Below are 71,621 nucleotides of genomic sequence, written 5' to 3'. Positions count from 1 at the left end.
ATCCTAATCTTACAAAACATTTTATGCATACAAGGTGCCAGCACCCAATTGAGAATTGGATATGCTTGTCCTGCAAACTTGTGCTTTGTAGCCGTTTTGTGAATAAGCATATGCTTGAGCATTATCAGCAAACAACCCATTCCATAGCGCTCAGTTTTAGGTATGTAGTTATAATTGCCTTCTTTCTTAACTTCCCATTTTGCTATATATTTATTGCTCGAGAAAGAGAAAAATATCTATGGAAGTTTTTCTCGGTAACTTCTTTTTTCTTGGTTGTGTGAATCCAGTGACCTGTCAGTTTGGTGTTTCGCTTGTGATTCTTATCTTGATGCTCAATTGATTCAGCAACTGCGACCTTTTCATGAGACAGCTTACATATTGAAATTTGGTCAAGCCCCTCCTTTTCGGCCTGTTGAATCTTCTCGGGTGGATGATAAACCGGCCATGGATGTGCCATCAAGCAGTTGAATCTGGTATGGTTTTTAGACCGAAGGGCTGTAATGGCAAAAGGAGGCTAGTTTGGAATTGAATCAAACAATAAATTAGTTGAATTTAATTATATGAGTTCTGTTCTATGTATACTGATGGTTAGAAATAGATGGCTTTTTAAGGTTCATATTGCCTCTTCCAAATACAAAACCACATAAATTTACTCAGTCTAGGTTAAGGCAGAGAAAATTTTGCATACCTTATTCAGCTGTTGAGATCTTGCTGCCTTTATGAATTGTTTCAATCTCTACACATTTAATAATTTACACAAACATTTGATCTTCTGCCCATATAAATTTACTCAGTCTAGGTTTTTATCTGAATTGTTCTTTGATTTTGAATAAGTCTTCATTAGACGACCAGGCATTCTATTGCACACAATTCGCTGTCATGTCATAGACCTTGTATTACTAAGGTAACCTGTGTGTTTCGGTTGTCAAGCATTTGTTCAGGTTTCACTAATGCAACTGCATTCATGTAGACAGATTATTTTCCAATAGGGTAGTGAGTTCCCTTGGAATGGATCCCTGTTAGATTGTTGTTTAGATGATTGTACGTTAGATTCGAGCATGATGCACGATGACTTATCGATGTTTAAGTCAGGGGAATCTCAGTGACTTAAGTTATGTGAAAGACTGGAATTTCTCCTTCAAAGCTCTGTTATCATACAAATCCATGATTGAACACAAACATTAAGTTTGCACGAGTAAAATCAGCTAGTGAGTTTTTTACAGGCTTGTGAAAGAGAATTTAAGATAAATTGTAGAGTACCAAGATACAACATAGATAGATGATATGCATTACAAGCTGTCTTGACATCCCCGTTCTTTCTGTAGAGTTTTGATGTTTATTTTTTAAGATGAGGAAAGCACATGTACACGTCGGACTTTGGATGCTTCGCCTCAGCGTGCTCCCGGCATTTCACTTCCGTTGTGGTGCACATGAATGTTTGCATACACACCTTGCACTGTTTTCAGGCAAACCAGTTATGTTATCAGAGGAACCCGAGCAAAGGACAACAATGATATGAAGAAGAAACCAAAACCCGAGTCATGTATCTGATAATGTAGTTCACAAAATGTGTCTAAATTCATTTTGACACTATCAACTAATGATATAACATGATGAATGTTCTAAGTTAAGAAATGTTATTTCTGGAATTCTCAATTGCATTTATTACCAAATTCCACTCAAACAGAACACTAGAAAGGCAGTTTTTGCAATCAATGATTACTTATTATAAGAATTTTAGGAAGGCTCAGACAATCATACAAATTCTTCTCATCAATATTTGTAACTTGTGAAAGCTCATGCAAGAGAAGCTTAAATTCAAGTATTGTGTCTGCTCATGGTTTTCTTCAATGGAAGATTTAGAGAAAAGGCCAATTCCTCCCTAAAACGTCTTCCAAGTGTCATCTGTTGGGAGTCGATAAATCCCTCAACAGGTCGGTATTGCCCTCGGTTGGAATTTGTCTCCCAACTCTAACGAGAGATCAACTGCTTGAGGCAATGGGTTCATAGAGCGGGAGTAACTTTTCTTCTAAGTGGCATACACCACGCACGGTCCATCACAACGAGGCGCTCCAGCTGTGTGAACCTATCACCTCAAGCTCTCGACTTTCCGAAGACAAACTCTTAATATCACTTTGAAGACTTCGGTCTCCCTCGACAAAACAAAATAATGACCAAAAGTCTACTGACAATGAACAATTGACAAGAGAAAAACACTCTCAAATCGTAATTCGCGCATAGGAACCAAGCAATAAGTTCCCATGAAACCATACAAAGCTTTAATCGAAGAATCTCTCTCAAGAATTTAAACAAACACTCTCTTCAAAAATACATCACAAACAAAAATAGTCAAACTACAAACACAGAAAACTAACAAAGGAATTCCCAACTTTTGCAAAGGAAGATAAACAAATAAATCATAAACCATTGGGCAAAAACAACAGATCAAGCAAAGTACAGTTTTATAATCAAAGAAAGAAATGAAAACCAGAGCATGCAAAGATACTACCTGGATGGACATGGCCTTCTTGTTAGACTCAAGCTGACTTCCTATCAAAAAACCAAAGCTTAAAGATCAATGATGGATCTAACTAAAAAGATGGTCTTAAAAACACAGACCCAAAGATTAGCAAAGAGATGGAGAAAGAAAGAAAAAGTGGAAAGGAAGGATTTGGGGAGCACCTTTGGCAGCAGCTTTTTGCTTTTCCAAGTTCTTCTCACGGGCCATCTTGGATTTTTGGCCATTTCCTCCTCCCATGGTGGATTGATGAGGGAAAAAAAGAAGGGTTTTTTGATTGAATTGGAAGTGAAAACTTGGAAGAGGGAACTATCAGAGATGATAAAGGCAAAATAAGGGAAATGGGGGGGCAGAAAAGAGACAAGACAATGAACCACAAAGAAAGTAGATTCGAATAAAGTAATGCAAGTGGGGGCCAAAAGGATAGAGGCTGGAAATTGTCGATAAAGGAAAACGCCAACTAGTTGAATTTAGGTACATCAGTCAGATCTGTTACTGTTCTATATATCACCCGATTGTGAGGTGGAATTAAAGGGTTATTAAGGGGGAGTTTGGGTTCGGATCCAATTTATTTAAGGTATTTAGTTAATTATTTAAGTTCGAATTTGGTTCGAAAATAAGTTTATTTTTTTGTTCTACTTTAATCTAATTTTAAAAAATGTAAATTTAGATCAAGTTTGATCCGTTTATATTTGATTTTTTTAGTTTACTTTTGTTATATAATTATAATAAAATGTATAATAACTCAACCCGAAATTCGACTTGATAAACCTACCTAAATATATATATATTTAAAGACCCTCTCAGAGAGGATCTTCTCTGCTTCTTCACCAGAATGTCTTTCCCCTCTCTCCACTATCATTGATATCATGTATCAACAATTTTTTATTTAAAATTAATTTATTTTAAAAGTATAATACATACTACAAATGATAAAATAAAAGTTTTCTAACACATTAAAATTATTTATATTAAAAAACACTATCATAAATATAATAAATATTTTATTTTATTAAAAACACATAAAAATATTAAATATTTTATTGTATTAAATATAATTTTAAAATTTTATATTTTGGTTTAGGTTACTCATTGAGTAAGTTTTTTTTTAAGTTTTGAGTAATAAGTTTAATTGTTATTGGATTAATGATTTAATATACGTATAAATATATATAATTATTATTTGACATATATATAATTAATACAATATTATTTTATAACATAATATTCAGGCGAATTGAGCTCGGGCCAAGAAAATCTTGCTAAAAGCTCAAATTATATAAAAAATAGACCTTAATTTTACTTAAGCTCATTTTTTGAGTGGATCTTCAGGCCTGGGCTAGTAGTCCAGCCCATGAGAAGGTCTAAGTGGAATAATAAATAAATATTTAATGTTTGAATTTATTTTTTAGTAAATAGGTATCGTTAAACAATATTTTTAAAATTGAATTGGTGATCGAACTGTTTAGACCATCAGTTTACTTGTTCAATCAGTTTATTAAAAAATTATTAAATTTTTTAAAAAAATTCTATTCGAACTGGTTCAATCGTTAATTCAACTAATTTTTACTTAATTCATACCAATTCTAATATACAACTTAAATATACACAAAAAAAAATAGTTACAATATTATAAAATTTATAATTTTAATCAAGATATGTAAATTTAAAAGAGGGGTATTTTGATAGTTTTTAGGGGTGGGCCGATGCAGGCTTGATCAAAACTTTCGAAAATTTTAATTAAAAGATCAATTTCATCCTGACCCAAAACTCGATTATCTTTTCAATTTCATCCCCAATCTAACCAAATCGGGTTGAAATCCAATAGATTTGGGTTATTTTGCTAGTCCTCAATTATTGCTTGGACCCTGTCAACTCTAAGATCAACTGGATCTTCATTCAAACATTTCACACGAATATTTCCAAAAAATAATCGCAATTGGAATTGAAAAATTATTTTTGTGCGGTTTTAGTTTAATTGGTATCGGCATTTTTGTCAGTGTAGAATGATGTGGGTTCAAGTGCGTTAAAATATATTATCCTCCTATTTAAGGGTTGGGGAAGGACTATGAGTAGTTCTAAGCTTATTGTATCAAAAAGAACAAATATGATTAATGTTCAAAAACAGACCTTAAAAACCTGACCCTTTTTTTCTCTCTTCTTTTTTGCTTGAGAATATTACGGGTAAATTTCAATTGCAATCCCTCTATTTTTTTAATTACAAAAATGGTTAAATTTTAATCAGATCCTTCTATTTCACTCAAATTTGAGATTTAATTTATATATTTTAAAATTGACATGACTTGATAACTCAACTTTTATAATGTCATTAGTTAGTCTAAATTTTTTTTTCTCATTAAAACGATGGTGTGAATTTTTAAGAATTGTTAGCACCATGAAAATTCTTTGTTAAATTCAGGTTCATTACAATGTTATTCTTTTGTTATGTGGATACCAATTTATTTTATTTTTTTCAAAATGACACACTAACATAAAAGAATTACGACAATGTTAACAAATGGATTTAAATTTTAAATTTAAAAAGTAAAGAAACTAAATTTCTGAAAATAAAAATTTAGAGACTAAATTCTAAATATCTGAAAAACACAAAATTTTAAAAAATTATAATTTTAAAATTTTACACTATAATTTAATTAATAATTAATTAATTAACTCAACAAAAATTGTGGGTGAAACCATATTAGTAAGTAGTAACTGTACATAAAATGTATCGGACTTGCTGTCACGTGTCACACCCAACTATATTCATTTTCTATTCTTCTTGCGTTTTTACCAAAAACTGTTAAATTTCAGCTTTGGTCCCTTTAATATGCCTAAATTTGAGATTTAATCTATATCGTTAATTTCTAAAATAATTTGTCCCTTGTAGTTTTATAATGTTATTATTTAGTACAAATAGTTAATATTGTTTACTTCTTTACTAAAACATTATGTGGTTATATATAAATTGAACACCCTAAGTCTTAGAGAGTAATAGTGGCTTCCCAAAGTATTTGCGTCGTATTTTTTTTTTTACATTATAAGACAATGATCAAAATTTAATTTTAACCCTAAACTATGTTAAAACTTGAGATTTAATCTATATACTTTATTTGTTTTTTACATAATTCGGTCCCTCTACTTTTATAAAGTCATTAGTTTGCCTAAATTGTAACACCCCCTACCCGTATCCATTGCCAGAATAGGGTACGAGGTATTACCGGAGTTTACTGAATATTTTCAGATAATTCTGAGTCATTTATCATTCATATTTTAGAAATAATCATAACGTCTCTCTATTGGGCCCTCGAAACCCCAAACATACATTAGAAACCAACCGAAATTAAATCGGGATTATAAAAAAGATTTCGCAAAAATCTTAAATTTTATTTTCATCTAAGTACTTACTATTTCAATGCTCCTTATAATTAAACATGTTACCGTTCAATCAATAGTTTGGCACTTGTCTAAGCGTCAAACAACATCATTGTTAGTATACTTGTACACATTTCATCTAAATTCAACATTGATATACTTATTTTCTCTACATATCGCACTTGAGTTTAATAATAGTCTCAACTTACATAATTTCCTTGTATCAACATATCAAAGATAATCATATATGTACATGTCATGAAACATATCATGCTCTTACCGTTTCTTCATAAGCATATATCATTCATTTCATTATATCAATATTTCATGCTCCATCATTTTCATATATTTTATGTATATTTATTCCCGTAATAGTTTATATCAAACTTGACATAAATTATATTCCATGTACTTATACTTATTTCGTTTATTTATCTTCATAATTATTTCATACAACTATTTTGTATATATATTTCCATATGACCAGTTCTTGTAAACATTTCACACAACCATTTTATATAACCATTTGTCATCTGATAAGTATTACCTGAATATCAATTGTTCAATAGATGTCATAGCGTCTCCTATCCACGGTCTTATTTATCTTTGACATGATGCCATAGTGTCTTTCAACTATGGTCTTACTCATTCATTTTCTGTCATGTTGCCATGGTATCTTTCAACCATGGTCTTATTCTTTTCATGTCACGTTGCCATAGTGTCTTTCAACTATGGTCTTACTCATTCATTTTTTGTCATGTTGCCATGGTATCTTTCAATCATGGTCTTATTCTTTTCATGTCACATTGCCATGGTGTCTTTCAACTATGGTCTTACTCATTCATTTTCTGTCATGTTGCCATGATATCTTTCAACCATGGTCTTATTCTTTTCATGTCACGTTGCCATAGTGTCTTTCAACTATGGTCTTACTCATTCATTTTCTGTCATGTTGCCATGGTATCTTTCAACCATGGTATTATTATTTTTATGTCACGTTGCCATAGTGTCTTTCAACTATGGTCTTACTCATTCATTTTCTGTCATGTTGCCATGGTATCTTTCAACCATGGTCTTATTCTTTTCATGTCACATTGCCATGGTATCTTTCAACCATGGTCTTACACATTTCATATCACGTTGCCATGGTATCTTTCAACCATGATCTTACACATTTCATATCAGGTTGCCATGGTATCTTTCAACCATGGTCTTACACATTTCATATCAGAGAGCACACTCCCGCGATCCTTATCCTTACAGTGGGATTACCGGTCGGGCTAAATCACACTAATATAAACTCATAGAGTATTGTCGGGATTACCAGTCCAGGCTAAATCCCCTACAATGACAATTACTCTAATGAGTTTGGATCTGAATTACCAGTCCAGGCTAAATTCAGACCCTAATTCAGATTACCCGTTCGGACTAAATCCATTTTACACGTATTCTTCGGGAGGGCTGTATCAGAATAGGATCACCCTTCCGGGCTAGATCCTTTTTACCGTCAATTCCTTTTCAGAGATCCATCGAATTTTCCTTTCATTCAACCGGGCTTTATTTTCAATTTATATCGAGTATTAGCAATATTTCATCAATTATCATGAATTGAACATTCAAATCATATTTTCGTCACATAACCACATATTTCAAGTATTTAAAATACAATTCAAGTTACACAAACTTACCTCATTGCTTGTTTGTGTTTATAATTTCATTAATCCGATATCTTTTATTTTCCACGATCAAGTCTCATTTTTGAGTCGTCCGGATCTTTATAAATAACTTTGATCATCATTTTCATTCATTTCATATTTTAATGCATTTAATTAATGCTCTAGGAAAAATTACCATTTTTCCCCTAAACTTTTAATTAATGACGATTTCATCCTTAGGGTCAGGAAAATAAAATTCTTGCAATTTAATCCTTATTTCTAAATATTACCATGCATTCTATAAAATATCAGAATTTTCCATAATTTCAACATTTTTCAATTTAATCCCTAAAACATGTTTTCCCCCGATCTTGAACTAAATTAATAATTTCATTCAATTTTGTAATTTAAATAATAAAATAATCCATTTCATGCAATTTGGTCATTTCTGACATTTTTACAAAATTACCCATAAAATTTTACTTTTATTCAATTTAGTCCCTGAGCCTAAAACATGCAAATTAGCCATGCTAGATGAATATTCATACATATTTTTCCTCCTCCTCCTCTCCATTCCACATCCTTAGTGTATATAACACACTTGTAAGTAACATTATCTATAATTTTATTATTTACTTTTATGAATATTCAAGTCAGTCCATCCGTGTCATAGTCACTAAATTATTTATAACTCGAGCTACGGAACTTAAAATTAATATCCGTTAATTTTCCTTGAAACTAGACTCATATATATTCTTACCATAAAATTTTAAGAATTTTTAGTCTAGCTATTAGGTACAGTTTATTCTTTAAATTCACCCTATTCTGCATTGTCGACGATTCAGGCCCTTCTTCAAGAAAATTAATTATCTTACAAGATGTAACTCGGATAATATTCCCGTTGATTTCTCCTGAAAATAGACTCATTATGAATTCTAAAAATATACTTTAAGCCTCTAATATTTTTCTTCAATTTTTGGTGATTTTTCAAAGTCAGAATAGGGGAACCCGAATTCATTCTGACCTTGTCTCACAAAATTCATTATATCTTATAATTTACAATTCAATTGCTTACACCGTTTCTTCTATAAGAAATTAGACTCAATAAGCTTTAATTCCATATTTTATTAATCCTATAATTCAATTTCTATAATTTTTGGTGATTTTTTAAACTTAGACTACTGCTGCTGTCCAAAATAGTCTTAGTGCAAAATGTTGATTTTCTACTTTTAATTTCAATTTAATCCTAACTAAATTTACTTACTTTTCTATATTAATTCATACTTTATTTCTACTAAATTTTAACTAAACTCATACTTAACCCAGCATATTTTCCTAATTTCGAAATTTCATCAATTTAGTCCCTACAACATAAAACTTATGAATTAATTTACAATTCAATCCTTATTTCATTTCTAACTTGAATTCCTATCAATCTAACCCCTAATTCATCTTTTTATTCAACATGAATCAATATTTAAAAATCTAATAACTTTCAAAATATTCACTTAATTTCATCAAAACCTTGTCCCAAAGCTTCCAAAACATCAAAATTAAATAAAAAAAGGCTAAATTGACTTACCTATTTAACTTTCAAGCCTTGAAATCCAAATTTTTCCCTTTTTCCTTCTTTCTTTTTTTTCCTTCCTTCTTTCTTTCCCCTGCTCTCTGTTTTCCTTTCATCCTTTCTTTCTTTTTCTATTCTTTTTTTCTATTTCTTTTACTTTATATATATATATATATATATATATATATATATATATAATAACTTAATAATAGCTATAATAAAATATCTATTTAATATCCAATATCTATTTTACATTTGTATACACATATATTATTACATTTGTCTTTCTTTAATCTATTTATTATATAAATATCTTTTACTTAATAATAATATATAATTTAATAATATACTTATATAATAAGTAAATATACATATATTTTACAAATTTATGTATATTAGTATCACACATGTCACTATACATACCATACATTTGTCAACTTTTATTTATTTATCATATAATATTAATTTAATAATAATAAATACATTAATATTTACTTAAATAATAAGCAAATAAATATATGTATTACAAATGTGTGTATTATATTTATTATACTTGTATTTTATTTTTCCATACACTTGGCACTCTTTTTGGTTTATTTACTTATTTAGTCCTTTTAATTTTCTTTATTCTATAATTAAACTTTCACACTTCATTCAATTTAATCCTTTTATCTAATTATCCTTTATTTAAGCTAATTTGCTTCATTAAACTTTAATTAATCACTTTCTTAACTTCGTAAATATTTTTAATAAATATTTACAAATCTATTTTCGAAACGGAGACCGAAAATGTACTTTTTGATAACTGTAAAAATTCAGGTCATTACATAAATAGTTAATACTGGTCAACTATTTCAATCAAAATGTTGGCGTTAATCTAGGAAAAAATATTTCATCATGACGATTTTGAGTGGGTATTTTTAAGAAAAAATTGTAATCAATATTTCCAATGTTGTTTTTTTAATACATGGCTACCAAGTGAATATATATATATATATATATATATATATATTTTTAATTTCAAAATGTCACACTTGAAAATTTAATAAAAGAAATTTAACGATGATATCAATTGGACCTGTAATATCCTGAATTAGGGCCTAATCGGAATAGTGGTTTCGGGACCACAAATCCGAGATAGAAATAATTATTTTATTCTCATTTTAAGGTCTATGGCATGACTTCATGATTGTGTGAAAATTTCGTTTAGAAATTTTATCGATAGAGGGTCCAATTTGATATTTAGGACTAAATTGCAAAAGTTGTAAAATGTGTGTTCTAGTTCACAAAGGTACTAAGTACTTGTGAGTAATGGGTTTTTAAAGTGGAGGTCCTTGGATAGTAATTAGACCATTATACCAGTTTGGACAAAAACACCTAAAGGAAGATAAAACACAATAGTTTTTAATTAAGGGCATTTTGGTCATTTAGTTATTAAAATGAATTAAAAACAAAATTAAAAGCTAATTTTTGTCCATCTTCAACCCCTTGGCTGAATTTTACATGAGGAAGACATAGCTAGGGTTTTTCAAGCTTCCAAGCTCGATTGTAAGTCTATTTTAGCTCCGTTTTTAATGTTCTTTACGTTTTTGGAGTCCCGGTAACTTGATTAAGCTTATTCTAGCAATAATTTAACCTAGGGTTTATATTTGGAAAAATACCCATAGGTGAAATGTGTTTATTTTGATGTTTTATGTTAGAATATGAAGCTTGAGATTGTGTTAAAAAACTTTTGCTAAGCGATTTTACGTGAAAACGAGTAAAACGACATAATCAGTAAAAATACCTAATGTTCATAAGTACATGTTAGAGTGAGAATTTGATGTTTCCATAGAAGGGAAAAATAATCAGCATATCATAATACATAAGAAAATAAGATGAAGTTTAATTTCCGAGCCTTGGGGCAAAAGTGTAAATATGTAAAAGTTTAGGGGCAAAAATATAATTTTGTCAAAGTTTGAGTAAAGGACTGTTTTAATAAATGTGAGTATTAAATAAGCTAAATTTGTTATTTTAGATCAAGAGAAACAAGATTCGAGTCGCGATCGAGGGAAAAATAAAGTTTACGAGGAATAGGCTCTATTTCTAACATTTTGTACCTAGATAAGTTCAGGTGTAAATGTAGTAACATAATTTTCATTTTAAGTAATTTAATGTTATTTATATGATATGATGATTATTATCATGAAATATTGTGCTTTGTGGATTATTATTTAGTAATATGCAAATTATGTGAGCTACTTAATAAATATGAAATGCTATTAAGTATCAGTTCCGACATTCCGTGGAAGACAGCAAAGATGTATGATTGAGGAAAATCCCGTTTGAACTTTTGGAATAGATTAGGATACAAGTGACATGTCACTAGGATATTTGAGTTCCGAACTCGTTGAGTTGAGTCCGAGTTCGTGAGATGTAACTAGGCATCTGAACTCGTTGAGTTGAGTCCGAGTTCACTTATGGATGCGAACACCCGAGCTTGTTGAGTTGAGTCCAAGTTCGCTTATGGGCGGGTTAGATGGTAGTTTGGCTACATAATTTCCATGAGCTATTGAGTTTGTCTAGTCTGGGGTATGGCACTTATGTGCATGCAATCCATGTATCCAAATTATATTCTGATATGTTCAACGGGTGAATCTTAAGTGAATAAGGAGAATCCTTAAGACGAAGGTGACATGTTGGTAAGTGTGGTGAATGAGAAAATTTGGACAGGTATGAGCTTAAACCCTCGGGTTGAGAACTTGGTATGATGAAATCGTGGTAAGATAGTAAATGCAAATGTAACATGAATGTCTTGGTGATATTTATACAAATGATGTTTTATGTTGGATTACATGATTATGTTACTTGCTATTTACATGTGAACTTACTAAGCATTTATGCTTACTCCCTCATTTCCATTCTTTGTAGTTTTGACAAGCCAGCTCGGAAATTGAGAACGGTCAGAGGCTCGCTCACACTATCCGTGGACCATTTTGGTATAGTGGCGTGTATATTTTGAGTATGGCATGTATAGCATTATAATCATTTTGTGTATATGATCTTATGATATGGCTATTGGGTGGTAAGGAAATGTTTGGTAATGATTAGCCATTGGAATGTCTAATCAAGATCATATTTGGTGTTATATATACTTAATGTGTTATCTAATCCATGGAAATTCATAAAAAGGTGAAATTTGCTATAAAATAGTATCATACAATAGCAATAACGTGATTTTGAAAAATCACTAAAAATAGTAGAGATAGAATTAAATGATGAATAAAATATTAAATTGAATCTTATTGAGTCTATTTTCATATTTAAGAAACAAAACAGGTAAATGAGTTGTATTTTATGAGAAATTTGAGTTTTGGTGGAACAGGACAGAGCGATTTCTGAATCCCCTGTTCTAACTTTAGAAACTCACTAAAAAATGTAAAAAAATAATTAGGAGTCATAATTTATATGTATAGATTTCTTATTGAGTCTACTTTTAATAGAAATAAACAGCATAGTTATCTGAATTTTTTACAGAGAGAAAAGTGATTCGTAGTGAACAGAGGTCAGAGCAGTCAAACACTGAAATAGGGGAAACTTTAACTAATAAACTGTACTAATTGGCCTAACCAAAAATTCTGGAAAAAAATTAGTAAATAGATATATGAGTCTCGTTTCAGGAAAAATTTACGGACTTTAATTTTGAGTTTTGTAACTCGAGATATGATTTTTTGTAGCGACTGTGACGCAGATGGGCAGTTTATTACAAAAGGTGAAATAAATTGTTTGAAATTGTTTAAGTGATGTTAACGCCTCGTGCTCGACTCCGGCGATGGTCTCGGGTAAGGAGGTGTTACATTTGGTGGTATCAGAGCTACGGTTTAGTCGGTTCTCTGACTAACGTGGTGTATGTACGGGTTTTGCTATACATGTCATATATATTGTGATAGTGTGACGACTCTTGACCTTTAAAATGATTTTTTTATAGTAAATAGATCCCGATCTAGCTGTGGCCGATGATGTAGAGAGAAATGCACCAGCTCCTGCTGAAGGGGCAGTGCCGACTGAAAACCAACCTCCTACTGTTAGTCAATGAGGAAGAGAAGGGGCTCGAGAAGCCTTTCTCCAAATGATGAATGCATGGTACACCGAGTTCGTTCGTACAAACCCGAATGCTCAACAACCCCCTACTGTTGTTCGTTCGTTCAGGAAGCCTCCTACTGTTGTTGACCATTCCGGTTCGTACGAACGAACTTGGTGTACCATGCATTCATCATCTGGAGAAAGGCTTCCCGAGTCCCTTCTCTTCTTCCTTGACTAACAAGAGAGGTCGGTTTTCGATCAAGACCGCCTTTAGCAGAGCTAGCGACATTTTCACATCATCACCACAAATGGATCAGATCTATTTACTATAAAAAAATCATTTTAAAGGTCAGGAGTCGCCATCCTATCACAATATATATATGACATGTATAGCAAAACCCGTACATACGCCACGTTAGTCCGAGAACCGACTAAATCATAGCTCTGATACCATTAAATATAACACCCCTTTACCTGAGGTTGTCGCCAGAGTCGAGCTCGAGGCGTTAACAGACTTAAATTATCACTTAAACAATTTCAAACAATTTATTCCACCTTTCGTAATAAACTGCCCATCTGTGTCACAGTCGCTAAAAAAATCATATCTCAAGTTACAAAACTCAAGCCAATTAGTACAGTTTATTAGTTAAAGTTTCCTCTGTTTTAGTGTTCAACTTCTCTAACCTCTGTTTACTACGAATCACTTTTCTCTCTGTACAGAATTCAAATGACTATTCCATTTGTTTCTCTTAAAATTAGACTCAATAAGGAATCTATACATATAAAGTATGTCTTCTAATTATTTTTTTACAATTTTTAGTGAATTTCTAAATTCAGAATAGGGGATTCAGAAATCACTCTAACCCTGTTCCACCAAAACTCAAATTTCTCATCAAATACAACTCATTTACCTGTTTTGTTTCTTCCATATAAAAATAGACTCAATAAGCTTCAATTTCATATTTATTCATCATCTAATTCTATATCTACTAATTTTAGTGATTTTTCAAACTCACATCATTACTATTGTATCATACTATTTTATAGCAAATTTCACCTTTTTATGAATTTCTATGTATTAGATAGCACATTAAGCATACATAACACCAAATATGATCTTGATTTGACATTGCAATGGCTAATCATTACCAAACATTTCCTTACCACCTAATAGCCATATCATAAGATCATATATACAAAATGATTATAATGCTATACATGCCATACTCAAAATATACAAGCCACTATACCAAAATGGTCCACGGATAGTGTGAGCGAGCCTCTGACCGTTCCCAATTTCCGAGCTGGCTTGTCAAAACTATAAAGAATGGAAAGGAGGGAGTAAGCATAAATGCTTAGCAAGTTCACATGTAAATAGCAAGTAACATAATCATGCAATCCAACATAAAACATCATTTGTATAAATATCAACAAGACATTCATGTTACATTTGCATTAATTTACTATCTTACCACGATTTCATCATACCAAGTTCTCAACCCGAGGGTTTAAGCACACAACTATCCAAATTTTCTCATTCATCACACTTACCAACATGTCACCTTCGTCTTAAGGATTCTCCTTATTCACTTAAGATTTACCCATTAAACATATTGGAATATAATTTGGATACATGGATTGCATGCACATAAGTGCCATACCCGCAGCTAGACAAACTCAATAGCCTGCAGAAATTATGTAGCCAAGCTACCATGTAACCCGTCCATAAGCGAACTTGGACTCAACTAAACGAGCTTGGGCGTTCGCATCCATAAGTGAACTCGGACTCAACTCAACTAGTTCGAATGCCTAGTTACATCTCACGAACTCGGACTCAACTCAACGAGTTCGGAACTCAAATATCCTAGTGACATGTCACTTGTATCCTAATCTATTCCAAAAGTTCAAACGGGATTTTCCTCAATCACACATCTTTGTTGTCTTCCACGGAATGTCGGAACTGATACTTAATAACATTTCATATTTATTAAGTAGCTCACATAATTTGCATATTACTAAATAATAATCCACAAAGCATAATATTTCATGATAATAATCATCATATCATATAAATAACATTAAATTACTTAAAATGAAAATTATGTTACTACATTTACACCTGAACTTATCTAGGTACAAAATGTTAGAAATAGAGCCTATTCCTCGTAAACTTTATTTTTCCCTCGATCGTGACTCGAATCTTGTTTCTCTTGATCTAAAATAACAAATTTAGCTTATTTAATACTCACATTTATTAAAACAGTCCTTTACTCAAACTTTGACAAAATTATATTTTTGCCCCTAAACTTTTACATATTTACACTTTTGCCCCAAGGCTCGGAAATTAAACTTCATCTTATTTTCTTATGTATTATGATATGCTGATTATTTTTCCCTTCTATGGAAACATCAAATTCTCACTCTAACATGTACTTATGAACATTAGGTATTTTTACTGACTATGTCGTTTTACTCGTTTTCACGTAAAATCGCTTAGCAAAAGTTGTTTAACACAATTTCAAGCTTCATATTATACCATAAAACATAAAATAACTCATTTCACCTATGGATATTTTTCCAAATATAAACTCTATGTTAAATTATTGCTAGAATAAGCTTAATCAAGTTACCGGGACTCAAAAAACGTAAAGAACATTAAAAACGGGGCTAAAATGGACTTACAATCGAGCTTGGAAGCTTGAAAAACCCTAGCTATGTCTTTATCATGTAAAATTCGGCCAAGGGGTTGAAGATGGACAAAAATTGGCTTTTAATTTTGTTTTTAATTCATTTTAATAACTAAATAACCAAAATGCCCTTAATTAAAAACTATGGTATTTTATCTTCCTTTAGGTATTTTTGTCCAAACTAGTATAATGGTATAATTGCTATCCAAGGACCTCCACTTTAAAAACCCATTACTCACAAGTACTTAGTACCTTTGTGAACTAGTACACACATTTTACAACTTTTGCAATTTAGTCATAAATATCAAATTGGACCTTCTATCTATAAAATTTCTAAACGAAATTTTCACACAATCATGAAACCATGCCATAGACCTTAAAATGATAATAAAATAATTATTTCTATCTCGTATTTATGGTCCCAAAACTACTATTCCGATTAGGCCCTAATTCGAGATATTACAGGACCTGAAATTTTAAATCCAAAAAGTAGATTAGTATATTCTCGAAAATAAAAGTAGGGGACTAAATTCCAAATGTACAACGTGTATAGGGACTTAGAGAATATTTTAACATTCGAATTTTTTACTTTATAATTTGACATAAACAAATAATCAACCCAACGAGAAGCATGGGCTAGGAACCACAATAGTTTATATTGATTTTTAAGTTCAAGATAAGTACAATAGATTTTCTTCTAACATGGTCAAAGACAAAACCAAAATAATGTCGATAGTTAAGAAATAAATAAATATATAATTGTTGAGGGGGAATCGACTTCTTCCGGAGAAGTCTTCAATGTGTCGTCCTCTAAGCAACCGATTGAAGCCCCCAATAATCGAAGGTATTGTCCTTGGGAGAGAGTTTTGTCCCCAGCCTCCACGATGAGCCAACGTGCTGTAAATGGCTACCTTGAAAGTCTACTTCATACATGGGTGCCTTGATTATACGTGGACATACGACCACTTATCGAGAGGCAATAAAAGCATCTCGCCTTTGGTGGAGTTTAAACCCATCACCAATTACATATAAGCCACTTATTAGAGTATATCTGTCCCATATAGATCACAATGACAATCTTTTTTAATTCATTTTCTTATTCTTCTTTTTTATTAAGCACCATCAATTTTATTTTCTATCTAAATTTTCACTCTCAAATTTTTTATTATAATTTTCCATTTAACTAAATGCATGTTAAATGCCATTTTGAAAATGAAGTGGAGCACATGTAAAATACATGAATCAAATTGTAAAGACAAGTTTATAATGTATTTGTCACATAAATAACTTGAATTTGACATGTTAAAAGAAGCATATAGCATCATTAATAGGGTTGAATTTAGAAAATTTCTAAACATTGGAATTGAATTATAAATTTTTGAAAATTCAAAATGTAATTTTATAATGTATTAACTTATAATTTCATCATTTTTTAAATAAATAAATAAATAATTTTTTAGAAAGGTAAAGCATAATTTTATCATTACAAATTTTAAATTTAATCATTTATAACAAAACTAAAAAGAAACCTTCTTAGGGGTGGGGTTCAAAGCCCACATATCCCCCACGTTGTATTAGCCTCTTAACATCCAATGAATGTCCGAAATTAACCTATATTATTTTTTTGGTAAAAAATAGCAGAAATCAACTACATCAACATAATTCTAATGAGAATTTCCTATGGTTTCGAGTTGCTGAAGATTAGCTAACAACAATGCTCTAACACTGATTGGAGGCTATTTAAAAGTGCAACTCGTATTTAAATCTTCAGCATCCATCTTCGTTAAGTAATCCACAACCTTATTTTATTCTCTTGGAATATGTCGGAATTTAACTTGCAAGCCATTCACGAGTAGAGAGTAAATGAGTCTTACCTCTAAAAGACTATTATCCATTCCATAACCGTTGCTAATAATATCAATCAGAATGACATTGTTATTTTCCACTTCAATCTGTCTGAAACTTTTATTCGATGCAATAGAAAGTCCTTCATAGATCGCCATTGACTCGGTTTGAAAAATTTCCGATTTGCCAATTGTCATTGTAAAGCCAAGTAATTAGGCTTTATCTTGATTTCGGAACACCCCCTACTGCAACACAGGATTTCTTAGGAGAGAAACCTAAATTAATAGCTAAATTGATGGAAGGAGCTAATTATATGAAACCATATTTTGAAGATATAATCAAAATTCTTTGAGGATTAGGACCAAATTAAAATCTAAATCATAAATTGAGAACTACTGCTGCAATTAATCTAAAGAGTATCATATTAAGCCAAATTTGGCATTAACTTTAAATTTTCTATTTATTTATCAGTTTCCCTCCGTTCAAGTTTTTTCCCGCGTTTCTTCGAAGGTTTCTAATAACTTCTATTGGTTTCCATTTCTTAATCCGAAATATAATTTACAAAGTATGAAGTTAATTATTTTTGTAAAAAATGGAAGCTTAGTTTGCAAATCAGATCAAAACATTCGGGATTTTAGCCATTTTTTCGGGTGAACTACGAGCGCATCGGACTTATTCTACTCTCGAAGGTAGAGTGGGCCGACGACCAGACCCGCATTCAGGATTTGGGTCCTTAATTGATCGGAATTACAATCGCGCCGGAAATCATTTCAGTCGCCGTAATCGGAGGCTTGATTTGAACGGCCGTGATCCTCTCCGTCGGTATTCCCTACGCTCACGTGGCTTCTCCCTTTCCCTACGCTCATTGCACATTTCCTTTATTAACATGTCACTTAATGTTTGTTTTTCGTTTGGTTGCTTAGAAAAGAAAAACCGGAAAAGGAAAAAATAAGTATACGAATTAATAGATGTTCTTGGAAGTGAAAATAGATTGAATTTTCATTTTGTTGAATAAAATTTTGATTAATTAATTTATTTTGCTTTGAAAATCAGTAGCTTAAAGCTAAATCTATTAGTTGAATTACCGAAAATTAGTTATGTAATGTAAAATTTTCTCGATACTTTATCTGAGTTCTGAGCCCTAAGCTAAATTGCTGTAAATTTCATCCAATAACATATAATACATATACAGATAGATAAGATTGCTTGATATTTCATTACTTTGTGATTTGCTTTTACTTTGGGGAAATTACTTAACAGTTAAGTGCATTGAGCTAGTGTTGCTATCTCTTCTTCAGTAATGAATATTTTGAGTGTCTTTCATAGAAATGCTATAATGAATTTGGCTTTGTCATGCAGCAACCAGTTTGTCTAAGTAGTTCAAGTAGGCCACGTTTAAGTTCGAACTAGCGACTGCCCGGAGTTTTGCTGCGAGTAAAAGGCGCGTCCATTTCTTCAAACAGGTTGGTGCTTAGAGCTCTCTGCAAGTTTCAAATTCATAGCACTTACATTGGTTGTTTTTACTGTGATTATTTACCATGTCAAGTAGAACTAGTAGTTCTGCAAGTTTGAAACTCATAGCATTTGCATTAATGCACTTATGGCACTTTTATTGCTTTTGCTGCACTAGTTGAACGAAAAATGTATTCTCCATTCTTACTTTGACACCAATTTCCATTCAACCCGTTTAAATTCTCGAAGGACAGCATATCATATCTATAATTTTCTGAACTCTACTAGAATCCAAATCATGATTTTGCTCTTTTGTTCTACTTTTATTTCGTGGGATTTGTTGAGTGGTGCAAAATGATCAAAAGGGAGGCAACTATTAAACTATCAACTTGTGTCATAATCTGTATAGGACGATTCAGTGTCATATATGGTTGATTGTGACCCATTATTGTTGCTGCATCCATAAAATGAAATTGTGGGTCTGACTGGGTTTAGCAATAAGGAAAAGAGGTACAATGTGATCTTTTAGGAAGATAGATGGCTTGGGTTATCACCGGTTTATGCATGGATCAATTTCATAGGAGTAACCTATCATGCACTCTGATGCAGCAATTTGTCGGTTGCATTGTCACTAGTGTATTCAATTTTCAATAATTGTTTTGGCGCTTGATACCCTAGCTATTTTTTATAGAATTGCCCGCTATAATCATCATGTTTCAACAGACTTTTTTTTGTCCCTCTTTAGACATTAGATATTCTGGTAAAATTTTGCTATTAGTCCGTGTACTATGCACAAGTTGTAAAATTTTGTACTTATACTCTAATTTGGTCATTTTTAGTCTTTGTACTTTTCAAATTTTAAAAATTTAGTCCTAAACAATGACTGATAAATTCATTAAGTTAAAATTTGTTATTTCCAACATCTTATGCCACAAACATATTATCACGTTTGTAATTCTATGTCAACTTGCTATTTTCACACAATGCTTCAAGAAAATCGTTTCACATTAGTTAATAAATTTAATAGCTCTTGTTTGAGTCAAGATTGAAATTTAATAAAATTTAATAGCTCTTGTTTGAGTCAAGATTGAAATTTTAAAATTTGAAAAATATAAAGATTAAAATTGATCAATTTGAAGGACGTGGATTAAATCCATAATTTAACGTCATAGTATGGAACTAATAGCAGAAATTTTAGAGTACATAGACTAAAACCTGCAACTTACATATAGAACATGGACCAATAGCAGAATTTGACCATTTATTTATATTCTTGAACAGATTAAATTCACTCTTTTTGTGCTCAAAAAAAATCTGTCATTACTTTGAGCCTACTTCTGTTAATGCATTAAATCAGATATTTCTTTTGCTACTCCCCAGCTATTAGTAGTACCATAATTTCCAGGCCCACTGCTGCTTGACTTGCATCACTAACAACCAATACCGTCCAGTCCCACTGCCGGTGTGCTTCCCATGTAGTATATTATTGTTATTTACATCACTTTCCACTACCACTACTACCCAGCTACTTCTGCTGTGACTTCCTAGTAAATTAGCATTACTAACCGTGTAGACCACTAGAACTTGTGGCACTCAGTAATGGGGATATCCATGTTTCTGTCTTTCATTAAGCAGTGGGCTACTTCAAAGTCCAAACTGCGGTTTAAACATTTTGTACTTTTTTTTCCCTTTTTCGTTTTCTAATTTACTCATTTAGTCCTTGTTTTAATTTTTTGAATTTTCTTTCTGAATCAGAAATCAGTATTTTGATAGATTTGAGCGTCGATTTAATTTTTGCGACACAGCTATCATGTAGGCAGAGGTGTCGTTCACTAGACTTGCTTAGATCCTTGGGTTAGAGCTTGTGGGAACTGACCTTACTATAGAAAAAGCATATACTATCTCTATTATGTACCCAATTGCAAGGTATTTGAATTAAATCCCACTTAAAAAGTATGAGATTTTTAGTGAAATTTATATGAACCATGTTTGTCTCAACTTCAACAACTAGCTTTTGAGATATAATTCTCCATTGATCTATATTTGTTAGTGCTTCAGTTTCCTTAACTTTGATAGCGTGTGAACTTTAAAATGTAAAGTATCTATCGGTTTCAATGTCCCTTTCCTTGCTTGACTAACCTGCCCTACTTGTTTTCCAAAATAGACTAAAACCAAATTGTTTTATGTTGTTGTCAGCTACAGTATTGGTACTCACCATGCTCTGTGTCTCAACCTCTATGTTAAAACCTTTTTCCTTGAAATTTCTTAAGCAATTTTGGACGCACAACAAACATAAAAAACAATACAAATATATAATATTAATATAAAAGTATGTCAATAGTAAGTTCAAGGTCAAAATATATCATAAGTACTTATACTTTTCAAAAATTTAAAATTTAGTCTTTATATTTTTATTTCTAAGAATTTAGTCTCTCTATTTTGTTAAATTTAGATTTATTATAATGTTAATTTTTTAGTTACATAACTATAAAATGATTTTTTTAAATGTTACATTAATAAATATAATAAAAAATTTTAATAATATTAACAATTAAATCTAAATTTTAAAATTTAAAAAATAATTAAATTACTAAAAATAAAAATATAAGAATTAAATTCTAAATTGTAGAAAGAATTTACCTAATCTGATGTTTATCATGATTTGAAAGTTTTGTATTAAAATGCCCATTTCCCACACGAGAAATGTCACATGTATCACAACTTGTTAGGATCATTATTTATAATAAACATAAAAGCAGATGTAAATCATATCCTCATTTGACTCTCTAGAGGCAAAAAGAGGGAAGCATATTATACTCCACTTAATATATTGAACATATACTCTTCCTTTTCAATTGTATAAAATATTCATTTAAAATAATCTTTATCATGAAGAAAGCTAAAAAGAAACTTAAAGGAAAAAATGAAAAAAGGGAAAATGAAAGTTTATGTTTTACAGAAGATCCTTATACTATGAATTTTTGTATATCTAGTCCTTCTATTATAATTTAATATTTCTACTCCTATTTTACCAAACAGGTATTTTTAGTTTCGATGTCAACTTTTTCTTCTAATTTTGCTAAATATTATAATAGGATATAGCACTTGACTCTACATCCACATTTTGTACAATTAGATATTATTTTTGTATATTTAGAAAAAGAATAAAATTATAATAAAGTGTATAAAAACAATGCAAAAGTGATAATGTATTTAAATATTAAGGTAAAATTAGTCTCAAGTTAGATCCATGACAACCCACTACCTCTACCCCTATAAGCATTAATAAAAGTGATTGAGGGTTAAAATTATCAAAGTATGGAAAAGGGACTAAATCCGAAAAATGAAAATTCAGAGTCCTTTTATGAAATTTTACCAAAATGAAAACGGAAACTTAAACGCGTAGAGTACAGCAGTATTCGGGTCTTTGGTCATCTTCCTCTTCACGCGGCATCTTCCCTTTAATCGCCACTCTCTCTCTCTTTATATATCTTTAAAACCATTCTTCAACCTAACAAAAAACCCACAGCAACAAAAAAGAAAACCATACAAACAAATCCTGAAAGACTCTCTCTTTACAACGTAAAGAGCAAAAACTAACAGCAAAACGTGTAGCAATAAGGTAAAAACACGGTAGGGAAGGAAGGTTGTTAATATATACATATAAAAGTTATAACGGAGAAAAGGTCGAACGATTCAAAAACCCAACGATGGCTATGATGTTACGGTCGCTCGCTAGGCCGCTTGAACGTTGCCTTGGGTTAAGGGCCGGTGGGGATGGTCTCATGTGGCACACTGATCTTAAACCTCATGCTTCCGGCGATTACTCTATCGCCGTCGTTCAAGCCAATAAAAACCTTGAAGATCAAAGCCAAGTCTTTACATCTCCTTTGGGTACCTATGTTGGTGTTTATGATGGTCATGGCGGACCCGAAGCTTCCAGATTTGTAAACAAGCATCTTTTCCCATTTCTCCACAGTAATTGTTCTTTGACCCTTTTAATCTTTTCTTATTTCTTTTTCTGGTTTTTTTTTAGATTATCTGAAATGGGGTTTTCTTTGCATGTAATTTTCAAGATTCAAATACTCTTTTGTGTTTTAATGGGCAAAGAGAATTTTGGGTTTTGTCAGTTTATGATATTTTGAACAACTTCCAAGTGTATCATGCACGGTTATATAGTTGTTATTTGTGTATATGAATGAATATGAATTACTTTGTCTAAATATAAATCTTTATGCTTTTGAAATTGGAATTTGGTTCTCAAGATTCTAAAACCATTCAGTTTAATTTCAATTTTGGCACCTTTCACCTCCTTGCTTTATTGGGTTTTGTCAGTGAATGGTTGTGTTCTTGTTTTAATTTTCTATGTCTTAATTGTAGAATTTGCTACAGAGCAAGGGGGATTATCTGCAGACGTGATAAAGAAGGCGTTCAATGCTACTGAAGAAGAGTTTTTACATTTGGTGAAGCAATCATTGCCCGTAAGGCCTCAAATTGCTTCAGTTGGATCATGTTGCCTTGTTGGTGCGATATCCAACGATGTGTTGTATGTGGCGAATCTCGGCGACTCGAGAGCAGTTCTTGGCAAAAGAGTTTCGGAGGATAAGAAAAACAAGGTTGTGGCGGAGAGGCTATCAACAGATCACAATGTTGGAGTTGAGGAAGTAAGGAAAGAGGTTGAGGCTCTTCATCCTGATGATTCGCATGTCGTGGTTTACACTCGCGGAGTTTGGAGGATTAAGGGCATAATCCAGGTACTTAACAAAATCTGTTGGCAAACCCAATTATAAGAGTTTTAAGTTGAATCAGTCAGGTTGAAGAACAGTTCACGTTTTGGTTCGATGAATTCAATGGATTTGCATATACATCTTTCTTTCCAGACATTGCTTGTATGTTTATAGAAGAGGTACATTTACAAAACAACTATGCATTGTGCATCCTCTGAATCATAATGCTAAACTTATGCGACTATATGGAGTCTTCTCTCTTTTCTTTTTCGGGTTTTTTGGGTTCCTTTTGTTGATTCCTTTCCCCTTTAACTTCAGCAGTTAAATGGTTCTCTGTAATGGATAATGTTGGTCTAAGCATTGAACTTATTTTTTTATTCAGGTGTCAAGATCTATAGGTGATGTTTACTTGAAGAAACCGGATTTTATAGAGATCCAATCTTTCAACGATTGAAAATGAAAGTTTATGTTTTACAGAAGATCCTTATACTATGAATTTTTGTATATCTAGTCCTTCTATTATAATTTAATATTTCTACTCCTATTTTACCAAACAGGTATTTTTAGTTTCGATGTCAACTTTTTCTTCTAATTTTGCTAAATATTATAATAGGATATAGCACTTGACTCTACATCCACATTTTGTACAATTAGATATTATTTTTGTATATTTAGAAAAGAATAAAAATTATAATAAAGTGTATAAAAAACAATGCAAAAGTGATAATGTATTTAAATATTAAGGTAAAATTAGTCTCAAGTTAGATCCATGACAACCCACTACCTCTACCCCTATAAGCATTAATAAAAGTGATTGAGGGTTAAAAATTATCAAAGTATGGAAAAGGGGACTAAATCCGAAAAAATGAAAATTCAGAGTCCTTTTATGAAATTTTACCAAAATGAAAACGGAAACTTAAACGCGTAGAGTACAGCAGTATTCGGGTCTTTGGTCATCTTCCTCTTCACGCGGCATCTTCCCCTTTAATCGCCACTCTCTCTCTCTCTTTATATATCTTTAAAAACCATTCTTCAACCTAACAAAAAAACCCACAGCAACAAAAAAGAAAACCATACAAACAAATCCTGAAAGACTCTCTCTTTACAACGTAAAGAGCAAAAACCCCAACAGCAAAACGTGTAGCAATAAGGTAAAAACACGGTAGGGAAGGAAGGTTGTTAATATATACATATAAAAGTTATAACGGAGAAAAGGTCGAACGATTCAAAAAAACCCAACGATGGCTATGATGTTACGGTCGCTCGCTAGGCCGCTTGAACGTTGCCTTGGGTTAAGGGCCGGTGGGGATGGTCTCATGTGGCACACTGATCTTAAACCTCATGCTTCCGGCGATTACTCTATCGCCGTCGTTCAAGCCAATAAAAACCTTGAAGATCAAAGCCAAGTCTTTACATCTCCTTTGGGTACCTATGTTGGTGTTTATGATGGTCATGGCGGACCCGAAGCTTCCAGATTTGTAAACAAGCATCTTTTCCCATTTCTCCACAGTAATTGTTCTTTGACCCTTTTAATCTTTTTCTTATTTCTTTTTTCTGGTTTTTTTTTTTTTAGATTATCTGAAATGGGGTTTTCTTTGCATGTAATTTTTCAAGATTCAAATACTCTTTTGTGTTTTAATGGGCAAAGAGAATTTTGGGTTTTTGTCAGTTTATGATATTTTGAACAACTTCCAAGTGTATCATGCACGGTTATATAGTTGTTATTTGTGTATATGAATGAATATGAATTACTTTGTCTAAATATAAATCTTTATGCTTTTGAAATTGGAATTTGGTTCTCAAGATTCTAAAACCATTCAGTTTAATTTCAATTTTTGGCACCTTTCACCTCCTTGCTTTATTGGGTTTTGTCAGTGAATGGTTGTGTTCTTGTTTTAATTTTTCTATGTCTTAATTGTAGAATTTGCTACAGAGCAAGGGGGATTATCTGCAGACGTGATAAAGAAGGCGTTCAATGCTACTGAAGAAGAGTTTTTACATTTGGTGAAGCAATCATTGCCCGTAAGGCCTCAAATTGCTTCAGTTGGATCATGTTGCCTTGTTGGTGCGATATCCAACGATGTGTTGTATGTGGCGAATCTCGGCGACTCGAGAGCAGTTCTTGGCAAAAGAGTTTCGGAGGATAAGAAAACAAGGTTGTGGCGGAGAGGCTATCAACAGATCACAATGTTGGAGTTGAGGAAGTAAGGAAAGAGGTTGAGGCTCTTCATCCTGATGATTCGCATGTCGTGGTTTACACTCGCGGAGTTTGGAGGATTAAGGGCATAATCCAGGTACTTAACAAAATCTGTTGGCAAACCCAATTATAAGAGTTTTAAGTTGAATCAGTCAGGTTGAAGAACAGTTCACGTTTTGGTTCGATGAATTCAATGGATTTGCATATACATCTTTCTTTCCAGACATTGCTTGTATGTTTATAGAAGAGGTACATTTACAAAACAACTATGCATTGTGCATCCTCTGAATCATAATGCTAAACTTATGCGACTATATGGAGTCTTCTCTCTTTTCTTTTTCGGGTTTTTTGGGTTCCTTTTGTTGATTCCTTTCCCCTTTAACTTCAGCAGTTAAATGGTTCTCTGTAATGGATAATGTTGGTCTAAGCATTGAACTTATTTTTTTATTCAGGTGTCAAGATCTATAGGTGATGTTTACTTGAAGAAACCGGATTTTTATAGAGATCCAATCTTTCAACGATTCGGAAACCCTGTTCCCCTTAAAAGACCAGTTATCACGGCAGAACCCTCCATCCTTATTAGAAAGCTTAAGCCGCAAGACTTATTTCTGATCTTTGCATCAGATGGCCTATGGGAACAGTTGAGCGATGAAACTGCCGTAGACATTGTTTTCAGAAACCCCCGAGCCGTGAGTATTCACCTTTGTCTTATTGGTTAATTTAGTCTTCATTAGCAGCTGGACTGAATGACAGAGTATTGATTTTCAATTTGCTTGTATTACTTGCAGGGTATTGCTAAGAGACTGGTAAGTGCTGCACTTCGAGAAGTTGCAAAGAAAAGAGAGATGAGATACGGCGATATTAAGAAAATCGAGAAGGGAATAAGACGGCATTTCCATGACGATATAACCGTAATCGTCATCTACCTAGATCAACACCGAGGCTCTTCACATAACATAGTTAAACATAATGCCATGGGGTGCACGACGGCGCCAATCGACATCTATTCATACAATGCAGATGAAGGATATGAAGGAGATTTACTTCAAACAGTTTCTTGAATACACAATAGAATGAGTTAATATTAGGTTTAGCACACTGACTTTTTATTCTTTTTCAAGTTTTATTCATGTATAGAGAAACCAAATGATAGGGTGGATTGGTCCTTAAACCAATGTTTCATTGGGAGAAAAATAGAGTTTGGAAGGTAATTTTAGCCACCTGAGACGGATTCCGACTCTGGCGGCTATAGGTGTTCCGGTTGAAGTTCTACCGGTTGCCGAAAAGGCTACATTGTTTTATTGGTTTATTAAATTTATCGCTTATATTATATTTATATTATATTTAATTTGAAGTGAGTAACTAAAGATAATTAATCACGTTATTAATATTTTTTTAGTCAATTATACATAATTTTGATCGGTGTAATAATAAATTTAACTCTTAATATTCATATAATTTGTGTAGATATTGATAGAATATGTAAATATTGTAAAATAACATTGTTAAATCATGACCAAATTGACAAAATATGTAAATGTTATGGGTTAAATTTGTTAAATCAATATCAAGTTGACAGGATATGTAAATATTAAAAGTTAATTTTGTTACTATATCGATAGAAAAGTATAATTGATGAAAAAATATTAATGTTATGATTAATAGTTATTAGTTGCTTACTTTTAAAATTGACAATGATTAAATTGCTCGATTTTTTTAAAATGATCAAATTGCTCAAAATGAAAATTGAAAGGAATCAAAAGTCTTTGTACCTCGTTCTTATACAATACCATATATAAGTTGTGAATTTAGTTTTTGTACATTAATTTAATCAATTTCAGTCTTTGTTCTTTTTAAATTTAAAGTTTTAGTTATAATTCAAATTGTAAATGAAATTGTTTCATTATATTATGTTATTGGTCTTATACTATAATTACAGTTGTCAATTTAATTCATATTTTTAATTTTATCTTTTTAGTTGTTATACTTTTAAAATTTTAATGCAAACAAAAATAGTTAAATCTATTAAACGTAGGTTTACTATGTGTGCAATATATGAAAATAGCAGCTATTATTTGATCAAGACTAAAATTGAATAATAGGAAAAATACAAAAATAAAATTAAATAAATTAAAAGATAGAGATTAAACTCACAATTTATTCATAATACATGAACTAATAACATAATTTAACTTATTTTTCTTAATACTCTTAAATTAAAAATGACACTTAATAAACTACAGGAGTTAAGTAAAATGACAAAAGTCTCTACTACATTAACCAGTGGTTGAAAGTTTGATCATCATATTGACTCTTAATCTACATTTACCCTTTTAAAGAACTTATAAAATATAAAAAATTAATTATTTGACTCGCTCTGGTAACCTAATAACACTACAAAGTTGGCTTGTAATTTGTGTATCTAAAACAAAAGGGAAAAAATGTTTTGTGAGGCAAATTCCTTAAAACTGAAAGACATGGGAATTTTGGCAACTAGATAGCAATAACCTAACTTGTTAGGTGAAACGAACCAAACTAAAGCATAAACGACAATCAGTTGGGCTAAAGTTAGGATGTCTGTCACTTTTTAATTTTTATTATACAACTTGCTTCACTAAACAAATACTATTTAATGAACTTTTAATATTCTCACTCTACTTTTCAATAATTCATAAAGCTAATAAATACATTATATTCTTTCAAATTACTTTTCTTTAAATTATTTTTCTTTATTTTAATTGAAAATTTTATTGTATTAATTCTATAAAAATATTCAAAATTTTAATTTATTCTTTGATTTCTAAATGTGTTTAGACATTAAATATTAGTTTTGATATGATGTAAAGTATGCCCGAATTAAATTGTAAATTTATGTATACTTACATCATTAATAACTTGAATCTTATGCTTTAAAAAATAATGTTAATAAATTTTAAGATGGTTAACACTTTAAATCGTTAAAACGATTTTAAGTAAAAATCATGTTGGTACTCTATCCGAATGGTTATACTCTAGCTACTTGGGTTAACTGATAATATTATAAAAAGTAGAGGATTAAATTACATCAAATAAAATTATGGAGATTAAATTTTAAATTTGAGCACAATAGAGGGATCAAAACTACAATTTAACTCTTTTTAAGTTCAATATTTTGTTAAATGATTAAATCACTATTTGAGGCTTGAACTTGAAACCTACTTTTATATTGGGGTTTGAACTTTTTTTTGTCAAAATTGGTCTCTATACTTAGTAATTGTTCTTATATTGGGGTTTGAACTAGGCCATTGTTTTTAGGGGTCAGGATTAAATTATTTAATTTTACAAGAATAAAAATGTAATTTTACTATTTTAATAATCTATCTTTATAAATTTTAAAGGTTTAAATCAATTTTTTATCATTTGAGAGGTTAAAGTATAATTTTACCTTATTAATTTAAAATTTTATAAATTATAAAGAGTTTAAATGAAAAATTTTCTATTTTAGGGGAAGCTAGGACCTTGCCACTTTCTAGCTTTGACTTGAACTTGACAGTTGTTTTAGGGCTTAAACTTAACAATTGTTCCTATATTGAGGCCTAATCTTTAGAGTTTTCAAAGAAACATCAAACACTAACTTGAAAAAAAAAATTAAGCCCTAATATGAAAATAATTACTAAATTTAGGGACTAACATAAAAAAAATAGACCCAATATAAAAATAGTTACCAATTTTAGGAAAAAAAAAGTGATTTAGCCCTTTGCCCAACCCCATTCAAGTACCAAACGAGAGGAAAAGAACAAATTCCTAGAAAATCTACAATTTTGTGCGCTAGAAAAGAAAATACAAATAGTCGTTTCAGTATAATTTTTCTCGGAAAATAACCAAAACCCAGTCCTTTAAGCTTCAACGTCCAAAGAAAAAAGAATGACTGCAAGTCATTTGGTTGCTGAATCCGTGTGGAAAACAATAGAGTCAACTCATTCAGGTCTTTCTTTTTTTCCCCCCCTTATTTATTCTTTCTCTGTAGAAATTAAATTCCATCTTCTTCTTTTTTCCTTTTTTAAATCCCTAAATTTTGTGATCTTATGACCCAAATTGGCCAGTAAATGAAGAGCAACTATCAATGTAAGAAATACTCATTTTCTTTTAAATCTTTTTATTCTTCGGCTTTTTAAAATAAAAATAAAAATAAAAATAAAAATGGTGGGTATTGATTAATTTTGAACTTTCTTTTATTGTAGCTTGCATTTTCTGTTTGGTAAAAACTTCGAGAGAGCAACAAGGATAGTTGACCAAAGGGGTGTCAAGAAAATCTCCGGTGAACCCAGTGGTCGTTTTGTCTTTCAGGTTCATTCTCTTTGTTTCTATCTCAATTTTTGAATATTGGTCGAATTCTCCTATTAGTCCATGCACTCTGCATAAATTGCAGATTTAATCCATGTTCCTTGATTTAATGTTTTTAATGATTTTTTTCTAATTTTAAAACTTTAATTTTAGTCTCATGTTATATCTATTTAATTAAATTAAATTATTTTATTTCAGTTAATAATTATTTTATTCTATAAGGTTAGGACAGAAAAATCTAAATATTATAAAATTAAATTGACCAAATTAAAATATGTAGACTAAATCTGTAATTTAGGCATAGTATATATACTAAGGGCAGAATTTGACATAGAATATTTGGACAAGTCGGCTACCTTATGTGAAAAGTGTGGTCATTTTGGCAAATATTCCATTTTAAGAACTTTCCTGGAAAGTTTTCTGAAAATGTGAGCCTTGAGATAAAACCCGAAGTAGAATTAAGACACATCAATATATATATCCATTTGTATATCTCAATATATATATATATATAACATACGCATGTCTAGTTAGAATATTTAGACAAGTTGTCGGCCACCTTATCTGTAAAATGTGATCATTTTGGCAAATATTCCATATTTAAGAACTTTCCTGGAAAATTTTCTGAAACTATGACCCATCAAGGCTCTTGGCAGAATCGTAAGATAAAACCTGAAGCAGAATTGAGACACATCAATATATATATATCCATTTGTATATCTCAATATATATACACATACGCATGTGTGGTTAGAATATTTGGACAAGTTGTCCTCTACCTTATCTGTAAAATGTGATCATTTTAGCAAATATTCCATCTTAAGAACTTTCCTGGAAATTTTTCTGAAACTATGACCCATCAAGGCTCTTAGCAGAATGGTGAGATAAAACCCGAAGCAGAATTGAGACACTTCAATATATATCCAATTGTATATCTCAATATATATATACATACGCATGTCTAGTTAGACTATTTGGACAAGTTGTCATCTATCTTATCTGTAAAATGTGATTATTTTAGCAAATATTCCATCTTAAGAACTTTCCTGGAAAATTTTCTGAAACTATGACCCATCAAGACTCTTAGCAGAGTCGTGAGATAGAACCCGAAGCAGAACTGAGACACATCAATATATATATCCATTTGTTATATATATACATACGCATGTCTAGTTAGAATATTTGGTCAAGTTGTCATCTACCTTATCTGTAAAATGTGATCATTTTAGCAAATATTCCATCTTAAGAACTTTACTGGAAATTTTTCTGAAACTATGACTCATCAAGGCTCTTAGCAGAGTCGTGAGGTAAAACCCAAAGCAGAATTGAGCCACACCAATATATATATATCCATTTGTATATCTCAATATATATATACACATACGCGTGTCTAGTTAGAATTTTGGACAAGTTGTCATCTACCTTATCTGTAAAATGTGATCATTTTAGCAAATATTCCATCTTAAGAACTTTCCTGGAAATTTTTCTGAAACTTTTTTTTTTCCCATTGTTTGGTGCTTTAGGTTGTGGGAGAATCTAGAAGAAAAGAAGAATATTTCTGTTTTGCTGAACATTATTGTGCTTGTTATTCATTCTTTTATGATGTAATTAACAGAGCAGAACAGCTTTGTGTAAGATTTCTTTATTCCCTTTTTCCCCTTATTTTATTGCATTTAATATATAGGTAAAAATTTTGAAATTGAGCAAATTGGTCCCTCTAAAAATTTATAGCAATTTATCTTTGTCAATTCCGAAAATGAGCAACTAAAAACAATTAATCAAATTTGTTAAATCAGAACAAAATGGAAAGAATATGTAAACTTTGAGAGCTAAATTATTTATTATACCAATTAAATTTATGTACAATTGATGAAAAACATTAATTTTGTGATTAATTATTCTTAGCTGCTCACTTTTGAATTAAAAGGGATTAAATTACTCCAATTTTTTTAGAGGACTCAATATGCTCAATTTGAAAATTGAGAGGGACTGAACTATATATATTTGCTTTATTTTCATATTTTGTTTTGTTTTTTGTATAGTGTAAGCATCAATTAGCTGCAAGGCTTGCTGGATCATTGGGAGCTTGTATTGAAGTTAAAGTGTCTGATGAACAGCTAGCTGTATTACTTTCAGAGCTCTAAATTTTTGTAGTAAAATCGTAGCGGGTCGGATCCGAAATTTAATCTAGTCGGTTTATGCAGTTACCTTTAAAGAAATGACATTTAATAAATATGATTTAATTTTCGATAAATAAAAATATTGTTTGTATGTTTCACAACAAAAAGAATGAACAAATTATAATCATCAAATCAAGGAACAATATTGTGAGTTTTCATCTTTTTAATCCATGAATTGAACGACGTTTTCGAGTTACGGAACCCCACAAATCCATGTTCTTTGCTCTTGTTCATGCTATCCAACAATGACTTCCCCGAAAGCACCGAATCAACGAACTGCCATGCTCCGGCATCATTCAATTTCATCGGCAAAAGATCGTTCTCCCTCACGATGTTGTCCCACACCGGACCTTTGTCTTTCATCATTTCAACCAAGCTTGGCACCTTCTCTTCGGTTTCTTGAAATCCGTAGTGTTCGATACCGAACTGGTCAGCTAACACTTTCCATAAGTCCTTCCACTTGAACACATCTCCATTGCTACAATTAAAGGCTTCGTTTTTTGCTCGCCGGCTCATTGCTGCCCATATTTGATGTTCTGCAATCAAATCCGCATCCGATGCATCCCAATACCCTTCCCACGCTTGTCGGTTCCCCGGAAACCGCAACGGCTCGCCTTCATGCTTACATATCGCCGCGTAAATGCATAAACTCCGAACTATATTCATCGAACTAAACGGAGAAAACCCAAAAACCAATCCCGGCCTATGACCTGACCATGTCAAGTTCTCCTTCTGCTTCACTTCTTCCAACAAAACATCCTCGAGCGTATAACAAAAGTTTGACGATTTAAGCCTCTGAAGATCCTCGCGAAAAGGAGGATCATGGGGCTGAACATGATATTTTCCGTACAAATCAATCGGACCAGTGTAATGCCGCCGACCGGTTTGCAAGCATATATGTTTCAACTTGCGTGAATTCGGGATTACCGCTTTCAACACGTTCCGTAACATAGTGCCATTGATAACGCAGTTTTCATCTTCAGTTGATCTCTTATCCCATGCAACATAAAACACATGAGTCACATCATTAAGCTTTGATAATTTATCATATGTTTCTTCTTCATCTAAAACATCGCATTGTATGTACTCAATAGGCAAATGACTAGTCGAGGCTCGTCGAGGCTGACGAGCAACACCGTAGACCTTCCACGGTCCGCCGGGAATACCGGAGAACGGAAGAATCTCGGCGAGACTGTTACCGACTATGCCGGTGATGCCAATGACCAAAGCAACACTCTTGTATTTGGATTGTTTATCATGTTCTTCCATTTTCTTCTGTAAAAAAAAAAATAATAATCTTGGTTTATTAGATTAAATGCAAAGAAAGAGAACCCAAAAAAATGAATGAGCATTAACGTACCTTGGCAGCACCAATGGCTCCTGCCCACCACCAACTCATTGTATGTTTTTTTTTTTTTTTGCGATTAATGAAAAAAATGCTGAATTACATCCTTAAACTTTGTCTGCAATGTTTTTATAGTGATCCGCTTTGACAAAAGTGACGTCTGGGAATTTAAGAAAGAAAAAAAAAAACAATCTTATCTATTTACATATATCAACTACAGCTCAACAAGAACTTGTTATCAATTTGATTTCTTTATAATAATAATAATAATAATAATAATAATAATTTTAGTTCGGATAAATTATAAAAATAATCACTTTTGTTTGTCTGTGATTACATTTTAGTCACTTATGTTATCATTTTGTTACGAAGTGGTTACTTTGCCGTTAAACTCCGTTACCTCCCTAACGGTAGTCCTATGTGACAATCTAAATGGATTCTAAATACCAACTTAGATGTACTACGTGACAATCTAAATTAAATTTATTTAATTAAAAATCTATTATCATCCCAGTAACTGGATATTTAAGTTGTCATTAAAAATCTATTTGGACTGCCATGTAAGATACTGTTAAAGATGTAACGAAGCTTAATGGTAAAGTGATTACTTTGTAACAAACGATAACGTAAGTGACTAAAACGTAACATTTTAAACATAAATGACTAAAATGTAATATGAGGCAAATAACAATGACTATTTTTATAGTTTACCCTTTTATTTTTAATTTATTTGAATAAACATGGATACAACACATATATATTATATAAAATAAATTAAGTGGCGGAATTTTTTTAAAAAATTCAGAAAGGACGTGGAAAATGGGTTAATTGATGAATAAATGTGTAAATCCTTCAATAATTGAATTGGTCATATTATTATTATTATTTATTTTTTAAAACCGGCCAACACATAAAGACTAAGGATTAGACAGCTAGTAAACACATCAGCATATAATCAAGCTTGCGTGGAGAACCTAGCGTCTAAGGAAACAATACATCCTTATCTATTCACTAAATCTTCTAATGCTATGCAAAAAAAGGATAGAATTTTGTGAATTTTATAATTGGAAAGTTGGATTATGTTCGGTTTGTATTTAAGGATAGGAAATTAATATGAAATTTGGCTTTTTTTTTTTTTAAATTGTATTCCAAGTTAGTTTTTTACATAAGTCAAACAAAACATTTTAAGAATATTTCTTTTAAGTGGATTGAGTTTTAGTTTAATTAGCATAAGTATTATTGTTAATATAAGAGAATATAGATTTAAGTACGTTGAAACGTTAGGTCCGTTCTTGACATTGTTGGGGCCTTAGGGAAAATAATAAAATAGGTTTTAAGTTCCTTAAAAGTTAGATAATTTTAAAAAAATAATTTTAGGCTCCTTAACAACTAGAAAACAATATTTTAGACCCCTTTCAGTCTTGGGCCTGGGAGGCCTCACCTCCAGATAACTCTCAGAGTCGACTTGTAAAGTGCATTATCCTCTTATTTATAGGTTCGAGTGGGATATGATTAGAATCTATAATGAGATTGTTAAAAAAAATAATTTTAAAGCAATAAAGTTTTAAGATGGATTGTGAATTTAAGGTTTTTTTTAATGGTTACAAGTTGCTTGGAAACAAAATATTAGTAAATTAGAACAGAAAAATAAATAAATAAATTGAAAAAATTTAGTTTGCCCATATGATAAATTAATTTTGTTTAACATTCGTTGTAACAGCGGTTAGAACGAAAACAAGCAACAAAAAAAAAGAGAAAAAAAAGAACCGACATAATTAATCTTTGTTAACGCAATTTACACACAGTGGTCCCACATTTGTGGAATTTCGCCCAGTGAATAATTTTATTCAACAATCGTTCGGATCACCTATTGGCTTAAACTCGATTACCTTTACACAAAAGAAGTAATTCAAGCTTCAATACTGACTTCTATTGTCACAAATCACTCACCCAAATACCTCATAATATGATAGACTTTAAGCTCCTATTTAAAAGCTGAAATTATCTCATTGATCGTCTTGAGTCTTAGTACCCTAGGGTGAATCAAACTCAGCATAAACGAAACCTATTCAAGGCCCAAATCAATACCTAAGTAGAGAAACAGTTTCGTTATAATTGGACATAAAACGAGCAGCAATTATCCCAACAAAAACATATTGGGGAGAGCAAGCTAAAAGAGAAACTTATTCCTAAGTTGGCAAATGCAATTGCTCAGCTGTTTGTTTCATGCAAAACTTAGTTGGCAATTAACAAATTCAAATAGGCTCAACATCTTTAACCTAATTGCAATTTGAATTCCTTCCTTCAAAGAAATCCTTCAACATTTTTATCTCTTTGTGCAAGCACTATTGTAACAAGTCCATCTTCTTAGCTTTCACTAGAGTCATCTTCTTAGCTTTCACTAGAGCATCTGTGGTGATATGGAGTTTACAGTAAACCTTATAAGAATGGGGAGTAACAATCCTCTTTTGTCCGATGACTCTTTTGTTTTGGGTAAGAAATTCCAAAATTCATTTTACCTTCTTTCCATGAAGAGCAAATGAAAGTTGTGTTATTGTTTATGAGAATGCATGAAAGTGATCTGGAGTTGAGTCGAGTTTTCTTTACTATCTTTTTAGATCAATCTTGTATATTTTATACCATTTGTCATATAGAATTTTGGGTTAACTTCGTTTGGCCCGCAAAATTGATGTTATGTGTCACCTTAAATGGTAAATTGGATTAGTGGTCATCCAATTATGATTTTTTTTTAATCACCCAACTATAAAAAGTTACAAAATAATTAGTCAATTATTAGTAAATTTTTTTCTTTTTTTTTTATCATTAAAATATGAAAAGTGACAAAATGATCTCCATTATCACTTTAACCGATTGGTGACTAAAAAAATATTTGAATAATTAGATGACTATTTTGTAAAATTTTCATAGTTGGGTGACACATCCTATTTGATATTTAAATATATATATATATATATATATATATATATAATGACCTTGAATACATGGTATTAGAGCCGCCTATGATTGCAATTCCACATTGAGTGCCCATAGGTTGGATCAATAGGTACTCCGAGTCAAAATCCTAAGTGTGTAGTGGTAGAAAATAGCGACAAATACCCATGACAAACGCAATACGAGTTTAGATGGAGAAGAATATTAAGCGAAACACTAAAAAATTAGATAACATTATTAATACCATATCAGAAAACAAGTACACTTGAACGCTCTAGGAAAGCATATGACTAATATCACTAGGGGGGTTTAGCTAGGTACAGCTGATGGTCCCAAGTTGAAAGGGACTCTTGAGTATAGCTGATGTTTTGACCGTAGCCCTATATGGTAGGGGCAAAACACTATCTATCGGGTGTGTCCGCACCCAATGAGATAGATTTTTGGTCATCTAGACTGATCGGTCTATGGACGCCTCTAATCCAGCTGACTTATCCTATTTTATACACAAAAATGTTGAAATCTCTAGATAATGAAGAGTAAACTAAAAACAAATAGCTTCCATTAACAAGGCATGGTGTTAGAGTTTAGGGTTTAGAACTAATAAAGAATCATGATTGCAAGCCAAACCTGGATCATTCATATACATTAGATGACAATGATATCTCTGTAAGTTTTTGCATTAAAACTAGGTTTGAGGAAACATCAAAAATGAAAATCCAATTTGCAGACATAAAATACTTCATTAATTACATTAACAAAAGGCCTATCAAACATTCCTTTAGAAAACAATTTTGAAAAGACACTGTTAACTGCACATAATGATTTATATTTGACTTGTATAAAAGCAATTGTACATACCTTTTCAAGATTTTCAATTCCCCTCTTTCTTGTTTCATCTGCTATATAATACAAAGTTCCCCATCAGCTACATGCATAGCTAAATAGAGCTTTAGGCATTCAAAAAGCTAAAGAATACATGTTGGCCTCGAGGAAACACACAGAATTGTGCACAACGTCACATTTCAACTTTCTCTGCATGCTTGAATTGATGAACACAACGAACAGTGCTAACACAATACTAAAAAGGTTTTCTTTATGGAAGACAAATTTCTATGACCATTTTTCCACAATACGCTCTGATAATCTAATTTCCTCATCCTTGGAAATATGTGGATCTAGCTTCTGAAGGCTGTCAATAAATGTCTTTGCCTCATCACGCCGATTGAGTTTACAATATCCATCAACTATGGAATTGTATGTATTCTGGTTTGGTTTACAGCCGTGCTTGATCATGAATTGGACAACATCAATGGCTTCCTCAAACAAGGAATCAGCTGCATAACTTGCAACAAAGGTATTGTAAGTGATAACATCTGGAACAAGGCCGGAATCACTCATTTCTGAAAATATCCGAGAAGCCTCTTTCATTCGACCGTTTCTACAATAGGCATAAATAACAGTGTTATACGAGATTATATCTGGTTTTATTCCTTTTGCCTGAACTTCCCTTAAAATTTGTTCTGATTCCTTGAACTTTTCAGAGCGGCTATACATATACATCAAACTGTTGTAGGTCGTCAAGCTCGGAGTATACCCACACTCATTCATGAAGTTCAAGATCTCGTTTGTCTTGGAAACCATCTGCCTCCTGCCATATATCGAGAGCATGGCATTTAGAGTAGTTATGTCAGGTGGAAATCCTTTCTTCCTCAATTCCAAGAAAGCACGCTCTGTGTCCGCAAGAAGGTCACATTTACTATTAACCAAAACAAGAGTCTTTAACAGCACAGCATGAGGTTCGATGATACCAGAGTATATCTCTTCTGCTAGGGCATGCATCTGATCTACCTGCTTCCCATTGGCATAAACATGAAGCAAAGAACAGTAGGTTAGCTCATTGGGTTTGCAACGACCGTCTGTCATTTCAGCCAGTATTTTCTCAGACTGCTTCCAAAGCCCTCCCCGTGCCAATGCCGCCAAAACAGCATTATATGTAGAAAGGTCGGCGGTAACTCCAGCTTCCAGCATTCTCTTATAAATAGCCATGGCTTGATCAAAAGCACCACAGCGACTGTATGCACTAATTAAAGTGTTGAATGTGTCCCTTTCAGGTACAAACCCTGCCCTCTTCATCTCTTTGAACACTCCAGACACTTCTACATCCATTCCATTTTGCCCAAATACTGCCAATAGCGTATTCCAAGTAACAATATCCGGTGCACCATTGCATGCCTTGATCTCGTCAAAAATCTTCATCATCTCAGTGAACTTCCCGCGGTTACCGTGCATCTTAATTAGAGCATTGAAAGTGCAAATATTTGGCTTGCAACCAGAAGTTCTCATCTCCTCAAAAACCGCCATTGCAGACTCATCTTTTCCAGCCTTGGCAAATCCCGAAAAAAGAGTGGTATAGGTAAAAACATCAGGCTTAATCCCTTTTCCCTCCATCTGTGTTTTCAAGTCCATTGCTTCCTCCAACAAACCATCCCTAGCATAAGCGGAAATCAACGAATTATAAGTCACAATGCTAGGGGCAAACCCATTAAGTTCCATCTCTTTTAAAACCTCCATAGCTTCCTTCGGACGCCGAGACTTCCCATAAACATCCAACAATGCATTGTAAGTAACATTATCTGGATTAAAACCAGCCAATTTCATTTCATCGAAAACCGAAGCCGCTTCCTCATGCAAAGACCCTCGACGACAGCTACTTATAAGCGTATTATAAGTATAAGCATCAGGGGCAATTCCATCACTTTTCATCCCATCAAAAAGAGTCATGACCTTACTCCAAGGCATGCCCATTTTACCATACACATTCAAAACCACATTATAAGTTATCAAAGTAGGCTTACAACCCTCTTCCTCCATTTTCTTAAAAACCACCATGGCTTCCCTATACCTCCCACTACCAGCATAAGCAGTTATCAATGAAGTATAAGCATAAACATCAAGACTAAACCCTTCTTTGTGCAAACCATTAAACAAATTAGCTGCAACAGAAACCCTCCCCTCTTTCCCTAACATACTGATAATAATAGCAACAACAGAGCTATTCAACACCAATCCACAATCATTTCTAGCTCTAACCCAATTGAAAACACCCAAAGCCAAGTCAGATTTCTTGTAAAAACCCAAAGCTTTAACAATTCCCACCACTTCCGCAGCCAAAAAATCAGCTTTCACATCTGGGTTTTCTTGGTATTGTTCAAACAATTTACTCAAAACAACATCAAGTTGATTAGAATCAAAAGAAGGTTCAATTAAGGAATTAAGAACCTGCTGACCTTGAGCAGAGAGGTTGTTATGAGTCCAACGCTTCCCACGGTTGACGTCACGTGACCGGCCGAGACGGTTCCGGGTCCGGACTTGTGGGTCGATTTGTTGTTGGGACTTAGAATTATGTCGAAGAAGGAGGTCTTGAAAGACTGGAGTCGAGGGAGCAGGTGAATTGGGCTGTGAAGTTGGGTTTTGTTGAGTGAAGTGAGTGTGGTTTGATAATGGGGTTTTAACAGGTGGGGGATTTGGAAGGAGAAGAGGGAGAGCAAGCCTCTCTGCCATTAAAGAGAGGATAAGAAAGTTGCAGCCTTTGTATCTATGGCTGAGTTAGAAATAGAGAAGGAGAAAAAAAAAAAAAGGGTAATTGATAATTTTAGCAAACAGTTGGTGTGCGCTTTCGTTATTACTTGCAGAGTCCACAACTTTTCTTCTTTTTTTTTTAGAAGTCTAAGGTTTAAAGGGGGACATGACAAAGATATAAGGAGGATATTTTAGGAGGGAAAGGGAGATTATATTCGTCTGTGGTTAAGAATGGACTATTGAAATATTCTGACCAATAAAAGGTTGCCACGTTAACTCTGAAGGCGGACTCTTAAGTCAAAATTTGTGACGTTTGCCCTTCAGGCTTAAACCTCTTCAGATATTTGATTTTAGGATTAGTAAATACAAAGTTGAACGACTTAGACAAATTATACTTATTTAAACATTTTTTAATCAAATTCATATCTAAAAATACATATTTTTAACTGAAAATGATTTCCGATAATTTATATTTGTTTTATGAAAAATAATTTAGTCAATAAAAATGACTTACAGATTAATGAAAAATAATATCTTTTTCCGAAAATTGATTTATCATTTTGAAAAGGGTAAGTCATTTTCTATAAAAAAAACTCTTTTATTTTTATATAAAATTAATTTAAAGTCAAGCTTAATACTATTATATTAATAATATTTTTTAAATATTCAAAATAAATAAAATACTAATATAGAATATTTATATTTTTAATATTATTAAACATAATTATTTAATTATCTATATATAATCATAATAAAAATAAATTTAATAAATTATTTAATATTTCAATTTTATTTTAAAAATAAATTTTGAAAATAATAATTTTAAATGATATTATTCATATTGTATTGAAAAATTCAATATTAATATTTTAATAATAAATATTTATTACAATTATAAATATATTACTGTTAAATATTTTGTAGTATAAATGTTAAAATATACCATAAGTATATATACTCTTCACAAATTTTAAATTTAATCCCTATATTTTTATTTTCAAGAATTTAGTCCCTCTACTTTTTATATTTGAAAATCAAGTCCAATTGTTAACATTGTTAAACTTTTTGTCAATTTTGTTGATGTCACATTTTAAATAAAAATAATCAATATTCATGTAACTAAAAATGACGTTATAATTAACATGAATTTAACAAAATTAATAATGCTAATAGATAAACCTGAATTTTGATATCTAAAATTAGGGCTAACCCCAAAATAAAAGCACATGGACTAAATTTCAATTTTACGAAGAATATAAGGACTTAAGACATATTTTAACATAGTATAAAAACATGTATATTTTAATTATATAAATATGAGTATTTGTTTAAATAATCCTTAACTTCATTTATCCCTTAAAACTCTAATGTGTCAATATGTACTCTCATATATGTAATATATATAATTTAAATTAAGTTTTAATTAAGCATTATTTATTATTAAGTTTATATATGACATTGATTGTTACAAAATATTTTTTATTATTAAATAAGTTTCGATTGTCAAAAGAAAATTGCACTGTAATATTTTATAACAAATATGTCATGTTTGCTTTACAAAGAACAATATAAAATATAAATTTATAAACTCAATTAAATAATGGAAATATAAGAAAATATCTGTATGTTTATTTAATTGAAAACTACTTTTATGAAATATTTTCAAGAAATCATCAAATATTTTACGTAGATTCATCCAATCACAAGAAAATATTAGCTTTTCCAAAATAATAATTCAGTTTTTAGAAATCATTTTTTGAAATCAATTTTTAGTGAAACAAACAAAACCTAAACTTGAAAGTCGTAAGTTAACTTAATTTTTTTTTAGGTACTTAATACTATTAAAAATATGTTGACATAACAGTAACGATCAATGGAATGGTGACAAGTGATAGCTTCACATTTTAACTCGTGGCAAAAATATATTTATTATAATATATTTATTTTTATTTTTGCCACGTGTTGAAATGTATCACATGTCACCATTATATTAATATTGCTTTTAAAAAATACTTCTAAAATAATAAAAAAAAAAACTTTTGAAATAGATGCTTTTAAGCTTTTCAAAAGTGCTCTTAGGACAAAAAAATATTTTGAAAGCATTTTTTTTACCAAAAATAGAAGCGAAAAAGTTTAGAACACAGCCTCGTCCATGGAGCCATTCCAAGCCAAAGATTGTTAAAAGCTATTGGTACTTGATTAGGAATAGATTTAATAACATTCATAAACATTAGAAATGCACTAATAATCTTTGCATTAAACAGTCACTACAATATTAAGAAATCCAGAAACAGAAAACCTTAAGGTACTTTCTATTTGCAAATTGGAGGAGGAACTAGGCATTGTTTTTGTTCAATATTTTCAACAAAAAAAGATAGGCTCCAATAGACACAGGTTATTTGCCTATTTTGCAAACTGATTTTGCTCTCTCTCGCCTTCTCTAGAATCCATCAAAGAAAGTGAGGATTAATCAACCCGGCGATTTCAAGAAATTCGACACGATCTTTGCCTCCGAATATCTTCTTCAGCTTGTCATCGCAAATTATAACCCTCTTGTTATTGGGGTCCTAGAGAAATTGCAAGAAAGAAACAAGTCAGTTATAGGCTAATAGCTTGCCAATGTAAAACAAAAGATCCAGAGCTTGAAATGCGTATTCGATTTCTAAAGTGAAACTAGCTAAAGTCCGTGATAGCTCTCGTTCACAACCAAAGTTACACACACCACTCGCAAGTCACAACGCTTATCTAGTAAGGATCAGCGGCATACATACATACATATATATATGAAACATTTCTCAGGCAGGAATACTAGTAAATCTTTGAGCCATCAGCTTCCGAGCTAGTAGTCAAACGCAGAACAACCAAAACAAGTTTGTGTAAAGGTCATTATGATGAATACCAAAAAGGCAGGCAACAACATTAAACTTGTCAAGGTATCGGCTTTCTAGGCTCGAAAGCTTCTCTTGTATTCAAGAAGACTTAACTGTCTGCAAGGCCATCACTGGCAGAACAAAGATAACCCGGTAATACGACTCTTATACAAAAGAATCTAATCGAGATATGTATATAACTCATAACAAAGAAGCCGATAGAGCATTATAATCAAATAAACTACACATCTAGACTATGTTCATTGACTTCAAATACAGAAACCCATCTATAAAATCCAGAGTTCCAAATTCCTAAAAATCTTAAGGCAAATGTATGAAAATCACCCAATAGAATTACTGTCAGTACCATATCTGTATGGAAAAAGATAGAGCATCAACCATGAAGCAGCTTCATAAACAGCTAAAGAAATTTTTTTTATCCATAAAGCAAAACCCAAAGCACATAAATCTGAACTTCATATGTTTAGATATACATTCACTCACAATAACCAGAAATAAAGATAGAATTAAAAACCCATTCAAAACCTCCAAAAACTCTTAATACATTTTCACAGCAAACAAACACAACCATATAGTTTAAAGAGGCAACGAAAGCAGCTAATGGACCTGAAGATTGTGCTCTTTAATATAAGCCCAAATCTGCTTAAGAACTTCAGTTCGAGGGATTTCCGGGACTCCCACGAGAGCTTGCATCTCAGGCGACACAGGGCGGGGCTTCATTATGCCACGTGGCTTCCGGGGACCGCTGTCAGTCTTTGAAGCCGTGGCTTGAGTCAGGGTTCGTACCATGCGCACGTTAGTTGGATGAAGAAGACGGAGAGAAGAGGGTTTGCCCGAGAACGACACCGTTTGGGGCGAGACAAAAGTGGAAAATGTGGCCGAAGAGACAGCCATTTTTTTTCTTCTTCACTTTTTCTTCTTAGTTTGTCAGGAAGAAACTGAAGAACGGAGGGGATTTGTGGTGTCCTCTTTGTTTCTGGAAATTTGTTTTTTGTTTTTTTTTTTTTTCCTTTTTTGAGAATGAGAATAAAACGAAGAAGATGAATTATCTGTTTTCTTTTAATATTTTATTAATTTTCTTTTTATATTTAAATGGTTTTGAATTTTTTTAAAAATATATATTATCCCTAAACTGCGACCCAATATCTTTGGGCCATGGACATACCATTATCAATATTCTAGAAAATTCCCATTTGTTTTGGACTTTGGTCATAGTTAAAAAATAAGGGAAATGGGCTGGGCTCTTTCGGATCCAAGGCTAATTCCATCCACATATCAAAAATCTTGTTCTCAATTCCTCTTACTATTAAAATATTCAATTTGGTACTTAAAGTTTTATTTATTAATTAAATCGGTATTATCATTACATCTGACTCTAATGGTATTTTTTTATGATATGGCACATAATTCAATTAAATTTTAACTGTTTTATCATTACATCCGATCATTTATTAGTTTTTTAAATATTTTCAATATATTAAAACAATAATTAAAAGTAAATAATTAAAACAATAATTAATATCATGCTAAAATCACAAGCACCAATGAAACAATGTTATATAATTTTTTTATTTTTTAAAAAAAATACTATTTTACAATCATTCTATTTAATATCTTCTCTAATTTAATTTTTAGATTCTTATTTTCATTGCATTTGTTCCATGTGGGAGCTTAACCGTCACATCACATTACCATTTAGCTTCGATCGCCTCATTTCATTATATATAATGTTTCACTAAGATTTGAGAAACATGTAAGCTAATCATTCTTGATAATCAAATTACTCTGATATGACAACCATCACTTGTCACCTACATACCTTTCAACTTAAGTGATGTCACATTTCTCACCTAATAATGATTTCAGAAGGACCTAACTAACCAACCGAAACAAGACACATGTTCGATAAGATCAACCTATATAAGAGCCTCTCTCGCTCTACACTCTTTTCCCATGCCCATCTCAAACTTTTCTTCTCCTTTACCTTCTTCATCACATACAGTATGACTTCCCAGCCAACCACCCTAGCAAGGTTAACTAACGTTGCTTCTTAGCATCAACAACATTAGTTTGAGATTCAATTTTACTTTTGGTTCATTTTTCTATCGAACTCCATTGTTATATGGTTCATATATTTTTACAACTTAATAAAAATCAAGAGAAAAGATTTATTAATAATAAGATTTTAGTAAAATATCGACAACCTAGATAAGTTAAAGCAATCATTTTTAACCACCAATTTGTAATTAAATTTAAATATTGAGTTAGAATGATAGTAAAATTCTTTTAATATTTGACTAAATTATTGATTTGGTATACTTGATTAAACTAAGCAAATGATCAGTGAGTTGACTTAATCCTGAGTCGGGCCGATGCAAAATTTTAAGTTTTTTTTTTTAGGTTCAGGTTCGGTTGACTCAAAAAATAGGCCTAGAATTCTGTCTAAGCCCGGTCCAAATTAAAAATGTTAAACTCGAGTTCGACCCGACTTGCCTGTATTAATTTTTTTAGATTATTTTTGTATAAAAATAAATTTAAAAAATATAATACATCAAATACACTAAAAACATTAAAACAAATGTTTCCCAACAAAATTAAAAATACATTAAAAAATCTTTATACTTAAATAGCACTAAGATATTTGCAACTTAACGAGTAAATGCCTCTAAAATAGTAGTAAAATTAACAATAAAACAAGAGTTATACAATATCCAAACAATAACAATAAAATAATAGCAAAACAATAGCGAAACAACAAAAAAAACAACTTATTCAGACCAGGCTTGGGCAAAAAAATCCTACCTAAGACTCGATTCCATTTAGAAAACGGGTTTTATTTTTTGTTTAAGCCCATTTCAGGGGCCTATATTTTTGCAAAAATTCTCTCACTTTTAAGACAGACCTTTAAATCTGGACGAATAACTTAACCTATAATCAGTTGTACTAATAAGGAACTACTACTATTTCACTTTTAATATCGTAATTTGTAAAGGTATACAATCACAACACAATATAAGTAGAAAAGTTTTAAATAGGCAACCAAAAAGGGTTTTAGTTGCAAATAAGGGATTGTTGGTATAAGTATTAAATTTAAGTTATATTTCATATTATTCTACATTTAAATTTTATTATATATATTCCATTTAAATTTTTTGATTTATATTCAAATATATTTTAATTTTCAATTAGTTACACTTTATATTAAATGCTCTAAAATTCTAATTAATCAGACCAGCTTTCTTTATGATCTATTTGTATTTTTCTTCTTCTTTTTGAATAATCTTATAATAAGTTATTATCGTTTCTGTTCTTTTTTGACATAATATCTAGAATTACTCATAGTTCCTTCCCAACCCATAAATAGAACGAAAATAGGCTTCTGCATACTCAAATCCACATCCTCCTACATTGACAACAATGTCTATACTGATTGAGTCTCAATCGACAATCTATTTGTACTCTTTAATGCTCTAACACTTTAAAAAGGGGGTTTTAGTTGAAGAGAGCTCATGACACTTAATCTCACCAAAACAGGTCAAATGAAATGAAACCTTACTCTAAACATGGCCTTTCAAGACAGACCAAATGTTACAAACACAAAGCATATTCGAGTCTCGACATCCTCATTTCATGTCATTTTTCAGTTTCTTCTTATGACAGTAACCTTAATTGGTACGAAATTTGATTGAGAGATAGCTTTTGATTAAACCACATGCTTTTGCAGTTGAGAAAAAAAAGAATAAATAATGCCATAAAAAGTTCAACTTCAATTCATCTTTGTGGAAAGAAATGAATGGGCCAACAGGAGGAGGATAACCAGTTCATATCACTTTATATTTACAGATAATGACCGTTGAACCGATGGGGGTCCCTCTTCCCCCTTCTATTGCTTATTCTCTAAGCTGCTTATGGACCACTTTTTAATTAGTTTTCTGGTTAATTAATCGAGCTTCCTTGAACTATTATTTAGATTTTAAATCGATACTTAAACTTTAAAATATCAATATCGATTTAAATTTGTTTCGGGTTAATTGTAATCACAAGTGTATTTATTATATGAATAACTTAAATTTAACATGTTAAAAAAATATATCGAGTCATTAAAATTTAGGGTTTTTTTTTTTTTAATATCAGATTTGGTATGCCTGTGTAATATGTACACATAAGTTTATAATTTGATTTTTGTGTTTTAAATATATTCCAAGTTAGATTTGAGTATATATTTAAGGCCCTAGCTAATGACCAAACTAACAGAATGATTTGATTGATATGATATCGATAATTCGAGGACTCAATTTAAACTCGAGGATATAGAGAATTTAATTAAAACGTTTTGAAGTTTATGAACCAATCTAAGATTTGAGACATAATTTAAGGATGCTTGATATAATTAATTTTGAATTTAATTTTTTAAATCAATAATTTTGTGAAAATAGATACTTGAATTTTAGATAAAAGTTTTCTAAATGGGTTTTTGTTAAATTACTTCATTTTAAAGGAGATATGATAATAGTTTTTCTATTTTAATAAATGGTTGAGGGTTCAATCTTTACCTTAAATATAAAGTAATTTTAAAACTCGTAACCAGATTACACCCCTAAATTAATCTCTAAAACTTGAATGAGTAGTCCCAACTTGAAAAACCATAAAAAGAAGATTGAAAGTTTCCATCCACATGCAAAACCAGAAATGACTATAAAAGCATCACATAAAAATGGTAACCTCATTTATTAAATGATTATATATCTATAATATAAATACATTTATTAAAAGTTTATATAAAAATTAAAATTAACTTTAATTAAAATGCAAAAACAGAGGATTTATATTAAAATTTATTACGAGTGATTTATTATTAATTTAAATATATATTTATATAAAAGTTAATTGAATTTTAGTTCAATTGATATGGACATTATTACTTTTAGAGAAGGAAGTGAATTTAAATGCGTTGAAGTGTATTACATATAGTAAATCTTATAAGGTGTAAAAATCTTGTTGAAACTGTTAGGTGGTAAATATAATGATGAAACATTATTATTTCATGTTTTAGGGTGCTTTAGAAAAGTTTGGATGAAAATTGTTTAAAATTTTTAAAACCCAAAACAATTTAAAATGCATCATTTCAAGATATTAATATCTTTATTTATACTTTATATTAAGAGATTTATTGAGTTAGTGTCATTTATCAATCGGTCTCAATTCGATTAAAAATTATCAAAATTTATTCTTTTGAGTTATGGTGTGTTTGATAAACTCAAAATGTAAGTGCTGAAAATTTAAGTACTGAATTTTTACTGCTAAATTTTATAAGTGCTGAATTTATATTAAAAATTATTTGATAAATTAGTATATATAACTATTGAATATAATTATATTTTTGATAAAAGTAAATATTAAAATTTTATTTATTAATATAATATTTATATTATTTTAATTAGTTTTGAATAAAAGATACGTATGGTAATTTGAATATCTCTTTTTTTAAAAAAATAAATAAAATAAAATAAACTTAATATTTTATACTAATTAGTAGCTGACTATGTACTTATCTTATTCAGCACTTTTTGTTGAAAATTTTAATTATCAATTAAATGAAAATTTTGAATAGTTTATCAAATATACCTTTAATGTCACGTGTCTAAACTTTTATATCAATTTTAATAAACTTATTATATGAATATTCTCACATATATCACGGATGTACAATAATCTAGTATTGTTTATGTATTTTAAATATATTCTAGAATATTAAAATAATTTTCTTTAAAAAAAAATGTTGTTTTTGAGTTCTGCTTGTTGTAGTGGGTCATATAAAAGTTAGAGAAGATTTGGTCAAATTTTATAGAAACAAATTTTCATTTTATAGAGAATTTGAGACCCTCTAATTTCCTCATTAGATCATTTTCTAAAAATTAAAATTTTCATTTTATTTTATCCTTTTAATTTTAATTTATTTGTGAACTTTTAAAATCCTTTAAGTAAGCCTTACCAAATTTACCATAAAAAATCCAAACTCATCCTAATTATTTCAGTAGTAAATAAGGCCCCATGCTTAAATGCAACCATGAGCGGCTAAAACTGGATGGGACCGATTCATTAAACACCAAAACATGAACCCTTAATTATCCTATGCGCTAGTAAATTGGGTCATAGTTCAATTGATATTGGTATTATTGTTAATGTAAGATGATATTGATTCGAGTGTACTAAAGTGCATTATCCTCCTATTTAAAGGTTACAGAAGAATTATGGATAGTTCTAGGTATTTTATCAAGAATAGCAGATATGATAAGAACCTATAATGGAATTAATATTTAAAAAAAATTATGTGATGATGTAGGTTAAATTCTATCAATTTTGGATTATATTTACATTCGATAATTATATTAAATTTAAATTTTAAAATAAATTTAATTATACCAAACATTCCCAAACTAAAATTCAAATTCTAGATTAGTCTCTAAAATTCAAGATGTTTTAATTGGATCCTCAAAATATTAGTATTGCATCAATCCGGTCATTCAACCAATCTAGGGATGAAGTGAAAAATATTTTTTTGGGGATCAGATTTAAGTTATAATTTTTGAGAGAACTAAAATACAATCTTAATATTGTAATAATATAAAGTTTAACAATTTCTCAAGGGGCTAAATTATAAACTTTACAGTTTTGAAGGGCTAGAATTGAATTCTAGATTTCAGAGGGTAAAATGCAAAATTGCCATTGAATTAACTTAAAATTTCACAAAATTTAAACATTCTTTAGTGTTGCTCGAAATCAATCTTGAATTTGACGTGAAACATATTTAAAATACATGATTAAATTTTAAATTTTAAATACGTCTCTAGTCTTTATTTATGAATAACTTGAATATAACTTGTAAAAAGGAAGAAAAAGAGAAACTCTTCTAATAATTTTAAATTTTGGACCATAATTTAACCACATTATTGAATTAACACTTTGAAAATACTAGTAATTAATACTAATAATATTTTAAAATATTGGTAAAAAAATCTCTTCAATCTATACGAATTTGAAACCGAGCAAATTAGTCCCTTTAAAAAAACCAGAACAATTTAATCCCTGTCAAATTCGAAAGTGAGTAACTAAGAACAATTAACCACAACGCTTAATGTTTTCCATAAGTTGTATATGGTTCTGATTGGTATAATAATAAATTTAGCTCTCAAAGTTTATGCATCCTGTCAAATTGGTCCTAATTCAGTGTGTAAGTGTTGAGGTTAAAATTGTTGAATTTTTTAAAAATTAAAATCAAAATGACAAAATATATAAACATTGAAAGTTAAAATTGTTATTATACCAATCAAAATCAAGTATATTTACTTAATTTCGAAATTTAAAAAATTCGAAAAATTTTGTTTACCTAATAATATTGAAATTATGAAACGTGGAGAAGCAAAGCGGATTGATGTATAAGCAAAGCTTTCATAATCTGTCTCTCATGCATTTTGGGCACCAAAATTATGTTAATTTGTTAGTGATTAAGACCCTAATTAATTATTATAATTTGGTTACTTAATCACAACGATTACAGTTGGGAAGTCCAAGGATTGAGATATATTGTTTGCATAGTTCGATAAGTACATCATCAATTTGTTTGTCTTTCTCATTCAATTAACTTCTTTTTTTTGACATTTGATTTTCCTTCTGATTTTGAAAATTTTGACATTTTTAACAATAAAATCTTGACATTTCACCCGTTACATGTTTTTTAATAGAAAAAGCAAGATAGGGATTATTTATAAACTTGTTATTATATTATGGGTTAATGTTAAATTTTTTTATCTTTTATATAAATAAATAAAATTGTTAGGAAAAAGAACCAAATGAATAAATATGATAAATTATTTTACGTACTTTTCCCATCATATCATCCATGGTCCTTTTCAATTATTTAATGATATTTTAATAACTAATTTTTTCATGTATTTTTTACCCTAAACTATGAATCCTAAACCTCAAACACTAAATTTTGAACTCTAAACCCGAACCTCGAACCATGATAAGAACTTATAGTTTAGGTTTGAGGTTCGGATTTAGAGTTCAATCTTCAATGTTCAAGGTATAGAGTTCAAGGTTTTGGATTTAGAATTCATGGTTTAGGGTAAATTTTTTTTACCCAAATTATGTATTAATGACATAAAAAAATTATTAAAATATGGTGGGAAAAGTTTGTAAAAGAATTTCTCATATATATAGTTATTAAATTAATAAATTATTTTTTTCAATTATCATATTTTAAATAATTAATAAATTTTATCCAAACATAATATTTTATTATGTCGAGAAAATACAACTTATTATCATCTGAATTTAGTAACGAAATTAATTAATTAACTAAAAGCATGGACCTAATTGAACATGACAAACGCTTCAAATAGAGGCCTGATCGCAAAAACAACAAAATGCGAGAGACCGGATAAAAAATTAGCTCATTATTAATTTCCCCTAAATGCCCACGACATTTTCCTTCTAGAGAGATGTCACCATGCCAATACCCATGGACGCGATTCTTAGTTTTAGTAATGTAGATTATATCGAGTCTTAATTTTTGGCACTTAAATTTAGTAATTAGTATTCAATCTAGGGATTTGGAAATTTTTTTCAATTTGGTATTGAATTTACATTTCGTGACATTTTGAAATTGTAAAAATTATTTAAAAAATAATTTTTAGATGTTATGTTTATTTTAATTTTCAGGTAATAGCATAACATAATATTATGATATCATGTCATTAAACTTTAACAAAATTTATGTTATGGGGCTCAATTGAAAAAAAACCTAAGTTCTCGGATTAATATGGACAAAAAATTAAGGTACTAAAATGAATTTAATTACCAAATTTAAGGACCAAAATTACATTAACCCTTTTAAAATAAAAATAAAATAAAACATGCAACGGCTTAACTTAGCGTACAAATTACATTTGCCAGTTAGCCATGAAATGATCCAACTCATCATATCTCTATATTATATGGGGGCCTACTCGTCTTTCTTCTCATTTATCCCATTTACCCTCCATCTAATTTATTTATTTTTAATAAATTGATAATTTATAAATTTATAAATAAATTATCTTTATAAATTATTAGTAAACTATTACAAAATTTTACTTTAATTATTTTATGAGTTATCATCATAGATGATAATAATCGATATACACTTATAATTTCTCTCAACTAATAAATAGAAGAATAATACGCTTTAATATACTTGAACTTACACCTTTCTACACTAACAACAATACCTCATATCAATCGAATCAAAACTCAATGAACATTTATCATAATTTTTTATATATACATAATATAATATAATTTAACATCAAATATATAAATAATAAACTAAGCCTTTTTCGACAATTTTTTAACCATCAAATATATCTTAAATTTTATTTTATTGTAATTTTATATGAACTTATTATAATTTTAATTTGTTATTTATATTATATTTCTACTTGTAAATTTTAAAAAAAATTAAATTAAACATGTTCATTTTAAAAAATGTAAATATAAATATTTATTAAATATAATATGTTTATAAAGTATGGTGAAAATTTTTATAATAAGAGTCAAATTGTATTTTGTATGTTTTACTCGAAAAAATAGAAAAATTAATCATTGTAAGTTAGTCTTTCTAATAAAAATTAAATCTATTTTTCTTATTAAAATTATTTAATTTTGAAAAATTCTTATAGGTAACTGAGTTTAATAAAAATATAAATTGGAAAAAATATAAAAGTAGTTTTGTTTTAGATTAAATGTAAAACTTTAAAATAATTGTAATATTTAAAATTAAAAATATTAAACTATTTACAACCGTCGGGACTAAAAATTATATATTTTTGAATGATGATGAAGATCGATTCCTGATGTATATAAATACTGCCTTCTATTCCCTTCAGTCTTCACTTCACCCTCTTTCTCATTTCACACGGGTTGTGGCGTAGTTTAAGCAGAGAGGTTGCGCAGGATAAAGTCTCTTCACCATTGTTTCAACATGAAGGTTTGTAATAAAAATTTGTTTCTATCAGCATTGCTTTGCATTGCTATTGCAGGAGTTTTGGGTCAAGCTCCTAGTAATCCTCCTACGTCTACGCCGGCGCCACCCACACCACCGGCTTCTACTCCTCCTCCGACGACTCAACCACCGCCTACACCAACCGCCACTCCGCCACCGGTTTCTACTCCTCCTCCCACTTCATCACCGCCCCCAGTGACAGCTTCTCCACCCCCAGTTTCAACTCCTCCACCCAGTTCTCCTCCTCCCGCAACTCCACCACCTGCTTCTCCACCTCCTGCAACTCCACCTCCAGCTTCTCCACCTCCTGCAACTCCACCTCCAGCTTCTCCACCTCCCGCCACTCCTCCACCAGCTTCTCCACCTCCCGCCACTCCACCACCAGCGACCCCCCCACCTGCAACTCCTCCTGCTACCCCACCACCAGCTCCATTGGCTTCTCCTCCAGCCACAGTCCCAGCTATCTCTCCAGTACAAACACCATTGACCTCGCCACCAGCTCCGCCGACCGAGGCCCCAGCACCTACCCTCGGGGCTGCTACGCCAGGTCCAGCTGGAACTGACACGGTACATTTTCTCTTATTCCACCATTTTATATCTTTCTTCTCCACCTACGATCAAGCTTTATTATCGGTTGAAATTTAAGCCTTTACAGCAAGACTTAAAATATAATTTTATTAATGTTTTTATAATATTAAATTATAATTTTATCATTTTTACATATTAATGTATAATTTTATAATATAATAACTTAAGTGATAAAATTTTTTATTTTCGGTACCGTGCCAACTTTCTAGCCTCGCCCTTATCTTACATAAACAACAATCTGAGCTTGTCTCGATATTAGCTAACCCTTTAGCCATTAGAGATGGCAATTGGTACCGTCCCGACATACCCTCAACATAATCTGATTTAAAAGTAAATATTTATAGGAGTTTTATCTTTTTAATACAATATTTAAAATTATTTATATTTTATTTTTAATTTATAAATAAAAAGATAACACTTTAACATATTTAAACCCACACTTTCTTATATTAATAATGGTATTTATATTAATCGAATTTAACAATAGTACTTATGTCAATCGAATTAAGACTGAATATATTAAATTTAATTAAAACTTAACATTAACCACAGTATGATTCAACATATTAGCTTTAATTAATGTTGATTTTGAACATATTATTGCAGAGCGGAGCAAATCAAATGTGGACCGTACAAAAGATGATGGGAAGCTTAGCCATGGGATGGGCTCTGCTCAATCTGATGGTTTAAAACAACCGTGTGGCTCACATTTGATGCCATAGCTCTGTAATGTTTCATTCAATTGCTTATTTCGGCCTTGTTTTTCTCGTATTTTATGGGCTGATGTCTCATATGGGACTTTTCTACTATACGTATATGAGAGCCTACATTACCATTATATTGTATTCTTTGAGACATTATTATTATTTTTTTACCTTTTGAGGACACTTTTTTTGTATTTGAAGGAATTTATTGTTTATTTTGTTTGGAATATGTTGGTTGATTTATTCGATTCATATATATTATATAAAAGTAATTATGTTATTAAGAAACGTAGTAAGAACTTACAAACATGAGGATCGAATTCTGAACATCATACAAATCAACTTATAACCCACACAAGTTTAACATTAAATTAGCGTGATTGGTTAGTAAATTCATATTTTTCTGTTTAATTTGTTGAATTCTTATTAGCTTTTTAATGAACAAAATGAATTAGATCAACTGATTGAATCAGTTGTCTAATCAATTGAATTGATTATTTATGCAAACTTGTAAAAAGATAATAAAAATTTTAAAAATTAATAATTGAATTGACGATTTAACTAAATTAAATTAAAAATCGAACATAGGAGGAAGGGAAAACTGATTTCTTAAGCAACTTAGATTGGAAATGTAATTATTATGTGAATTACTTAAGGTAGAAAAAGAGTGTCCAAAATTGGAGAGCATGCATGTGGAAAGAAATGATTAAGAATGATAATGACTTTAGTTGGTTATAGTTATAAAGACTTATAGATGAAGTTAAACCATTAGGTCCACCATTTATGGGTTCCTTTTATTTGCTTTGGAGTAGCTTTGAGAGTTGGGATTCATGGGATGTGAGAAGTAGACTTTGATTCATTGGGAAGTAGCTACATTTTCCTTAGTCCTACCATCAATCCCATTAGTGATTAACTCATTAGTCATGGCTAATCCAATAATAATTAATTAATTAATTAAAATTTTAGAAATCAATTCAACACCTATATCCAAATTGATATACTAATTAATTTTTTATCCAAGTGATTAGTTCGATTTAATAACACTGTATATCATGAATGAATGAACGTGTGGGGATAGTTTGTTTTGTTGTTTTGCGAGAACTCATGCTCTTGCACTTTTAAAGGGCAATCTCTATTGTTATAGGCCAATTTTGGCCCAGTCCATTTTACAAATAACCCAATTGTTAAACAGTCCAAACCCAATGGTCCATTACATACCCAATTCACAAACCCTAAACCTAGCCCACTAGTACTAAACAATTTCCAGCAAAAAGAGAAAGGAAGAAACCCTAGCCACCTAGCCACTTTCCCACTTGCCCCATTTTCTTCCCATTTTTTATATCCATTGTCTGCCACCATCACCTACAAAAGAAATAGAAAAAGAAATAATAGAAAATCATGTAAAAGATGGCTATAAAAAGCCGTTCAAAAATCATGTAAAGGGGGGGAAAAAAAGAATTTTTGGCTATCAATATAAAAAGGATTTTTTTTTTGCATCAATACTAGTAGGTTAAAATACAAGAATAATTCCAAAATACCAAAACAGTGCAATATCATCGAATCAGATCAAACCCTAAGGTGAATCTACTATTTTTTATTTTTATTTTTGTTCATTTTGAATCTTTTTTTCTTTCCTATCTAAATACATAAATAGAAATAAAAATAATATTTTAAAACATAAAAAAAAGAGGAAAAATTACCTTTTTCGGCCACCGTACACGGCAGTGCCACTGGTAATCAGGTCCCATGATCGGTTTGATGATCGCCCATGGCCTAAATCTCCTTCCCCCTCCCTTCTCTCTCTTTTTTTCTCTTCTCTCTTCCTTCTCTCTCTTTTTTTTTCCTTCTCTCTCTTTTTTTTTCTTTCTCTCCTCACCAAATAATTTTTTTTTTTTGAAAATTTTAGCCCTTTTATAGCCCGTCGTTTTGGGGTTGGCCTTTAAACCCCAAAACGACGTCGTTCAACCTAACCCGTTTATTGACCCGGCCCGCTCCAAGGATCCACAGTGTTTTTCATTGGAGGGCTAATTGCACTTTTAGCCCTCCGCTTTTCATGCTTCTGCAATCAAGTACTTTTTCAGTTTTTTTAATTTTGCCACAAAGTATGTAACGCTTTGCGATTTAGTCCCTTTTGTTGTGTTGTGTTTTGAGGGGAGGAATAATTATGTTTTTAGCCCTCATTTGTTTTGTGCGCGTCCAATCAAGTCCTTTCTTTTTGTTTTTATTGCGAATTACCCCAAACTTTCTGTTTTAATTTCGATTTAATCTTTTTTATGGTTTAGCTATTTTGTCATTAAATTAGTTAATTTTATCATTTTGCTATTATTTATACTGCTATTTCCTATTATTATTATTGTTACTAATATCAATCTATTACTATTATTAATATTACTATGTAGTAATGTATATTTTACATACGTATACGTATATATATATTTATATATGTTGTTAATTTATTACTTTATTTTAATATTTTTATTATATTTACTTTTTATATTTTAATATTATTATTATCATGATTACTATATATTAGTGTATATATTTTTTATTTTATATATATATATGTATATGTTTTAATATATTTATGTATATACTTATGTAGCATTATTATTAGTCGTTTTATCCCTAATATTTATGTATTATGTAAATATTTTAATATTATATTATGTATATCTATATATTTTTCAGATATATTATATATATATGTTTTCAATATTGTATGTTATATATATTATTGTGTATATATTTTAACATTATTAGTTATACATCTTTTATACTATTTTATATATATTTCTAATATCATTGTATATTTCTAACATCATTATTATTTATATATATATGTATGTATTTATATAGCGTATGAATAGTTTTTATATTATTATCATTTCTAATATATATATTATATGTATTTTATATATTATGTATGTATTTTAATGTTATTAGTTACATATAATTCCTATCTTGTTCCATGTATATATTTTTATATCATCTTATGTACATATATAAATATTATGTTATATACATATATGCAATATGCTTTTAATACCATATTTTGTATGTATTATTATTATATCTATTTTTATCCCTATTATATTTATTGTTAATACTAGTACATATATTTTATTATATGAGTATATATATACTTTTATATATAGTATTATTTTCATACATTATCATATTTATTATTATACCTATTATTTTCACTATTATCACTTATTATTTTATTTTAATATTATTATATATATTCATATATGTTATGTACATATTTTTTTATATCTATTTTATACATATGTATATATTATATATATCTTAACATTACTAGTTATATTTTCACTATTTTATGTATATACTTCAAACACTATATATAGTATATTTCTAACACTATTACTATTTATAAATATATATATATATATATTTTACGTACATACTCTTAATATCTTTATTATGTATATATTCGTTGTTTTTATGTCACATTGGATACTATTATTACGTTTAATATATCGCATGCATTGTTATTGTTTTAATATTGTTGTCATATTTATTATTTGTTTCAATGTATTTCCAACTCGTTTATTTTTGTCTCCGCCTATTTTATATCAATCATTGTTCATTACTTTAAAGATTTTTATTCATGTTTTACTAATTTCAATAAATAAGGCAATGTTTCGCATTTTGGAACATCGAAGAATTGTGCCTTAACTTACGGGGTTTCAGTTCTCTTGTTGGTTCTAAATAGCTAAATATCCTTTTGAGTTTTGAAATGCACGGATTTCCAATTTAAATTAAAAGACGACATTGTGCTCGGGAATTCATGGTATTGTGTCCTAACTTACGGGATGTGATACTCCGATATCTCAAGATAAGGAAATCTTTAAAGAAATCGATTTAAGCTAATTCAAGAATTTTAAAATCAGTATTAATAGAAAAGATCGTATTTCAAGTCCCTTCCCGATTTTTAATTTTCGACATTAAGGCACTAACTAATCAATTCGGTACCAATTTTTTGGGCGTGTCGAGGGTGCTAATCCTTCCTCACACGTAACCGACTCCCGAACTCATTCTCTCAAGTTTCGTAGACCAAAGGCCCTGTTTTAGTAAACTAAAATTGATTTATTAAAACAAAGGTGATCCGATCACACCTGATAAAAGATTGGTGGCGACTCCCGTTTTAATTTTCACTTTCAAACAAAGTCGATCCCCGTTTTTAAAAGAATGGTTTCGACATCTATAAACCTCATTCGCTGTTGTGCTTTGGCCAAATGGGTTGCTAACTATCATATTATTTTCAGTAAAATCTAATTGCAAGCCTTTCTCTTTTACCATAGAAGTGCATATGTAAGAGTGTATGGAACCTGGGTCACACAAGAGTCAAATAAAGAGAAAGTACCAATAATAATGTCAGGTGCATCCTGCTCCTCTTGTGGCTCAATACCATAGCATCGTGCCGGTACTAGAGTATTTGATTTAATCGGAATCTCTTTCTTAGCTCTCTGACTATTCCCAGCATTGCCATTCCTAATAAACTTTCTATTTCTTTGAGAAGTGGGGGCAGATCTCTCTGTTTGTGTAGGGGTACTGGCTATCTTCTTAGCGCAATCTTTGAAGAGGTGTTCTTTGGAGCCACACCCAAAGCATGCTCCTGTAACTCTCCAACACTCCCCAGAGTGGCTATTGTTGCAGTGCTCACAAATCAACTGAGATGATCTTCTCATTAACCTTGTACTGGCCACAGATGTCACCTGCTGTACGGACCTAGCTACTCAACCCTGACTCAGCCTCTGACCATGCCTTTGAGTGTGAATTGGTGTAGAATATGATTGACCCTGAGAATCCCTAGCCTTTTTGGTAGCTGTAAATGATGCATAACTAGTCTGTCCCTGACCTCGCTTAATCTGGCTCCAATTCTTTCTTTTCTGCTCTTCTTGCTTAACTTGCTCTACTTTCAAAGCTCTCTCCACTAAGGTAGAAAACTCTTGAATATTCAAAGCGGCAAGGTGTACCTTAATCCCATTATTGAGGCCACGCTCAAATCTTGCGCACTTATCTGCTTCTATAGATACCAATTCTTTGGCATACCAGCTGAGTCGTATAAACTCTCTCTCATACTCAGCAACAGTCATATCATTCTGCTGAAGATACAAAAACTCTGCCCTCCTCTTTTCTAAATAGATAGCACCAATGTACTTTTTCTTGAATTTAGCTAAGAAAAACTCCCAAATCAATAATTCATTATTCGACATTTTAAAACTAATAAAAAAATTCTCACTTTACTTCAAAAACAAAATAAATCATGTGACAATAAAATTAATGATGTTAATAAATTTTAAAATTCATGTGAACATTTTAATTAGAATAAAATATGCAGCTTAATTAATGATATTGTAAAAGTTGAACTAACAAATTATATAAAAAAATAAAGTATAAAAATTTAAATTTAAATTTAAAAACTAAAATTTAATCATTATTATACAATCTCAAATATATAAAAGGATCATAATTGAAGTTAATTATTATTTTAATGTAAATAAAATTTATTTTATTTTTCTCCATAAGCTATTAATCATAACTTTTAAATTGTCAGGAATGAAATGAAATTTTATTTTAGCCATGGAGGCAGGCAACACTGTCAAGGAACAAGGTACAAATGGTATACAAAACGTTGAGGTTCATCAGGGCTGTTGACTATGGCGGAACTTAGGGTGCATGGACAAATTACAAGATATTTATAGAGGATCTTATGAGTAAATTAGTCTTTATATGTTAGATCAAATAATAAATTGATCTTTCTGTTAAAAATTTTATTCATTTTTATTGTTAAAAACTAGTTCCTATATGTTAACATGAAGTACACACGGCTATTCCGTCAACCACAACCGATTTTTAATAGAAGTGGATGAAATTTTTAACAATTTACTCTTTGATCTAACATATAGAGATTAATTTATCCATTTGAAAGAATAGGAAATAAAATACAAGTTAATTCATAGTACAGAAACTTTCATAATACTTTTATCCTCCGCACCATATTAAGATGAGGTTTATAACATTAAATATTCATGAAACGTGGGGGAAAATGAAACATTAAGAGAATATTTACTTCAATACAACTATGCAAATAATCTTGACCATTCACAAATTGAAAAAACAACGAAGTTCCAAACGCTTCATTCAAAGATACAATTCAAGAAATATGTGACTGATGAAAAACACTATATTTTGTATTTACATTTTACTTTCACCAGCACTATGAAACTGCAACCATACGCCAATCATTTAACACATTTTACAGCTGGCGAGGCAATAAAACTAGTTAATTCCACCTCATTTACCATGCCTTATATTCAAAAAGTATTCTCACAGAGGATCACAAATCCATAAATATTTGGAAACCTGTGAATGAAGATGCTCAAATATGAGATTAATAGGCTTGAAGTAATGTATGAAAAATGATTTTTTACCTTGTAACTTCTGAGGGGTTTTACTCAAATGCACTGGCTACCAATATGAACTATTGCCAACATGTGATGATTCTATCTATGGTTTATCATACATCCGAATCATGATGTCAGTGCCGCCTTTCTGCGCTTCTTCTAAGGCGGATTGCGCTCTCTCCCCTTTCATCCTGAGGGAATTCCAAGGTTTCAGTGATGGATAAATCACTTGGAGGGATAAAACAATCAACAGAAAGGCCTGGTATGTTAAAGGCAACCTCTTCGATCGTCCAAGTTTCTTCCATCTTTGTTTTCGTATGGTTCATTGCAACTTCTCCAAACCTGAAAAGTGTAACGACGGTATGTCCAGAATGTGCTATCACGATACCTTCGACAGGATGGTAATCTTCGAGAAATGTATTGATTGTAGTTTCCCAATAAACCGTATCACCGCCAGTAGATTGAACGCGAGTTAAATGTGAATCTTCCATTTGAACAAGTAGTCCAGTCTTCTGACTGAAGTAGCCAAATAAAACATGCCTAATGATCTCCGCAGGGCCTTCACTTCTTGCCTTGAGTGTCCGAGGATCGGCACATAGCTTGAGGATGAAGCAGTCTTCACCATTAATATTTTTTTCTCCTATGCATCTTGCATTAGCAAACATGATAGCTGTAGTTCTAGGGTCAAGACCCTAAAGCAGGAATATCAGAAAACCGAGAAGCAGCCAACGAACAACAATCGAATAAAGGGAGGAAATTTCTCACCTGAAGTGCACGACGCAAGGGTCTAACCGGCCCCTTTGCGGTGTGTGCACCAAGCCAAGGTGTATGCCTCCATACAAGGTTCCCATTACAACCAGCATGAACCTTGAAGCCACTGACCGCAAGTTCGACATACCACATGGCCGGATTCATTTGCCAGAGTACAAACCAACCGGACTCGGCACTTCTAGAGACATTACAGCTCTTAACAATTCTCGTGGCAATTTCGTATTCACAAGCTACCATTTTGAGCTTTCCCATTGCATACGCATTCTTAATGGAGCTTTGTAACTTTTGAACCCCAGTGGCAGCTATATACTGCTGCAATATGTAGTGAGCAGAGGAAGTTTCCTGCACACCATACCACCATACCGCAATCAATGGAAAAAGAATAGAAAAAAGAAAAATCAATAATGGGAAAAATGACAGCATTTTAGCACTTGAAATAAGCAAGGAATAAACCGTAATAATGATCCCTGCAGCCGTTAAAACTCTGTTTTTGCACCTGAAATTCTAAGTTCTAACAATATCTTTTGTATCCATCTGTTTGGAACCCAAGAAAATTGTATATTTCTACATGAATTTTTGCATTAAACAGGTAACTAAAAAGAGAAAGAATAAAAGGACTAACAATGGGAGTATCTTTGATGCTCAAGTGAGGCAAAGGATCATTGGAGCTAACATGAACTGGAGCTAAAGGGGCGCCCATGATTCCAAGCAACAGCCTTAGATTAGACCTTCTGTGATTCGTGGAAGTACATAACTGTCCTTTAACCCATTGTCCTATCACCGACCCAACCCACTTCGGATCCCCGGATTTCTCTCGGTCCGGCTCCGGACCTTCCATGAGAGGAGATAACGTTTCCCCGACTGGCCTTTCACTCCCGGATCTCGCCCTCAACGGTTCCAGTTGCACCACGTGAGCCCCGCCATGGTGGTTGTCTTTGTTTCCACGTAACGTAGTGGACATGAGTGAAAGGGGTCTTGCAGGGCTGTTGGACCGCGAGCGGAAAGGTGAAAGCCCGCGAACTATATCTTCTTTGAGAGCCGAGAGAAAACCTTGCTTTTTCTCCATTACTGGCCTGGTTCTTTTTCCTTTCCTTAAAAAATTCAAAATAAATAAGTTTCCTTCTCTGATTTGGAGCTGAATAAAAAAAAAAAAAAAAAACAGAGACAAGAAAAAGGGCGAAAGTATTAGAGAGGAGAAGGTGAGTGCCCAAGTTCCTTCATGATTATGGAGAGAGTGAGAACCCGAGAGCAGAAATATATGCATGTATGCATAATATTTGTCTTCTTTATTCCAAAAATTAGTAAATTAGGCACTATTCCTGAATTAGTAAATTAAAATTAGTAAAATTAGGTCTAATTGTTTAGTTATTTTATTAGTGATACCAATTTTAATGGTAAAAATTGATAAAATTCTTAATAAAATGATCAATTCACTCTTTAATCTAATATATCGAAACTAATTTTTTTATTTTTAAATAGAGTGTAAAATACAATTAAATACTAGTACAGTAGCCTAGAACCAACAAATGTTGGTGCAGTGGTAAGGCATACTGCATTTTAAATAAAGAAAATCGATATAATGATATCTCAACAAAGAGACTAATTTAATTATAATATGAATTATTGATACTAATTTATGTTGCACCATTGTTGAAAAATGTAATATTAAAATCATATTTATATAAAACTAATCAACAATTGAGTTATTCTTAAAATAGTAAAGTATTTATGAGTTATTGTTAAACGTTTATAGATTTATATATAATAAATTTTATATGTATTATTTTATTATTATTTTGCAATTATAAAATAAAATAATTAGTCGATTGAATATTAATTTTATTAATATAAATATTATTGTCAATATAAAAGGATTGTGTTCAAGTCTATTGAAACGTATTATCTTTTTATCTTTAGGTTAAAAAAACTTTAAATAATTTTAAATATTAGTTTATGTAAAAAAAGATAAAATAAAATAGGAAATAATTAAAATATATGATATGGCAGAGAAAAATTGAGAAATCCAAAGCAGAGTGTGAACAAACTATATAGGAATGGTATTGAAATCTTAGTAGTAAAATTAAAGCAATATCATGACATTGGTTATCTTAGATTTGGAACTTGTTGCACTCACCAAACAAATCCTTTGTCCAATCAGCAAATTTCGTGATGTCATGATGTGCCAAAATCAAACTAAGTTCGATGTTTTTTAAGTAAAGTCTCGTTTCTAAGTTACGTGGATACAAAAAAAGTTTACTTAACAGAGTTTATTTTTTATTTAAGAATTTAATTTTTAGATCTAATCGAGACTTAATATAAAGTTATAGTATCTGGGAGGTTCATATATTATAGGGATTGGATTAAATTAGTCTTTCTATTGTTAAATGAATTAATTTAGTCCGTATACTATTAAAAATAATCAAATAAGTTTAACTTGTAACAAAATTAACATTTACTGTATTTTTTTAATAGCAGTTCAATTCTAAATTAAAAGTTTAATTTATAGATTATTATATTCTTTTTAATAGCATAAGGATTAAATTGATCTATTTAATAGTAAAATGACTAATTTGATCAAGTCCCTATAATATAAGAACCTCTCAAGTACATTCACACTATTGAACAGATTCCTTCCACCAAGCATTTGAACGTGGTTTGAATTTTGGAATTATCTTTGTTAGAAGAGTTTTATTTGAATATCATATTCAGCCTAAACAAGGTTAAGCTTAGATTGTAAAACGAACGAAGGCACCCGTAATTATAAGAAAAAGATTTCATTGTATAAATATAATTATAACAGGTAAATCAAATTAATTCATTTATTATTAAATGGATCAATTTAGTCCCTATACTATTTAAAAGAATCAAATAAATCTAAATTACAACAGAGTTAACATTTACCGTATAAAAATGTCTTGAATTTTTTTTCAACTATAATGTAATTCCAAAACAAAAAATTCATTTACAAAACTATAAAAACTTTAAAAATATTAACTCTATTAAAAAGTAAATGATATTTTTAAGCAATAAATGTTAACTTTATTTCAATTTAATCTTATTCAATTATTTTTAACGGTACCAAAACTAAACTGATCCATTTAACAATAGAGAGACTAATTTGATCGCATCTATATTCACCTATAAAAATCTAACCCTTTTCATTAAATTGTATTTGTACTCTTTTCGTAAATATTTTGAATGCGTAGATGATGAATGTAACATTCCATCCTCTACTTATCTTTAAATTCACAACACGTTATAATAAACACATCTCACCTTTCACTTTTTTTTTTTCTTAAAATTACTTTGCAACAACTTTTTTTACTGCAAATTATGTCATTGATTATTGTTTGCAAGTAATCATATTATCATTATTACTTTGCTTTGCTTAAAAAAGTATAGGGTAAATTGTTAAAATAGTCACTTTTATTTTTCTCAAGTTATATTTTAGTTACTTATGTTAATATATTGTAACATTTTAGTCATTGAGTCGTTAATTGCTGTTAACGGTGTAATAGTAAGCTGGCATGGCACGTTAATTAATCATTTCAAACAAAAATTTTAGGTTAAATTATACAATTGGTCCCCATTTGTTTTTCGTTTTGAGTAATTTTTTTCTTTTATGTTCTTTTAATATTTTTTTTTCTTTATTTTCCATTCTCTTCTACTTCTCCCTCTATTTTCCTTCCTTCTCCATCATTTTAACATAAAATGAAAAATTAAATTGCTCAAAACGAAAAAAATATAGGGACTAATTATATAATTTAACCTAAAATTTTCATTTGAAATGATGATTTAACGTGTTACGTCAGCTTATCGTTACACCGTTAACGACAATTAACGATCGGTGACTAAAGTGTTACAACATGATAACGTAAGTGACTAAAACGTAACATTTTGAACATAAATAACTAAAAGATAACTGAGAAAAACAAAAATAACTGTTTTAATAGTTTACTCAAAAATATATGTTTTATAATTATTTGATGTTGTTTTTAACTCTATCCATAAATTTAAAGTTTCTAACAAATTGACAGTTATTTTTTTTATAAATGTAATAAAAAATATTTAACAAAATTTTAAATTCAGATGCGAATATTTAAAAAAGATAGTATGAGAATTCCGTGTGTTGGCCTGATGGTCAAGTGTTCACCACCTTAAATGTGATCTGGATTCGAGTCGCGCTAATTACATTGTTATTAAGGATTTGCTCTCCAATTGTAATTAAAAATAATTGCTATAAATTGTCACCTTTATTTCCCTTATTTATTTTAGTAAATCCTAGTTGTCCATTATTTTTTTCTTAATATGGTATGTAATTATTAATATGTAACTTCAAAAGCATTATTTATTTATAAATGAGATTTTATAATTGAACTAATGGTTACATACCATGTTAAGAAATATAAATATTTTAGAAACTAATAGGATGAATTTTTATTTTTTTTGGGGTATGGAGCAATTTCAAAATTTATGGTTAATATCTATTGTTCTGTTTTTGATGTGGAATTGTGGGGTATTTTGGACAGTCTAGGTCTTTTTATTGAGTGAGGATATGACAAGGTGCTTATTCAGTCTAATGGTCTCGAGGCAATCATAGCTATCCAGGTGAATCCTCCAAAAGGGTCCAATTCATTCTTGATTAGATTAGGAGGATCCATCAGATGTTATCCTGGTTTAGATAGTGGAACATTAGACAAATTTCTAAAGAGGATAATAAAGAAGTTAATCGCTTGGTCAAATTGGTCCAACATATATCATATAATTTACTTTTGTTTGAGACTTTTCCGTTGTAGGGGATAGTCTAGTTTTTGTAATTAGTTTAGTTATGCTATTTTTTTCACAAAAAAAAAATCATGATCAACATCTATTCTATTAACGAGCCTATAGAATGCGAATGATTAATTGGTGAGCACGCTCCAGTAGATACTTTGAAAAATAAAATGATAATAATATTTTTTAATATTCACACATAGCTTGAAATTGTAATTATTTTATCAAAAGTGAGGTTTTTGTATATTTAATATTAAGCACATTATTACCCAAATTTATTCATGGATTATATACACAAATATGAAAAAAATTGGGAAATTAGGTGGATTTATTCACCCAAAATAAAAATGTTTATAGAAGATTTAGTTAAGCTTGGATATACATATTTTTTTATTTGATTCGGTTTAAATTAAATTTGTCGAAATATTGCATAACATGATTAATCTAATCGATCGATTTATCTTATTAAAAGAAAATATAGGTGAATAAAATTGTATATGAATCGATTGAGTTAAATTTGACTACAAATAATTTAATTATTTGATTTGATTTAAACTAAATTTGTCAGCATGTTAGATGGGATGATTAATCCAATCGAACGACGTATCTATTAAAATATAGACAAAATAGAGGGAAAAAGAAGAGAGAATTTAGGTGAACAAAATTATTTTAAATAAAATTGTTTATGAATCCATCAATTTAAATTCAAGTCTTGAATAAATTCAAATGGAATATGTTGAGCTAAATGATTAATCGAATCTATAACCGTATCTAGTACAGATTAACTAATTAATCTAAATAAATTGTTTATGGATCGATCGAATTAATAACGTTTAAATGACGTTTAAATTGTTTATGGATCGATGGAATATTATTTCCATATTGTATTTTATTTTTATATAGTTTGTCCTAGTGATTAAATTAAAAGATTAAATTAAAATAAGTTTTATGTTATATTTGTATTGTATTATATTTGATATAGTTTTTCACAATAATTCAATTGTTTTAAAAATGGCTTTTGTGTTTGTCTTCTGTTTTAAGTTATTTGTACGGTTAAAAACTGACATACCTAAGAAATAACTAGTTAGTGACGTGGTGTGCCTCATATACGTCATACTAATGTACGAAAACCAATTTTTAAGAGTAAATATGGATGAAATTTTTAACAGAAGGACTGCTTTGCTTTTTGATTTAACGTATAATGACTAATTTAGTTTTTTTAATAAACGGAGAAAAATACAATCTGACTCTTATTATTGGGGCCTCCATAATAATTTTATTGGGAAATATTTATTTTAAATTTGATTTTTTTGGTCCGTAGAGCTTAGGATAAATATGTGGCATGAATAAGAAACGTGAAAATAAATAAAAACTATAGCACGATATGAATATAAGAATGTAAACCATTAATTTACATAAATAATATATATACATGCGAGTTGTAAAATTTAAGTGTGATGTAATCGAGGTTATAGAAAAAAGGGATGAAAATACCATAAAAGACCTTATATTAGGAGTTAGATTGTATTTTACCCTCTCAACTAAAAAATGAACAAATTAATCTTTGTATGTTAGATCAACAAGCAAATTGACCATTTCTGTTAAAAATTTCATCTATTTGTACTATTAAAATTTGACATGACTAACGAAATAACCAAATAATAATACATGGTGATACGAGCCTCAAAGTCCAATTCCTTTTTTTGTATGTTAGATCAACAAGCCTTTTTTTTTTTACCTCAAGGCCCAATAACAAAGTTAAAAACAAAGTAGATCAAGCCAAGATTGAACGAGATTGCCCAAGACTTTGTTACAGGGGCGAAGCTAGAAATTTTTTTTAGGGGGCCGGATGAAATTTTAATTTTTTATAGTTTATAGTTTTATAATTTGTAAATGATTAAATCGATTTTTTATAATTTTTTTGGGGGGGCAAAGTGAATTTTACCTTTACTAATTTAAAATTTTTAAAAAAAATTTAAGCTCCTAAAATACAATTTTACATTTTAGAGGGGGCCGGGGCCAATGCCAGCCCCCTGGCTACGCCCCTACTTTGTTACAAAGAACTTAGAAGCGCATACGAGAAGAAAAGAAAATCAAGATTCACTTTCTTGTTTTCAAGAAAATCAGGAAACCGAAACTTGGTCAAATTTTACTTTTTTGGAAGATATCAATAATCAATAAAATCAAGATTTCAAATATTGGAATTCTTGGTCCAAGAAATTGATTCTTGAAGCCAATGCACAATGGATCATATTGTCGAGCTTGAACGAGCCAATTTTGGGGCGCGAACGAATCACAATTTCAAGTTCTTGAAAATCAACCCATTTGGATGTCCACAAGCCCAATATAAAATTTGGAGAAGGACTTAGTTGAATATTTGACCAAATTGTCAAAGTGTCCCAATTTGTAAATCTTTTAATTTTTTTGTCCAAGTTTTATTTAATAAGTGGATCAATGTGTAAAAAATCGGCTCAATAAGCCCATTACGAGCCTTTACTGAATTTCCCATCAATTCCACATTTAGACATATTTTTCACATGTTAGTTACTGGATGAGTTGTCATGATTAGTTAGCATTTGAGAGGTTATTATATTATTCATTTATCCTTTGTTTAAATAAATACTCTTTCAAGGATTGTTCTTAAATTTTTTTTAGAAGAAGTTTTACCAATCTTGTAGATTGTGGGAACCAATTGGAGGGGAGATAAAAGAAGGGGGCTGTGATTTCTTCGATTTCAAGACTCCTTAGGACACCTATCATGCCATTTTCATCTTCTTCTTGCTTTCTTCTTTCTTTTGTTTAGGTTTCTGATCGATTCTTTTTCTTCTTGTTTTCATTTTAATCTTTATTTGATTCAATTTCATGTCATGAACAGCCAAAAATGACGTTTTCTCATCATTATTCATTAAGAAACACTAAAAAATATGATATCTCTTCTTTTCTTCTTGTGTTGATTTTTTAATTATAAAATAATTTTATTTTGGCTTAAAAATTCATTCGAATAAATCGTTTTGATTGTTTTGTTTTAGATTTGTTTCGAGGCTTTCTTAAAATTCAAGAACGATTTCATTTCTTCCAATAAACCCTATTAAACTCATTCTTGACTCTTCTAGGCTTCCCTTCTCTTCTTTACTCTTTGATTTTCTCTTTTCATTATTTTAAATTCAAGAACTAATCTGATTTTGTTTCTTTGTTCTAATCTGAATCGGTCACCTATTACCTCAACAAAATCGGTTCAAATATTCTCCAATTTTTTGGATCTTCATCATTCTTTGTTGGCCGCACCTTCCTTACCTATTTTCTGGAATTTTCATTCGATTTAATACTTTTATTTTTTCAAATATGTTCTTATTAACCTATTTTCTCATCTTGGCAACCTTAATTCAAATGGAATTCATTAAAAACAAGTTCTTTCAATAACTGACTTGATTTCATTTGCTACCCTTGTCATTATTAGATCTAGCTAACTTGATTTTTTGTATTTCAAGTTGTTTCAAACACTAAGTTTTGCCTCATTCGGTTTAGAATTTTAGGTCAAATTTGCGATAATTTTCAATCTTATTTCGTACGTGTCTGTATCACATGATGTGTTACATGTACTTCATGTTAACGTACATGAACCGATTTTTAATAGTAGGAATTTATGATAATTTTTAACAAAAGAACCAGTTTACTCATTAATCTAAGCTAAATAGACTAATTTACTCATTTTTTTGAAATAAATAAAATAAAATGCAATCAAATTCTTAATACATAACTTTTACCCAAACAAATATTAGTTCCACACCTCTATAAATCAAGCCCAAACTAAAAACACTGAGGATGTTTTTGGATGGGCGATGGATGTGGTGCGGTGCATTTAGCCTACTTTTTGTTTCACATTAAAATATTTTTACGGTATCTAATTTCATCGCTACCGTTATTTTTAGACTAACTGTAAGTAAATGCATCACCCATCCAAACTCACTCTAAATCACTAAAGCTAAAGGTGCACATTATGCCACAATGATCATGAGATTTAAGCTAATTTGTTCCAAAATAATTCAACTAACAAAAAAAAATTGTTTTATATAATTTATTTGACAGTTACACATAAGAGTTTGTTTTAACTTTGAAATATACAAAAGTATTCGGATTTTGAGATTTTTAAGTTAGGAGTTTTGTTTTACATGAAAAACATTTAAAATGTTATTATAAAGTTAATTGAAATATATTCAAATTTGAATTAAAATAAATTTGAATAAAGTTTATATGTTATGAGACTTAAATTCGAACTCATACATACTTAAATATGCAGGATGAAATTATTAAAAGTATATTAATTTTATAAAGCAACGCACATTATTTCGAGAACTATTTTTATCTTTTTTATAATTTATATAAAATGTAGAAAAATATATATACATATTAAAATTTGAACCCAAGATATCACAATTTTCACCATCTCAATTTTACCAATTCAATCAATATTATATTTTATTTTATATTAATTTTTAAAATTTGTTATATTTTTTTCACTTACAAGTGTGTCATAATCTAGTATTAATTACACATTTAATTAATCAAATATTATAATTATATAATTATACTTGTAATTAATTTTGTAATAACAAATGATTAAAATATGTTATAACTCTTTGTACTCTTTATAAATTTGAAATTTGGTCCCTTTACTTTTCTAATTACAAGATCCATGACCAATTGTAAATAATGTTACAATTATCTTGTTAATTTCATGTTCATTATAATGTCATTTTTTCAGTTATAATGCTACTAAGTGAATATTTTTATTTCAAAATGTTACACTAATAAATTTAACAAAAAATTTAACAATGTTAATAATTTAAGATAAAATTTAAAATATAAAAATAAAAATAATAAAATTTTAAAAATAAAAATATAAAAATATAAATTTAACTAAAATCTAAAATTCTGAAGAGTAGAAGGAGGTATA

At 30.4% G+C, this 71,621-nt stretch overlaps 10 protein-coding genes across 12 annotated transcripts in view; 5 read left to right on the top strand and 5 right to left on the bottom strand.

Moving 5' to 3' along the window:
- Nucleotides 1–1,342, top strand: part of LOC108486428 (uncharacterized) — a 2,689-nt gene extending 1,347 nt beyond the window's left edge. The window contains exons 3-4 of the mRNA XM_017790480.2: nt 35–160; nt 288–1,342. Of these exons, the coding sequence (XP_017645969.1) occupies nt 35–160; nt 288–468 (307 nt within the window). The 3' untranslated portion in view covers nt 469–1,342. The remainder of the gene's footprint in view (nt 1–34; nt 161–287) is intronic.
- On the bottom strand, nt 1,131–2,923 carry LOC108486429 (uncharacterized protein At2g23090-like). Its single transcript, XM_017790482.2, has 3 exons — nt 2,683–2,923; nt 2,510–2,550; nt 1,131–1,456 (listed from the first exon to the last, which is right to left on the bottom strand). Exons 1-3 carry the CDS (start codon nt 2,756–2,758, stop codon nt 1,337–1,339), a joined length of 237 nt encoding a protein of 78 aa, XP_017645971.1. The 5' UTR covers nt 2,759–2,923; the 3' UTR covers nt 1,131–1,336.
- Nucleotides 2,924–22,680: 19,757 nt separating this feature from the next.
- LOC128290488 (probable protein phosphatase 2C 63) lies at nt 22,681–24,342 on the top strand. The gene is made up of 3 exons (XM_053026137.1): nt 22,681–23,139; nt 23,542–23,915; nt 24,271–24,342. The coding sequence occupies exons 1-3, from the start codon at nt 22,872–22,874 to the stop codon at nt 24,340–24,342; spliced, it is 714 nt and encodes a 237-aa protein (XP_052882097.1). The 5' UTR covers nt 22,681–22,871.
- A 512-nt stretch (nt 24,343–24,854) lies between these two features.
- On the top strand, nt 24,855–27,457 carry LOC108484211 (probable protein phosphatase 2C 63). Its single transcript, XM_017787917.2, is given in 5 exon segments — nt 24,855–25,397; nt 25,810–26,039; nt 26,042–26,182; nt 26,538–26,774; nt 26,874–27,457. Coding segments are annotated over 5 exon segments (1,149 nt in total). The 5' UTR covers nt 24,855–25,129; the 3' UTR covers nt 27,147–27,457.
- Nucleotides 27,458–29,806: 2,349 nt separating this feature from the next.
- Nucleotides 29,807–32,668, top strand: LOC108484247 (uncharacterized). The gene is made up of 5 exons (XM_017787965.2): nt 29,807–30,049; nt 30,168–30,189; nt 30,306–30,411; nt 31,932–32,039; nt 32,451–32,668. Exons 1-5 carry the CDS (start codon nt 29,989–29,991, stop codon nt 32,550–32,552), a joined length of 399 nt encoding a protein of 132 aa, XP_017643454.1. The 5' UTR covers nt 29,807–29,988; the 3' UTR covers nt 32,553–32,668.
- Nucleotides 32,633–34,151, bottom strand: LOC108484246 ((S)-8-oxocitronellyl enol synthase CYC2-like). The gene is made up of 2 exons (XM_017787963.2): nt 33,949–34,151; nt 32,633–33,863 (listed from the first exon to the last, which is right to left on the bottom strand). The coding sequence occupies exons 1-2, from the start codon at nt 33,985–33,987 to the stop codon at nt 32,721–32,723; spliced, it is 1,182 nt and encodes a 393-aa protein (XP_017643452.1). The 5' UTR covers nt 33,988–34,151; the 3' UTR covers nt 32,633–32,720.
- Nucleotides 34,152–37,744: 3,593 nt separating this feature from the next.
- LOC108486669 (pentatricopeptide repeat-containing protein At5g02860) lies at nt 37,745–40,645 on the bottom strand. Of its 2 annotated transcripts, XM_053025406.1 has the most exons (2): nt 38,694–40,645; nt 37,745–38,615 (listed from the first exon to the last, which is right to left on the bottom strand). In XM_053025406.1, exons 1-2 carry the CDS (start codon nt 40,444–40,446, stop codon nt 37,996–37,998), a joined length of 2,373 nt encoding a protein of 790 aa, XP_052881366.1. In that variant the 5' UTR covers nt 40,447–40,645; the 3' UTR covers nt 37,745–37,995. The 2 variants fall into 2 exon arrangements, with proteins under 2 accessions (XP_052881366.1, XP_017646329.1); XM_017790840.2 differs by having other exon boundaries at nt 37,745–40,645.
- Nucleotides 40,646–42,674: 2,029 nt separating this feature from the next.
- LOC108486392 (upstream activation factor subunit UAF30-like) lies at nt 42,675–44,419 on the bottom strand. Its single transcript, XM_017790434.2, has 2 exons — nt 43,962–44,419; nt 42,675–43,031 (listed from the first exon to the last, which is right to left on the bottom strand). The coding sequence occupies exons 1-2, from the start codon at nt 44,247–44,249 to the stop codon at nt 42,915–42,917; spliced, it is 405 nt and encodes a 134-aa protein (XP_017645923.1). The 5' UTR covers nt 44,250–44,419; the 3' UTR covers nt 42,675–42,914.
- An 8,819-nt stretch (nt 44,420–53,238) lies between these two features.
- Nucleotides 53,239–54,919, top strand: LOC108486391 (classical arabinogalactan protein 9-like). Its single transcript, XM_017790433.2, has 2 exons — nt 53,239–53,967; nt 54,595–54,919. The coding sequence occupies exons 1-2, from the start codon at nt 53,380–53,382 to the stop codon at nt 54,676–54,678; spliced, it is 672 nt and encodes a 223-aa protein (XP_017645922.1). The 5' UTR covers nt 53,239–53,379; the 3' UTR covers nt 54,679–54,919.
- Nucleotides 54,920–60,784: 5,865 nt separating this feature from the next.
- LOC108485603 (uncharacterized) lies at nt 60,785–63,150 on the bottom strand. 2 transcript variants are annotated; one of them, XR_001871330.2, is made up of 4 exons: nt 62,517–63,150; nt 61,889–62,236; nt 61,151–61,815; nt 60,785–61,082 (listed from the first exon to the last, which is right to left on the bottom strand). XR_001871330.2 is itself a non-coding variant. In XM_017789461.2 (3 exons), the coding sequence occupies exons 1-3, from the start codon at nt 62,958–62,960 to the stop codon at nt 61,258–61,260; spliced, it is 1,350 nt and encodes a 449-aa protein (XP_017644950.1). In that variant the 5' UTR covers nt 62,961–63,150; the 3' UTR covers nt 60,785–61,257. The 2 variants fall into 2 exon arrangements, 1 of the variants encoding a protein (XP_017644950.1); XM_017789461.2 differs by having other exon boundaries at nt 60,785–61,815.
- Nucleotides 63,151–71,621: the final 8,471 nt, after the last annotated feature.

Source organism: Gossypium arboreum, chromosome 3, assembly GCF_025698485.1.
Source record: "Gossypium arboreum isolate Shixiya-1 chromosome 3, ASM2569848v2, whole genome shotgun sequence".
Lineage (NCBI taxonomy): Eukaryota > Viridiplantae > Streptophyta > Magnoliopsida > Malvales > Malvaceae > Gossypium > Gossypium arboreum.
This window is presented reverse-complemented; position numbering and strand designations above follow the sequence as displayed.

Bases quoted from the DNA above. Each gene is read 5' to 3' on its own strand.
- LOC108486429 (XM_017790482.2), bottom strand. From the start codon at position 2,758: ATGGGAGGAGGAAATGGCCAAAAATCCAAGATGGCCCGTGAGAAGAAC. The intron at 2,551-2,682 runs GTGCTCCCCAAA...GTTTTTTGATAG, and splicing joins GCAAAAAGCTGCTGCCAAAG to GAAGTCAGCTTGAGTCTAAC. The intron at 1,457-2,509 runs GTAGTATCTTTG...GCCTGAAAACAG, and splicing joins AGAAGGCCATGTCCATCCAG to TGCAAGGTGTGTATGCAAAC.
- LOC128290488 (XM_053026137.1), top strand. From the start codon at position 22,872: ATGGCTATGATGTTACGGTCGCTCGCTAGGCCGCTTGAACGTTGCCTT. The intron at 23,140-23,541 runs GTAATTGTTCTT...TCTTAATTGTAG, and splicing joins TCTTTTCCCATTTCTCCACA to AATTTGCTACAGAGCAAGGG. The intron at 23,916-24,270 runs GTACTTAACAAA...TTTTTTATTCAG, and splicing joins GGATTAAGGGCATAATCCAG to GTGTCAAGATCTATAGGTGA.
- LOC108484247 (XM_017787965.2), top strand. From the start codon at position 29,989: ATGACTGCAAGTCATTTGGTTGCTGAATCCGTGTGGAAAACAATAGAG. The intron at 30,050-30,167 runs GTCTTTCTTTTT...CAAATTGGCCAG, and splicing joins AATAGAGTCAACTCATTCAG to TAAATGAAGAGCAACTATCA. The intron at 30,190-30,305 runs GTAAGAAATACT...CTTTTATTGTAG, and splicing joins AATGAAGAGCAACTATCAAT to CTTGCATTTTCTGTTTGGTA.
- LOC108484246 (XM_017787963.2), bottom strand. From the start codon at position 33,987: ATGAGTTGGTGGTGGGCAGGAGCCATTGGTGCTGCCAAG. The intron at 33,864-33,948 runs GTACGTTAATGC...TTTTTTTTACAG, and splicing joins GAGCCATTGGTGCTGCCAAG to AAGAAAATGGAAGAACATGA.
- LOC108486669 (XM_017790840.2), bottom strand. From the start codon at position 40,446: ATGGCAGAGAGGCTTGCTCTCCCTCTTCTCCTTCCAAATCCCCCACCT.
- LOC108486392 (XM_017790434.2), bottom strand. From the start codon at position 44,249: ATGGCTGTCTCTTCGGCCACATTTTCCACTTTTGTCTCGCCCCAAACG. The intron at 43,032-43,961 runs GTCCATTAGCTG...CAATTTCTCTAG, and splicing joins TTAAAGAGCACAATCTTCAG to GACCCCAATAACAAGAGGGT.
- LOC108486391 (XM_017790433.2), top strand. From the start codon at position 53,380: ATGAAGGTTTGTAATAAAAATTTGTTTCTATCAGCATTGCTTTGCATT. The intron at 53,968-54,594 runs GTACATTTTCTC...ATATTATTGCAG, and splicing joins GTCCAGCTGGAACTGACACG to AGCGGAGCAAATCAAATGTG.
- LOC108485603 (XM_017789461.2), bottom strand. From the start codon at position 62,960: ATGGAGAAAAAGCAAGGTTTTCTCTCGGCTCTCAAAGAAGATATAGTT. The intron at 62,237-62,516 runs GTTAGTCCTTTT...TATGGTGTGCAG, and splicing joins GCATCAAAGATACTCCCATT to GAAACTTCCTCTGCTCACTA. The intron at 61,816-61,888 runs GTGAGAAATTTC...TTCCTGCTTTAG, and splicing joins CCTTGCGTCGTGCACTTCAG to GGTCTTGACCCTAGAACTAC.